The 72,089-nt window shown below is 33.4% G+C and overlaps 6 protein-coding genes across 10 annotated transcripts; 3 read left to right on the top strand and 3 right to left on the bottom strand.

Annotated features, from left to right (window-relative positions):
- Positions 1-16,981: 16,981 nt before the first annotated feature.
- LOC143912583 (kelch-like protein 25) lies at positions 16,982-34,066 on the bottom strand. Of its 3 annotated transcripts, none has more exons than XM_077431873.1 (12): positions 33,979-34,051; positions 22,802-22,886; positions 22,304-22,451; positions 22,094-22,230; positions 21,839-22,020; positions 21,568-21,765; positions 21,339-21,497; positions 21,097-21,264; positions 19,978-20,138; positions 19,665-19,893; positions 17,339-17,516; positions 16,982-17,265 (listed from the first exon to the last, which is right to left on the bottom strand). In XM_077431873.1, the coding sequence occupies exons 3-12, from the start codon at positions 22,417-22,419 to the stop codon at positions 17,096-17,098; spliced, it is 1,698 nt and encodes a 565-aa protein (XP_077287999.1). In that variant the 5' UTR covers positions 22,420-22,451; positions 22,802-22,886; positions 33,979-34,051; the 3' UTR covers positions 16,982-17,095. The 3 variants fall into 3 exon arrangements, with proteins under 3 accessions (XP_077287999.1, XP_077288000.1, XP_077287998.1); XM_077431874.1 differs by having other exon boundaries at positions 22,802-22,930; positions 33,979-34,036; XM_077431872.1 differs by lacking the exon at positions 22,802-22,886 and having other exon boundaries at positions 33,979-34,066.
- A 1,077-nt stretch (positions 34,067-35,143) lies between these two features.
- On the top strand, positions 35,144-41,940 carry LOC143912582 (kelch-like protein 25). 2 transcript variants are annotated; one of them, XM_077431870.1, is made up of 11 exons: positions 35,144-35,409; positions 37,526-37,678; positions 37,752-37,891; positions 37,959-38,143; positions 38,220-38,417; positions 39,400-39,555; positions 39,630-39,785; positions 39,854-40,014; positions 40,087-40,309; positions 41,391-41,571; positions 41,663-41,940. In XM_077431870.1, exons 2-11 carry the CDS (start codon positions 37,569-37,571, stop codon positions 41,800-41,802), a joined length of 1,650 nt encoding a protein of 549 aa, XP_077287996.1. In that variant the 5' UTR covers positions 35,144-35,409; positions 37,526-37,568; the 3' UTR covers positions 41,803-41,940. The 2 variants fall into 2 exon arrangements, with proteins under 2 accessions (XP_077287996.1, XP_077287997.1); XM_077431871.1 differs by having other exon boundaries at positions 35,271-35,409; positions 37,538-37,678.
- A 2,057-nt stretch (positions 41,941-43,997) lies between these two features.
- Positions 43,998-44,647, top strand: LOC143913643 (uncharacterized). Its single transcript, XM_077433543.1, has one exon. It carries the CDS (start codon positions 44,064-44,066, stop codon positions 44,484-44,486), a length of 423 nt encoding a protein of 140 aa, XP_077289669.1. The 5' UTR covers positions 43,998-44,063; the 3' UTR covers positions 44,487-44,647.
- Positions 44,648-45,270: 623 nt separating this feature from the next.
- On the bottom strand, positions 45,271-48,357 carry LOC143912685 (odorant receptor 67c-like). Its single transcript, XM_077431982.1, has 7 exons — positions 48,349-48,357; positions 48,094-48,292; positions 46,890-47,069; positions 45,788-45,993; positions 45,615-45,719; positions 45,400-45,555; positions 45,271-45,327 (listed from the first exon to the last, which is right to left on the bottom strand). Exons 1-7 carry the CDS (start codon positions 48,355-48,357, stop codon positions 45,271-45,273), a joined length of 912 nt encoding a protein of 303 aa, XP_077288108.1.
- Positions 47,502-49,909, bottom strand: LOC143912852 (uncharacterized). The gene is made up of 2 exons (XM_077432282.1): positions 49,818-49,909; positions 47,502-49,206 (listed from the first exon to the last, which is right to left on the bottom strand). The coding sequence occupies exons 1-2, from the start codon at positions 49,882-49,884 to the stop codon at positions 48,395-48,397; spliced, it is 879 nt and encodes a 292-aa protein (XP_077288408.1). The 5' UTR covers positions 49,885-49,909; the 3' UTR covers positions 47,502-48,394.
- A 5,268-nt stretch (positions 49,910-55,177) lies between these two features.
- LOC143912832 (salivary peroxidase/catechol oxidase-like) lies at positions 55,178-64,966 on the top strand. Of its 2 annotated transcripts, XM_077432254.1 has the most exons (14): positions 55,178-55,516; positions 58,884-58,990; positions 59,066-59,366; positions 60,059-60,287; positions 60,365-60,527; positions 60,606-60,802; positions 61,937-62,138; positions 62,217-62,414; positions 63,037-63,317; positions 63,396-63,569; positions 63,641-63,761; positions 63,836-64,019; positions 64,092-64,232; positions 64,377-64,966. In XM_077432254.1, the coding sequence occupies exons 1-13, from the start codon at positions 55,380-55,382 to the stop codon at positions 64,225-64,227; spliced, it is 2,430 nt and encodes an 809-aa protein (XP_077288380.1). In that variant the 5' UTR covers positions 55,178-55,379; the 3' UTR covers positions 64,228-64,232; positions 64,377-64,966. The 2 variants fall into 2 exon arrangements, with proteins under 2 accessions (XP_077288380.1, XP_077288379.1); XM_077432253.1 differs by lacking the exon at positions 64,377-64,966 and having other exon boundaries at positions 64,092-64,235.
- The last annotated feature ends 7,123 nt before the right edge of the window (positions 64,967-72,089 follow it).

Raw genomic sequence — 72,089 nt, 5'->3', positions numbered from 1 at the left:
TAGATAATTATTTCAATATGAAAAATGCAAAATTAAACACTAAAACGTGCAATTAGAAAATAAAAAGTTATTGAAAACGATATAAAATAGCACGTCAACCTAAAAAATACATATGTATAACATACAAAAATAACAGCCTCGTCAGATCGGCAATCATATCACAAACATTGCCGACTACAGCCTCATATACGTAGTCGTTTCAAAATAAGAACAAAAATATCGACTAGTCCCGCCGCCAAGTGTTCTTATTTTACAACTGATCGTTTTTTATAAATACCCATTGGGTAAACGATCAGTTCAATCTTATCCATTGGATAATTCATAATTATTGGAGTGTCTTAGACCCAATACCAGATGAAAACACATGGCAAATCGGACTCAAACAACACACATCGATATGATCAACAATCGATCAGATAGCAGATGAGTTCATTTCGTCATGTCTTTCGTCAACAGCCTGTATTTATTTGGTCAGTAAGTTATACTATCGGTCATTGACAGTTTGGCGATTGTCTGTATGTCAAAAAATACATTCATTTTTATATACAAATATACTAATGCTATTTGAAATATAAACCACTTAAACATGGCTAATGTATTAGTAACATTCATTTGTTTTATTTTTATTGAATTTATTTGAATTAATATTTAATTATAGCCAATCAGAAACGAATTACAAACACACAAAAAATGGTCTTTACTTTATATATAAGATCTAGTAAACTAATATCACAAAAGTTTCGTAAGCTACTTACCATTCATTGAAATAAACTGACCTTTAAAAATTACCAACTCTAGGAACGGGCCTTTTTTTCAGCTGACAGTCACACTTCCAATTGCAATGCATGTTATATCAAAATTAAAAAAAATATATATCATATAATATTATAATCCTAACCCTTTGGTGGCCGAGGTAAGGTCTCTGTCCATGATCTTCCGACAAATCTATATATAATCAATGTACTTCTTTTAAAGTATCCCTATCTGCATTAAATCTGAACTAAAGTTAGACGAAAACTTTGGTTTATTAAATAATATCAGAACGTATCTACATATAATAATTCGATCAAAATGAATGCATACGAACGTTTTTAAGCATACTTTCATAGGTATTTCATTCAATTAGTATTTGATTATTATTTACCTACCAAAATCAGTATCATATTTTATCCATTTGTATTTTATATAATTATAATTTATATTTATTTCAATGCATATATACCCTGTCTTTTAATTAGAAATTAGTCCTCTTTTAAATAAGCAAATATTCAAAATGTTAGTTAAATAATGAATTTGAAATATTTATAATTCCCAAAAGGTGTTTTCAACACCTTGACAGATGTTTACTACCCAATGATTGAATCTTTTCCTATTTATGAGATCATCGACGATATGCTTAGCAGTCTTGGACCAAACCATAAACAGTGATATATAGTAGATTGGCCGCCAAAGGGTTAAACTATGACTTCTATTGATTTAAATGGCAAATATTTTATATAATTACGAAACGAGCAGTATAAACATTAAATGCTCATACTTTCAGATAAAGACAAGCTTAAATACTGTCCATTATATACAAATAAATATGCACTGACCGTTTAAATATTGACCAAAAGTTGAATAACATACAAACCAAACAAATACTACGGCGTTAATTCTTTCGACAATGTCTAACTGCAGAGTACCGTATTTATGAGATTAATACCACAAATAATTCCTTTCGACAGTCGAACCAGATTCTTGGATCGGCTGGCGAAGTTAGCGTTCAACGGATATATTCCGGGAGCGTTCAAGGTGATCTCAAACTTGAATTTCTTATGCCGCACGTCTATCATACACATTGCGAGCAGCGGTTTCTCTCTATAATGCTCTCCTACTTCGACGACGTCAACTCGATACCCGTTGGGGAACTTCACCGAGATCGAGTGCTCGTACCGACCGGTAAAAGACCTAAAGAAGAGATTCAAACGCGGCTCCAACACAATGGAATCGATCGACAAAGACGGATCCTCACCTTGGTACAAAAACTCCTCGAAGATCACAATAGGCGGAGACGATACGACGATCTCAGAGGATCCTATCTTATTCATGCCACCTCTCAAAGAGCAATCAGAATTCAAATAGTCGTACGGAAACGGTTGGTGTTCAACAACGCACATGTATATATGTGATTTTTCATCTTCGGTGAACAAGGAAGTGTCGAATATATCGGCAAATTGAGACGGGGGTATCGAACGGAGACGAATCAAACTCAATATGTGTTTGTCGATGAGAAACTTCCGCAAATCAGAAGGACACTGCGATTTTGACCAACGCAAGACATATTGAAACAGTTGAGATTCCGGCAACAAGTAATGATCGATACGCATTATGTATGTGATAGACTTTAGGCTGAGATTTAAAAACTCTTCGCTGCCGAATACGGAGCGGGGGATGTCTTGAATGTAAGCGATCGAAATTTCAATCAAGTCGACGATGTCTAGCAGCGATGCAGTGTTGAAAACGCTGATGAAATCCTCCAAGTCGATTGTGCCCGACGATATCGCCTTTTTTATGTAAGTGACGCAGTGATCCAACAGAGGTGCCACATCGTAATAGTCGGCGGCCATGATGACTTCGAGGCAGAATTTGATCGAGCCGATGTACATTGTGCTAGTGTATGCGTAGTGGACGAAAGATTTGATCAGATCGGTGGGGAAGCCAGATATCCTTAAGACGTTGTCGCCTGTCCATCTGATGGAGCTTTCCCAGACGGGGCTCATGACGGCCAACACAGCCTTGTGGACTTTGTACGTCGTGACAGCATTCGTCGAGAAATCGGTGACTTCCAATGTCAGGTCTGAGTACAAACCGTGCTCCATCAAGCTCAACCATCGGTCGTATCTGGAGCATCCTAATAGTGTCATCGTTTTTGAGTTGTCGCCCTCCTTTTTGACTGTCTGAAATCAATTATTTTCAACTATAAGTACAATTTTTGAAAAATATTACAGGGGAGGACGGGTCTAGAAGTAACTAGGGTAAGTTAGGATAGTATATAGACCCAAATTAAGTTAAATTTTTATGGGAACAATTTAAACGTCCATTTTATAAAAGAAACTAACTGAACCCCGGCATGCGTTGCAATGCCATAATAACGCATGCAATTCCCGTTCCCGTTCTCATTATCGTTCCTGTGCCCATTTGTCGGAAAAACACAGGCAGTAACACATTTGAAATTATTGCGTTGCAATAACACTCATTCTCGTTTTTTTTTCATATTAATCTTCCCGGACATGCATACAACAAATTCTGAAAGTTCCATCGTAATCGGTTCAGTGGTTTAGGAGCCTATTCGAGACACACACAGATATTCATTTTTATATATATAGATGTGCATTTAAAAAAATGTTTGTACATTGCATAAAATTTGTGTGCATTTTTAAATGACAGATACAGATTACATTAGAGACTTTGCTTTGATCATTGAAATAAATATTTGTTACTTGCTTCTGCTTAGCATCGAGAGGTGCCGGGTTCGATTCCAAGAGCTGACCTCGATTGAATTTTTCTGAGTATATCTGTAGTGCTGCTGGTCAGACCTGGATATTTGTGACTGCAGATCGATCGTTTCCTATCAGAGTTTGCCAATTTTCTCTGATTTCATTGTTGAAAAGGTTCCCGGTAAAATTGGCTAAATATCCTTCCTACCTATGTATGTCACCACTATTTGAGATTGATTAATGTACAATAAAATGTATGTACAATTCATAAATGTCTCGTTAATTTGCGAGTTTTTCAGTGTCTCGTAATTCAACGACTTGTATAATAATAAAACAAAATGCTGCAATGTTTGTAATTCGCCAGGAAGGCGCATTGGGGTTACCTGTAAGGCCTTCCTGGTATATATGTAAGAAAAAAAATAAATAAATGTGTATTAAAATGACTGTATCGGCAATGTCGCGAATTCCAAAATACGAACCGACAACGACCAACGCTTCTCTCTACTGGATTCCTTCTATTTAACTCTTCGGCTTGCGACCTTCAACACCTAGGACCTTGGCTTCGACTCTACGACCTGGCATCATCATTCATATTCATACGTAATACGTAAAAAAAAGTAAACACTTTTGACAGTTGACAGTTGTCAATAGCTATTTTAATGCAAAAATCTATTTTTTCAAATGATCGTTTCATATTTTTTAATGGTCACTTTATAATGCCAAAATATTTTAATCGACGCACAATACGAGATTGTTTAATGCACCGAAAATAATGCAAAATTTTAATGCACAAACGTTATTTTTAAGATACAAAGTATTTTTCTCAATGTACAGTTAAATCGCACTTAATTTTTATTATATAATAACTATGTATTTATGAAGCAACAAAAAAATTCAGAATCAGAATCTCATGGAACCTTTTATACTTAGAGATTACTTGAAACTTCGGAAAGGAATCTAAAAGTGACTTAAATTTGACTCTTTTGGGTAATTGGGAGCTTACTACACATATAACCAGCAACGTGGATTAGTGATTAGCATATATGCTTTGGAACGGTCACGGGTTCGAGTCCCACTGGTTGCTGCTGGCCAGACCTTGGTTTGTGACCCAGGTCGATCGTTTCCTATTAGACTTTGCCGATTTATATGATTTTAATTGAAACGATTCCAACAAATTGGCAACCTTTACCCCCCATTTCTCGCAAATTTCGAGTATAAAAATAATTTATCCATAGATGTCTCTATGATGCGTTATAAAAATTATTATTGATGTTTGCAATTGGCCCGGAAAGCACCTGTTAGGCCTTCCTGGTATATGTATTATATATATGCAAAATAAAATAGAACATAATGTATACCTCAATTGTTAACATTGAACATAAAAAGTGTTAGCTTTTGCCCGTCTCTCCCCTACTAATAGTAATGCATTCCAAACTTTACCTTTAGAAAATCCATAGTGTATGATATAAAAGCACAAAATCAGTACTAGAAATGTGAGCAATATTTGCAGATGAGCATTGGAATAGAGTCGATCTGGTAGAAGTTGATCTGAAATGAAATATATACAATCTTAATGTCAAAATTCGTATTAACGCTCAAGCAGTACAACAGTATATGTAATATATATGCACATATATAGATTCGCTTCGCACGCTAAATTTAAACGCTCGCACATGTCTTACAAATAAATCACATACAATAGAGATTGCGTTTTAATGGTTTAAATGACAAAACTACAATCGTAAACAAATAAATTTAATAAAAATCATCATCCTATAAGCCGTCTTGCAGATGAGAATTCATGCGTTGAACGGTGACGATACATACCCGTTCACAAAGTGACACGTCGCTATTAAACATCACTGGAAAGCAAATAAAATAATTTAAAAGAGATAATACAATGGCAGCCATGCAGAGGAATGTAATATTATTACATTTCTCTGCAGCCATGACTGTAAATGTTTGTATTTGAGGTTAGGGATTGGAGATGTGTCAAAATGATTTTCGGAGCTCGTTGATTTGGGGATCGAGTGTTGTTTGAGTATTATGTCAAAAATGGGTTACCAAAGTGATGATGGAGACTGCCAGCAGCCTACGTGACGTTTGTAAAATCTAATAAGACTTAACCTCAAGCTGTCATTCGAACAAACACGTCGATTCGAGTTGGTGTTGCCAGCGTACAAAATTGAATTTCGATTTAAAATAGAGGAAATTAAATTAAAAAATGATTACAGTCGTTGGCTACATGGATAAAAATAATACACTAATGCCAAATTGGTGGTAGATTAATATTCTACATATACATTGTGTGAAAGTAGAAAACCCAGGATTTAAGAAATGGAGGGAAAACTAGGGAAAGAAGGGAAAATTTGAATATGATAATCATTTGTTTATACTTGATATAATTGATACAAATGAATTTTTATATATACATTAAGGGAAAAAAGGATTTAAGTTTAAAATATTAGACAGTGAATTGTTGTGTCACTTATAAAAAAAGAGGATTTGAAAATATAAAAATGATTAAACTAGTAAACTTTTTTTCGTTTATTTAAAATATCATATATACAAAAATTTTGTCGGAAAATATGTTTCCACAAACTAAATTATCTAATTTAAAAATATATGCTTCTTCATTTTATGTATAGTTCGGGGGTGGTGAAACTCAAGTAAATTACCCCAAATTGAGTAAAAATGAAAATCTTGGGAATGATGAAGGCTAAAATTCATTACATTATTTTTAATTTTACGGCTGTATTCTCGAAACGAATAAATTCAATAAACCATTTATTATTTGTTTATTGAATTAATTTTATCGGACAGTTTATTTTAACTCGTGACTCGCACAATAAAAGCATTATATTTTTTCCCCTTGAAAAAAATCATTCAATACATAGATTTTTTATAATTGCTAATGGTATCAGTATACATTTAAGTTTTGAAGCTGCTAATTATTATAATCCATATAGTTATTATTTTCTATTTCATCAGATTCCTTCGTACGAATTAGTCTATTTATTCAACCAAACCTAATGCAAGTAGCTTTTTTAAAATGTCCACACCATGGCTGGTCCCATCCAAACAGATTTGAAGAAAATTTATGAATTTATTCCTATTAAAAGAAAAATCTAGGTCGCACGCTTCTGGCAACTATGTGTTGTTTTGAAGCTCTTTGGACTGTGTTATTGACAGACAGTATTTTCGTGGTATTCAATCCATTCTTAACTGTGCTATCCATTCCATTGTTCTCTGTAGTATTCTTATCTGTAGCCTCCATTAACAAATTGTCTTGGAACGGTTTTTGAGAAATTTCATCCAAATATTGTATGACCTTTCGTCTGATATCGTACAGACTTGGAGTACTGAAGTCGACGAATGAAAGAATAAGTAACACGCTCACAATCTTCATGATGAATGGAAAATGACCAGTAATTGTTTATTGACAAACCTTTATATGATTACGACAAATAATAACATTGGCGTACGATTTCTGTAAAATAAATTTAATAAACTTCTCATATTATTTATTTGTGTTTAACTTCAAATTCTACTTTCTATGATTGTCATTTCTATTTAGAAATTTCAAAAACGTATTTTAAATCCAATCATTACATTTGATCGATAAACAGAGCCAAGGACAAGGACATACATACATACAAAACTATTTTAAAAATTTATATTTTTATTTATTTTCAACATCAACATTCTATCTCCGATAATTTGTCAGGTTGGTAGTGGCTTTTTTACAATATAAGTTCATTGTGTATTACTGCTTTATAAATAGCGTTTTTTTCTTCAATTTGTATGAATAATTGATTAAATTATTCATTTTAACTTAAAATTCATTCTAAATTATTGGAGTCGAGTTCAATTTAAGTTGATTTTTATATCTGAAAGGGTGGTAAGAATAATTTTATCAAAATTGTTGGGTCAGTTTTCAAGACGAAATTGACTAACATATATATATGTACATACAATAATTGTTTGTTTAATAGTATATAATATAAGAATATGATCACTAATTTACATATAGGATTACGGAATCAGTGACAGCAACTGATTGAGATACGTTTGCAAATGTTGTAACGCGTTTAGCACAGATGGAATAATACTTTGTATCTGTGCCCATAAATCCTTACTTGAAAGTAATGACAGGATCAAGGCTTCCGTTGATCTTTTCCTTTTACTTCCTTCAGCTTTTGCGCCATTCGGTGGTGAATTCATCCCTGTCAGGTTTTTAATCATGTTAAATACGATTTCAAACGCCTTCTTGGCAGTTTCAATAATTTCCAAAAATAGTTTTAAGACGATCTCTGCAATTATTTTGAAGAATGATAGTGGACCATCGATTTTATCAGCACTGAGTGTCTTTGTTGGGTTGTCCAATTGCCTAGGCATGAGATCGATCGCCGTACTTGGAATTTCAATCTCCACGACAACGTTGGAATTCTCATTCGGCATTTGATCTTCGTCTAAATTTCGTTCCTGTTTTTTTGGTAGAAATATATTTTTAATTTCCTTCAATCCTGGTTTTGTAAAGTCCAACATGCCCGCTATAGCACAGTCCACGAATAAAATGAGAAATAACACGCTTATTATCTTCATAGTGACAGTACGAACGCGACTATAGTCAAAATTACAAACCTATAGAAAATGGTTGGACGTCGATAATGTCTGCCATTTATAGAATTACAATACAAATACATAGGCGTACGATTTCTTGGAAATATTTATATATTAATAAATGAAGAATTTTTTTCATTTACGAAATATTCTTTTGGTAATTTATTGCACAGTTTAGGAACCGTATGATATACAATCGTTCAACCAGATTTTTTTTCTCAGAGAGTTGAATCTTATTATATATAAATAATAATATAGTAGGCATATTTATAAGATTGAAATATCATCCAATTCAATCTCTTGTCATGAAGAAGATTCATCTAAATGATATTGATTAATAACATGTCTAATTATAATCACCAAGACACAGGATATTAGCTCAGCAAGAAACACAAAAAGAGTGGGTTAAAACTATTTAGCGAAACACAAATATTAATTTACACACAAGGAGCACGTAACACTATAAAATACTTTTTACACCTTTGAATACGAAATTCTTCACAAGTGTTCCAGTATTTTTCAAAGTTCTGAACATTGTATTGTTTTGCGGTCCTATCTCCAAAATATTTTCGCAAATCCCTATCAAATAATTGACGACTTTGATTGCGATCATAAGGATCGTTCGAATGTTAATCCAAAACGAGCTTTTCGTTTCAGATCGGTTTTCTTTATGGTCGACAAAATTGTCCGATCTCGCTAATAATGGACTTTTGAGAGATTTCTCCAACTCCGGCTCGAATTCACTCTTGGGTATCACCAAATCATCTTTGTCGTCTGATGGCTTCAAGCGTTTCGATGAGATTTTCCGTAAAATTTTGGAATATGTTGTAGTCTGTATCAACTTTGTTTCCGTTCCATCTTCTTTGGTGTCGTTCTTCTTTTCGACCTCCAACAGTGATTTTTCATTTAAAAGTGGCGGATCTTTACTCTTTCCCAATCCTAGAAAATTTCTAAAGGTTTGGAAATCGAATATGCCCGCAGTCGCCAAGTCCACAATTGAAACTAGCAGTATTACATTGGTAGTCTTCATTTCGACATTGGAAGTATTGACGAGACTAATGTTGAAATTATAAAGCATGGATTAATTGAAAGAGTCAGCTCTTTATAGAATTACGCTGTATATGTAAAACTTCATTGGCGTGCGAGTTTTATCTATGAGGAGAAAGATTTTTTATTAAAAAACTAAGAAAAAAAGCTGAAATTTCCTTCAACTAACTGTAACCACCTCATTTGTGAGTGCAATCATTTGAATTCATAAAAATAAACCTTTTAATCTTGTATGTGATATCAATAACTTAACAAACCTAAAAGCTTTCAATTCTATTAATAACCGAATAATGATCTATTTATATACATAGGTTCATGTCTGTTTTCATCTGTTATTTTGTCAGCCGAAATGATATTTGATTGAATTTATGTGCTTTTTAGGGGTTAATTTATTATGTGACTATCAATTAAATATTATTTTACATAAATAATTTTATTTCGAATAAATTTCGACGAAATCAATGATGACAAAAAGCAAAATAAAGGTGGGAAAGCTTAATAGTGCTGATAGCACATATCATTGTTAAAAGTAGTATAAAAGGTAGTAAATAATACTCGGAAAATAGCATTTTTTTAAATTATCATTTAAGAAATCTTATACATATGTATATATGTACATATATTCTATTTTAAAATGATGATGTACTGAAATAATTTTGGTATAAATTTTGACATGACATTAAAATCATTATATTGTACTTTATTTTCTAAAGTAGGTGCATAGATATGATAAAACATTCACGATGATAATGTATTGATTTTCAATAATACTCACCATTATATTATCTTTAAAATATTATAAATGATTTCAAAAGTTTTGACTGATTTCATTATAAGGAAAAACAAATAAGTGATTTTATGACACAATAATAAAAAAAAAGATTGATATTTCATTATCCAACAGCAAACTATTTTTCTATAAAAGTTGATGGATTTTCGTTGCATGCCGGCAAATTATTAAAAAACATTAAAAAAAAGTATTTTTAACACGACACTGAATTTAATTTAATCTCCTTTATTGCAAATTGTTTTTCCTTACGATAGTATTTTACGATCTGAAATAAACATCACACATTAATAACAAGTGTACTGAATAATATAAATACGAATTTTAATAGGTTGGATTTATTATTAAAAAAAAATGTTATAAATACATAATAAATTATTATTATATACAAATATATATTAAAAAGGCAATGTGCGACTAAATAGCGATAGAGCCTTCATTTTTTTTTTTTTTGACATAAAAGCCGAATTTAAGCAGGACCCAAATCTTAGGGCTTCACAAAGCGTAATTCTGACGACATTAGATATTCCGTGATATTCTTAACACCTTCGTTCAGTGTCTCGTTCAAGGCTTGGATCTCAGCTCGAAACTGCTCTCGAACGTTCTGATCAGCTGGTGGACTAAATTTATTTGATGGCGCTGTTGCTTTAGAGTCGGCTGGTGGGTTGGTCCCAGATGGAGGTCTGAACAAATTCGTTAGAAATGAGTTCACCCTATCTGCTTGTTCTGATAGTATAGTTGAAACCGCTTGAAAGAAATTAGGGTTACTGCTACTGGTGGGTGTATCGGAATTAGTCGGTGGTCTCAATGCGTTTTGAATTCCAGAAGTCACATTCTGCACGCCATTTTGTATGGTTTGTATTATATTCGGATTGTCTGAATTGCTGGGATTGACAACTGATTGAATATTCGTGACCAAGTTCGACCAACCCTGCTGTAAAAAGGTGGTCGTATTTGAAAATTGTGTCTGCAAATTCTCGATGAAGCCTGGTTGTACAGAGGCCTCGTCGTTAGAAGGTGGGGTGCCTAAGACTCCTTGGGTTAAATTTTGAATATTCTGTTGAACCCCTTGCTGGAAGTCTTGAATTGCTTGAAATCCCACTTGGATGAGTGAAGGAGCTGCAGTTGTTCCATCGATTTCGTCAGATTGAGGATTGACCACGTTCTGAAAGGACTCGTTCAGGTTTTGTATGCTTTGCTGAACGCCTTGCTGGATGTTTTGGAATAGGTTGGTTCCGTTGGTGGATGGACTGATTATGGAAGCTATACCGCTCGTGACGTTCTGAAATCCATTTTGGAGACTTTCGATAAATCCAGGTGTCGTCGGTCGGTCTGGATTCGACTCCTGCTTGATCTGCTCTTCTTGCGAGATAACGGTAGGCGCCGCTTCGACCGGTTCAACCTCTTTCACTGCTATCGTTTTTAGATTGACCTCTTCTTCTTTCGGCTTAGAATCTAGAACGTCGTTGATGCGTTCTACTGCTTGTATGTCTGCGTCGTGGTTTTCCAAAACGGAAGCTGGTTTGGACTTGGCGAAAGTCACGGCGAAGCCCTCGCCCAGCTCGGATGTGAAAGTGCTCTGGTCGTCGTCCTTCGGGAGGCTGGCCGAGATCACCAAGTGGACCAGGGATAAGGTCAATGCAAATGTCCTCCACGACTTCATGATTGTTGTGTGCCGGTCTGAGAGAAAAAGGAAGCACTGGCGCGGAGACCGGTTCGAACCTGGTTTTATACGACTCTCTGAAATGCCCATATAACGGGGCATCCTCTCGTGATTTATGTACACACGGTCAACGATGCCGCACTTCTCAATATTTCCGCTCATTAATATTTAAAAATTGTAGTAGAAGTGTCTAGCATAGGTGCTTCAGAAGTATCTCTTGTAAAAGAGCCGCTTCGTCACGCAACCGCAACTGCTTGAAATCGGAGGTGTTTTGTAACAACTTAAAAATCATCTGGTGCCACTTTAGTATAGGGTCTACCTTTGGATCGCAGTCGACTATTTTTTTTTTCTATTTGTATCGTAGCAATGACCTGTTTATTATAATTTTTGTTTTTTATATGGCCAACTCTAACTTAACCTAACCTAACCTAACCTGACCCTTAAATAAATAGGTGTTGGCTGCTAAGATATATTTTTTTTAAAGTTTTATTTATTATTATAAAAAAAAACATATCTTAGCAGCAACACCTATTTATTTAAAGGTCAGGTTAGGTTAGGTTAGGTTAGGTTAGGTTAGGTTAGTAGCAATGACCTGTTTATTATAATTTTTTGTTTTTTATATGGCCAACTCTAACTTAACCTAACCTAACCTAACCTAACCCTTAAATAAATAGGTGTTGGCTGCTAAGATATATTTTTTTTAAGTTTTATTTATTATTATAAAAAAAAACATATCTTAGCAGCAACACCTATTTATTTAAGGGTCAGGTTAGGTTAGGTTAAGTTAGGGTTGGCTCTATTCATTTAAGATTAGAATTGAGACAGTGATACCACATATTAAAGTAAAAACGTGAAGGTAGATCGCGTACTAAAGTAGATATGTGAAGGTAGACCGCATACTAAAGTGGCACCAATCATCCATTCGTTTAAATATGTAGAAATTATTACCATCTACATACATATCTACTTCAAATTATAAACCAAGCCATGTCAAATTTGAAAAAGACTAGACGAAACTTATTATAAACGTGCACATCTTCTTCTCATGACTAGAGGTCGGAATCTGAAGGGGCCGGAAACGTGCCGCCTATTGTTCCATTGTTGTAAATCCTTTGTAAAAAAGGTTCGGCAAACCTTTAACAATGCATTTACAATCTTTGAACAATAAACAGCCCCTTCAGATTCCGGGCTCTACTCATGACTAATGCATCGATGTGTTGGGCTTAAAATGAGGCATCACTTCACATCAAAGTGATAATATCGTTGCAAATAAATATATTTTGAGATAATTTCTAAAAAACTTCAACTAATTTCATCAGATCAGAGATTACCAATTTATCCGATTTTCATTGAAGCTTTACCTAAAAATTGGCTTCCCTGTCCTATTTATTTCACAAAATTCGAGCTATTTAGCATCTCCATTATTCGCCGACTTATATAAATACTGCAAATTTGTCCATAGATGTCGATCGTTTTTACCTCGTATAATGCTTACAATGCCTTTGTTCAATATTTGACCATAGATGTCGTGTTTAATGTAAAATATATAATAATTATTTATGATATATATATATATATATATATATATATATATATATATATATATATATATATATATATATATATATTTATTAATCTGTATATGTATTATATTTGTCGTATTGGAGCGATCCATAAGACGATTGTGCATGATTGATTAAAAAAATATATAAAATTATATATAAAAATAATACCTTCCACACATTTGTTTCACTTCCTGTCTTTCCTTGCTATTCCGAACATATAAGATTGCATTGAACTTTATACAATGTCTAAGTTTCGCATTCATATCATACTTCACTAGGTTAATTGTTATTAGATTTTTTATATATACTATAGCCAGCAATATGGCTTAATGGTAGCGTGTATGTTTAGCACCAAGTGATCAGTGGGTTCGATCCGCCACACTGCTGGTTAGATTTGGGGGTATTTGTGACTCCAAATCGATCGTTTCTTATCAGAGTTTGCCAATCTTATCTGATCATTGTTCAACCGGTTCCTCAAAATTAGCAAAATAATCATCTTTCCAGTTGTCACAAATCTTCTGTATTTATTGTGTGTATAATTTGTAAAAATTATGTTCAAAACCTAAATCCATAGATGTCTCAATGGATTAATTCTGTAATTAATTAATTAATTAATTGTTATTGCGTGTTCTTCAGCTTCTGGAAATGCAGTGATTTATTTAATAATAAAATGCTGCATTGTTTGTAATTAATTGTGCAGGAAGGCGCATTGGGGTCTTCCTGTCGAGCCTTCCTGGTATATATGTACGTAAAAATAAATAAATATGTAAAGTTGCAGAATTGTTGCAACGAAGATATACGCATGAGTATTACTGCAGCTTGCATTGTATGTATGATACATATATACATATCTATGATATAACCAGAACCCATATATGTACATACATGCAAGTACCGTTTACCGTTGTAAATCTCTCCCTATATATTACATATTATATATATATACACTTCATCTCTGTTCATTCAACTCTGCGATTAATTTTTATATAATAATAATAAAACTTTAGAACCCCATGAAAATTTAAATATATTTAAACATATATTGTTTCGTTATAATAAATTTCTTCGACCTCAAAGATAGCTTTCAAACAAAAAAAAAAAAAAAAACAAGTCAGACTGTCAACGAACTAGCGGTTAAAATCGCCCCGCGTCAAAGTGGAACGATTTTCTTTATTATCATTTGAACAATCGATGTTTTTGTGTGAATATTTAAATGTTCCTAGTGTGTACTCGGTCTTATGTGTCATGTTGCATCACAAATTTGGGTCTGAAGTGCAATTAGACTGATTTCAAATGTCGATTGTGTGCGATTCGCGTCTGTCGAGAGAATCAATCCAAGAAACCGGTCTGTACGTGTGTAGGTCATACGAAATTTCTCGGTCAGGGATATTCAACAAGATCAATAGATACTAATTTAAATAAATAAACAATAAAAAAATAAACACATTGCAATAAATTTGGCTATATCCTATCCCCCGTTTTTATTATATTTGCTAAGACCCTGTCCCATGGCTCAAAAAGCTCATTGCAATAAAGCCAAGTACAAAGTGGGCCAAATATTAAAGTAGGGTTTGAGAAGTCAATAACTTTTTTAATAACACACCAATTTCAATGATATTACATACAATAAATATTGAATATGTGGAGATTTATTTCTGTATACATAAAATATGATATCTTTTGAATGATATATATTTGCCGCTTCGCAAAGTAAGGCTTTTTCGTTTGCACATTTTATAACATTGCTCATCGAGCTCTTTCTTAAGGTTCTGGCGATTGAATTTCTTCACAAATGTTCTATTTTAACTGCTCAATGAGAACATCCATATACTTGATTTTTTAGATATCCTCACAGAAACAATTCGGAAGCTGAAAATTTGAACAAACGTGGTGACGTGGTGAAAAAAAGTCGACAAAAACTATACTCTGAAATTTGGACCTTATGAATGTAGTTAAGATTTTATATTGCATTTTAAAGTGCCTGAAGTTTGAAAAACAAGTCAGAGACGATGGAAATATTTCCACGAACAAACTCATCTAAATTGTGAGTGAAAATAGTTTCCGAGTATCATATATGATATAAAGAGTAGAAATAATTCGCGGAAAGGAAAGTTCGAGTGTAAACGTATTTGAAACGTGTCTAATGACATGTAAATATGATTTTTTCCTTCTACGTATACATATACATACACACAATATAAATTATATTTAAACATTCGAAATTTCAGCAAGAGAAATGCATATAAAAACATTATGATGTAGATTTAAGTGTTTACAATATCAATGAACCTTCAAAATAGAGTTTGTCGTTTCGCTGATTTGCCGTGAAATTTGCAATAATTCACGCTGAAATATGAGCTACGTCATTGGCTCGTACGTCCTAAATAAATTCTAAACGTTTTAAACTAAAACTGAAAATTATTGTGTGAAATGTTGAATGAGTCATTTCGCGAATGAGTGCGCAAAAATAAGCAAAGTATGAGTATTTGTGTGAACACTTAATGTTGTTTTGGTTTTTTTTTTTTTGCGAAAGGCATGTGTTCAGACACGTGAATGAATAGTTGTTAATTTATAAATCAAATATGAGATAGAGGAAGCTTTTAATAATAGATCTATTTCATTTCAATAGTTTTTGCAATAGGTTAGCTCTAAATCTCGATTTCGATTGGTCGAACAGCTTTGTTTATGAACCTAGAGAAGAAATGCTCTTGCTGATCAATAATAATCGCATTTTTTTTCTGCCTGCTGAAAAAAAGCATGACATCATCATATGTATATACATATGTATATGATATCGGTATTCTGTGTGTCTGTCTGTGTATCCAACCCTAACTTAACCTAACCTTAACTGGCCCTTAAATAAATAGGTGTTGGCTGTTAAGATATCTTTTTTTAAGTTTTATTTTATTAATATTTTCACAAAAAAAAAACTATCTTAGCAGCCAACATCTATTTATTTAAGGTTAGGTTAGGTTAGGTGAAGTTAGGGTTGACTCTATCCATTTAAGATTAGAATTGAGACAGTGATACCGCACATTAAAGTAAAAACGTGAAGGTAGATCGCATAGTAAATTAGATACATATGTGAGGGTAGACCGCATACTAAAGTGGCACCAATCATCGATTCGTTTAAATATTCGTTCGAAATGTTTTTGCTGATCAATAAGAATTGCATATTTTTCTGCTTGATGAAAAACAGCTTGACATCGTCATATATATGTATCGGTATTCTGTGTGTCTCTCTGTGTATCTGAGATGACGCTCGCCGTACTATAATAGTCGTTTCGATTCGACATACATATTTACGTAACATCTAAAACAATGCCAATAAAACGAACGAATTTAATAACAAAAGAAAAAAAACTTCTGTATATATGTACTGTTTGCATTTACCGCCTTAAATAAATAAATAAATAAATATATTTGAAAAAAATTCGACGGCGTGCGGATCTCGATCACAGGACCGACACATTTCTTTTAATTATTGTTTATTTAATAACTTAATATGCCAACACCCATGCGATGATGTTTCATCGGGTACAACAGGTTACGCGACAATTAGTTCACTTCCAAAAGGTTCAACGACATAATGTACCCGACAATTGGTGCACTGACAAAATGTACACGCGACAAATGGTTCATGCGACAAAATATCCACGGAAATAACGTTCAAGCGAATAACGTACATTGTGTCGTTGAAACTTTTGGAATTGAATCAATTGTCGCGTCCCCGGTACAACACTATTAAATGTGGAGCTTTTTTCACAGTGGATTGAACGTTCGACTTGAATTTGTTAAGAAATGAAACTACATACATATATATGTAAATGTATTGACATTCTATTTATTCAAAATTTCATGACAAAATGAAATATAACATAATCCTAATTAAAGTATCAGTATTTTTTATTGTCATGACCTAAACCTAAATTCAATTTGACGGTACATCTTTTTTAGGATATACAATTGAATCATGTGGTATAAAGATTGCGACTGTTTGACGTCTACTTTTGTGTGTTCTTGGGAAAACATTCCAAACTTTATTCATCTCGTCGTATTGCCAAGCGTTGTTCATTGGATAACTAGTTTCATCTAGTCCACCTGAGGATTATTACACCAAACAATTAGAAATAGTTAAGAGCCAAGTCAAATTTAGTCCAACACAAAAACTCACCAATGAAAAGTAGATTGTTTCGATAAAAACAGAGGCTGAATCCATATGCTGGATTCGGCAGGTTGCAATAAGGCGTCCACAAATTCTTATCAGGATCATATGACTCAACACTGGCTAAAAATTTTTGCGTGTTATTTCTTCCCCCAGCGACATAAAGCTTCCCCTTGATAGTGATGCTCTAAAAACAGTTGGTTTCAATTTCATGATAGTCGCTAATAGCAATTAATAAATATCATGATAGTATTCCCAAATGCAGCGAACTACCTGCTCTCGAATGTGTAGATGGGTCGCGACTAGGAATTTGCATCTACACGCTCGGCGAACTAACCGAGTGTTAGAGCGAAAACACACAGAGTGGGACGTGGTACGTGTTTTTTTTACTTAATTTAGTTTTGTGATTATGGGAAAATTCGAACTCGGAATCAATCACTGATCACGTTTTCATGATCTAGAAAAAATGTGTGTGTGTGTCTGTGTATTTTGGGAATTTTTGAAAACTGTTAGTCCTATCGAACTAAAACTTAGTATCGGTTACTGAAATTGTTATCGACACGATGTAATTTTTTTTCAAATTTTTAAAATGACCGGAAATGGTACCTCCCCTTATAGGTGTCCTTTTTTTTAAGTTTTTGAATTAAATTATCTCCCAAACCACTAACTGAATCGGACTGAAAATTTTAATAGTCAATTATTAAATATCAATTATCTCCCAAACTACTAACCCCTATCCCACTCGGTGCCGGCCTTACACCCTATGGTGCCCTCGGCTAATTTTTTCTAAGCGCCCCTAGAAAATTGTGACAAATTATTTTGTGACATTGTAGACGGGAGATAAGTTTAAATTTCAAATAATCAATTTAAGTTTCGCCTTTGGCATTCTAATTTAAAATTTTTTAGGGTCTTTGGCGCCGTAATTTTAAATTTTAAAGCGCCTTCGGTGCCGTCGGGCGCCGCCCGAACCAGTCCCCCCCCTAAAACCGGCACTGATCCCTTTCACATTCATGGTACACAGTGCTTTCGGTGATATTTTATCCTGTATTTATCCTTGCTTGCATATGGATACGCATACACGTGCGACTTCCTAAATACATATATTCGAATATTTTGCACGTGCACAGCCGGAAGCCAAGGACACACGACGTCCCATACGACTCAGTGTGTTTTCGCCATTAAAAGGGTTGCAATACGTCGATAGGCGTTGTATATTGAGCATGTACAAAGTAAACAAGACCACTACCTGCTAAGCCTTTATAGGTAGCATTGAAAAAAAAATGAATTGAACGTGGGTCATGTAATCCGTGTCATTCATTTGTCAACGTTTATGAAGACTCGTTGACACCGGAATTTCTGAATTTATAACCATAGCAAAATTACTTGATGGAAATCCCTAGCTGCCGAGTATTTTAGATTGTGGCTTGGAATTTAGATTGTGAGCATTACATTTTAACAACAATGAAGAAGATGGAACTAGTTTTGGAAAAATACATACATCAAGAGGGCTGGATACCCGAAACCTAAATTTTGTTGCCGTTCCTTTCTTCGATATATACATATATTGAGTAAATGCGATAATATATATCAATATAAATATATATATATATATATATATATATATATATATATATATATATATATATATATATATATATATATATTAGGTGAATGCGACAGTTGCGCCTCGACCAGATAATACCTATTTTAAATCGACAAAATCGAGGTTTCGTTTTCTCCAGTTTTCTTCTCTGAAACTGGACCAATTTAAAAAAAACTTGCATCATCGGTATAAGAAAGATATTTTCTATGTTTGTGTTTTCGTATATTTTTAAAAATCAACCGTTAAATTAGTACGCTCGATTTTTTTTGTGGGTGTAAAAACGAGGTGATTTTATAGATGTTTGGTGGCTCCTAGCTCCTATAGAAAATAACTAATCAAAAAATTAAAAAGATAGAAACATGCCTATGCGCTGGATATCCATAGTATATTAAAAAATAATTTCTCTAGTGCCATAATTGAGGAAAGCAAAGTGTAATACGTTTGTATGGACAAGGCGCTGGTGTCCAACCCTCTTAATAGACTTCTTTTGTTCATTTTATATTGTTGCAAGATATATTAGAGAGTCTAAACCCACCTTAATAAAACTCGAAATCCTTGGTGATAGATATCTAGGGTAGTGATCTAGGGTCTATCTGGGTTTAGCTACAATTTTTATACCTGATTTCTATTGGATTTCTAAAGAATTCTAGTTGGAAATGTTGGCGAAATTTCTAGCGTGGCGGGCTTTCAACTGAAAAGACGTCAGCACTCAAAAGGTTAAAAGACACTTACTGAATGGTTTTCTCTGTTTTCGTTCATAGGAGTGCAATTGGTCCAAGAATTAGACTTTACTGAGTACTTTTGCACTGCATTGATTGTTTTAAATGTATTCTTTTTCTTTATCTTCTTTTCTTTTCCACCTGTCACGTAAATGTCTGTGCCGATGACAGCAGCACTATGCCAATACACAGCCTGTATTAATTGAGTAATCGAGACCCACTTCTTTGTCTCGCTGTTCCACCTATCCGAAATCAATTTAACAATAAGTTCAAATTCAATCGATCAAAGTACAGTACTGAAATGATATGTTCATATCTAGGATTGCCTTTCCACTGATGACAAATATTCCAAAGTTGATAAACCCCCGATGGCGTATACATCATGGGACGAACCATTAGGAAGTGTCACTGCTGAGAAATCCAGACGACCATGATTTAACGGCTCTAAAGACTTCATCTGACCATTTTCCAAATCAATATAGTTCACCTGAGAAGAATTAAATTCAATTCAAATCAATGTGATCATTGGAAATACTCCACAACTTCACTGAAACCTTATGGTGCGTACGTACATAACCAACGAACGGCTTCTGGGCCAACTTTTTAAACCGGTAGGATACAAAACATCGAAATAAAAAATTGAAATCAAAATATCAAAATTAAGCTAAAGAGCGAGATTGAGCTAAAATAAGATCATCGTTGATGTTTCGAATTACAACAATGTTTTGAATTACGACGATACGCATGTACGACCAGAGAGATATTATAATTTATCTGCTTACAAGCGAAAAATAATCTTGTTATTATTTCTTAAAAGTCGTGCTATGTATTCTTCTGTCGATGATTGAAATCAATGCGACAAAAAAACGATGTCAGTGATTTGTCATAGGGTTTTTTTTTCATTCGTCGAAATAAAATTAATAATTACACATTATCCGATAAATTTTACCTCTGAACTGATTTATTTATTTGATTTATTTCGACGAGAGAAACAATTGAAGAATAAACAAATCCGTTTGATGTACCGACAACACACCGAATTAGCGACGATCGTTGGATCACCCATACTAATACATGATATACTCTCAGTAACTGTGCTTTACGGGGAAGTAAAAATAATAATTCTTTGATTTTTTTTCGATCTTAGTGCGTGTCTTTGTAAGCCAAAACATCGTAAGTCGGGGATTACCTGTATGTGATTGTTGATGATCTAATTTTAGGTCAATCTCGAAAATTTATTTAAATTGTGCATGTTCTGTTTTAACTTTCAATGTTTTATTTTAATTTTAATATAATGATTATAATTTTATTTTGATATTTGAATTTAATTTTAATATAATAATAATAGTTTTAATTTTAATATTTAATTTCAATTTAGAAATTTTGTACGCTACTGGTTTAAAAAGTTGGCCCAGAGGCCGTTCGTTGGTTTGGTTCGTACGCACCATTACGGAAGCGACTGGTATATTATTTTCCTCTTTAACACCGCCCATAATCATTATCCAGTTTCCGACGAGAAGAGACGTAAAGTTGGTTCTATTGAAAGTATGTGTATTTTCATCCTTGAGCCAATTTTTCTGATTTCCATCGTAAATTTCGATGGTATTTGCATCCTGAAATACAACATGTAACGAAATCAGATGAAATCATACAATCAAATTACTGTAATATGAATGTATGTGTGTACTTTTTCATTATTTCCTCCGATAAGTACTATTTTGTCACTTTTCCTGGGTAGGCTCTGTTTTTTAATTGAACTTTGGCAAATTGAACGCATCCGATGTTTAAACATTTCAATACCCTTTGGAGACAACGAACAGACGCTCATGGCTTCCGTGACGAGAAACTGAAAGTATAATATTACACATGGATTTCAAGGAATATAAGATTTTAAATACCAACTTTGAAATATGTACCTTCATCGAGAGTAACGAAAACTGTACGGATCCCAACAGCTCGGCTAATTCACTTTTACGTTCTTTTACATCACGTTCCACCCACAATTTCACAGAGTCGAAGACTTGTTCTTCAGAATCTACATTTATGTCATTCGACTTCAGAACTTTAACCAGATAGGAAGCTGGAAGACCGAGGAAGTCTGGGTTCTTGTACAACTGAAACGGATATGAAAATGCAAGATATCAATAAATCGCTATGCTTTTTATTATATATGTAATTAACACCTACTGTTTTAAAATTTTCTATAGTTATATCCAAAGCTGTGTCTATCGACATTGGATTATCCGAAAATGTCAACACTTTCAAACAATTCGTTTCATCGATTGTATTGTATTGAGTGGCTATTTTATCTGTAATTTCTATTTCTTTGGCTAGTTCTAAAAATTTTTTGTGGTACTTTTCTTCTAAATCTGAAAGAATATTTAAAAAATTACACAAAGAAAATAAAAAAAAATACATCGTTTCGATAAAAACAACGTGTACCAATTTCTCCAAGACAGCAAAACTTTAACATTTCATCGATGACCGGGAATTCGAATTTAGAAAAAGTGGCACTCAAGTCTTTGTTTTCAATAAAGAATTCACTGCAAGCTGAGAGCACTATCATATGTGCAAAGAAGCTGCAATTTTGAAGTGAGATCATTAGAAGTTAAATATGAAGTTGAAATTATTGTTGAAATCAAATGAAAATACCTATGGTCCCCAACTTTGAAAGACACATCGTCATACTTTTTCTTTTTGATCATAGCCTCATAAAAATATTTGGATCGTTTTGCAGAAAAATCTGATCTCCACTTGATTTTTACCATCTTGTTTTTTAGTTTTTCTCGGAATCCTTCTTCTGAAAATGAAATTAATTGCAAATTGAATATACTGATAGTTAATAAAGGCTCGCATATTTCGGGTCAGGATTTTAATACGTTTGTGATCAGAATTATATAAGATTGGTTAGAATTTATATAATATATTGGTCAGAATGTATGTCTAATTTATTTTTTATTTTATTTTATTTTATTTTACGGTCAAGAAAAAATTGACCATTTTACATGTTGGAAATAGAGAAAGAAAAAGAAAAAAAAATTAAAATGAAATATAAAAGAAAAATACACATACATTCATATACTACAAAATAAATTACATTATATTAAAAAAATATTTAAATAAAATAGATTTCATGTTATATTTACTAACAATGAATAAATCGACCATGGACAATTCGTTTCCAACTCTGTGCAGTCTCAACATAGCTGAGTTCAATGAGTAATTAGTGGTAAACCTGGGCATATCAAAAAGATGGTTACATCCAGTGGCGGACTGGGACTGAAATTAGTACATGCCAGGAGTCAAAGGGGGCCCCCAGGGTTAAAAAAAATTTTTCCTCCCCCCCCCCCCATATATAAAAAAAAAATCTTTTTTTTTTATCACGCTAAAAATCTAGGGTAAAAAATAAATCAAATTTTCAAAAATGCACGAATCAAAAATAAAAATTGCAATTATATTTTGCAATTTTTATTTTTATTTTTATTAATTAGAATATACACATACTACACGTCTTACTGGCAATTAACAGAAATACAAAATGTATATAGGAAACTTTATTTACAAGATAGGACTGAACCGAGATTCAACAAGGACATACACATAAAATACATAATTATAAAAGAATAATAAAAAATCTAAAAGAAAAATTGGAAAATTAAGAGTATATTAGCAAACGTTTGAGTCCTTTCGACGCTTGTGCATATCTGTTAATAATTTCTTCTGCATCCAAATCATCTAACATTTGCTTCTCAATAGAAAGGAACATAAAATTTTCTAAATTTTCTTCAGACAACGTATTTCTCAGTCTGTTCTTAATTATTTTTAATTTTGAAAACGTCCTCTCACATTGCACTTGTGTAACTGAGAGTGTGGAGACGATTTTGTATAATTCATATAGGTTATCATACGCTTTGTCGTGTAGTCTGTTCGACGATAAAATTTTTAAAACGCACGATGGACATGTTCTGCAAGTTTTACAGCTGCTGCTGTCATCCTCACTCTCACTAATTTGAAGTAATAGCTTCAATATATCAAAATTTGAGGCAAATGAAACCAATTCTAATTTTACATTGCCTCTTTTGATTAGTGGAAAGAACTTCACAACACCATCCAATGCAATATCATCAAGGCCTTTTTCTGCAATAATTTTAAAATTAGCTGGGTCCAACCAAGATAAATCTTTATACAACTGCTTGTGATGTATAAATCGTGATTGTAGCGATTGGACAATGCGATCCATTATAAGGTTAAATACAGTTATTCGAAAATCAGCCAGAGGATCCGAAGAATTTCCTTCATCATTAGTTACTTCATCTGCCATTCTTTTCTTCTTCCTTTGTCTTTTAACAGGCAACGCTGTTTCTATAGAATCAATTTCCAATGTTTGATTTTCATCCATATTAATCATTGAAATCATATCATTACATATTGTTACGAATTCGAAAGCCTTACTGTGAACATTATGGAATGTTCTTTTCTGTTCCATCAACTTTGTTGTTGCTGTATCTACCAAACTCCATGCAGTAAACATATCTAAACAATTTGTTTGTAAATAACTAGACAAGGGGGCTGTGGTTTCAAATATGTACAAGTAAGTAAATGCTGTCAATATGGTTTCAAACTTTTGAAGACTCTGGAGTAAATAAGTGGCTTCGTGCTTCGTTTTTGCATCAAACTTGTCTGAATCCTGTATCATTGATAAGCATGTAAGTAGATTTACGAAAGTACTAGCAGTGGGATCATTAAAATGTCCAAATATTGTTGTTGCTGCATTAGATTTTCCCGACCACCTGGTTTCACCAATTAGTTTTAATCTTTTCATCTTTTCTTGCCCCAGTTGTTTTTCAACAACTCCTATCCACACAGACATTCTCTTATATGATCCATTTATAAAAGTTGCTAAATTTTGAAGCAAATTAAAAAAAGAAACTGCAGACACACAACATTTTGTGGTTTCAGTTACTACCAAATTTAAGACATGGGCATAACACCATATATGAACATGTTGATCTGCCATGTTAGCAAGTTTACTCTGCAAACCATTATACTCTCCATGGTAGCTTGCAGCACCATCGGTGCTATCAGATATACAATTTTTAGGGTCAATATTAAGATGTTGCAACTTTTCAGTCAATAAATTAAAAAGTCCCTGTCCTGTACCATCATTACACGGCACAATTGAAAGTAGGCGCTCATAGACAATGCTTTTATGCACATACCGAATAATGATGCTAAATTGATCGATGATTGTATTATCCTGTGTTGAATCAACCTGGATAGAATAATATTTTGCTTCAAAAACTTCATGACTAATTCTTTCTTGAATCATAGTTTTCATAATATGGATTAACCTATTAACAGTTGTTTTGCTCAAGTAGGTAATTAGTCCACCACGGCCTTTATTTCCCGCCTTTCCTTGGTGCTTAAGTCGTTTCATTCTTTGATATGACTTTTTTTGCACTGCAGAAACGTGAGCTGCTATAATGGTGTCATATTTTGCCATCAACTGCACTGAAGCCAAAAAATTACCATGATTCGAAGCTTCATCATCCAGAGTATAGGCCGATTCATTTCTGTGACTTCGAAAAGAAACTGCTTGCTTGCCTAACATCTTTATGATGTCTATAATCCTCATGACAATACTTCTTTGCTTTAGTACCTTTTCTTTCTTTTGAATTAATGATGACGCAAAAAAATTATCTAATGTTCCATTATTAACCACACTGATATATTGATGAACATTTCGCACATGGGTTGTTGTCGATTCGTGCACAGCCAAGTTCTGGCTAATACGTCTGTAGTCACTAAAGCCATGTACAAATGATGATGAATCCGATTTGGGACACTCAAACGCTAAGCAATATGAACAATATAAGCACTTATTTTCTATGTTATATGTTAGCCAATTTCTTGGGACTGAATCATTCATAGTGTTTCTCTCATATAATCGAGCATCAAATGGTAGATCACTTACAGGCTGAAATGGATGTTCAGCAAAAAATTGTTTCAGATTGTCTCGCGATGGATATTGAAATATTCCAGTAGTACATTTTTTTTCTTGTGTAGGTTCAATAACATCATGTGCCTCAGAATTTATGTCTGAAGTAATATCTAATTCCTTGTCACTAGTTGAAACTATAGGTATATGCGCGGATGTTGCAACTATAGGAAATATAGTCTGTACAGATACCGGAATAATGAAGCCTGAAGTACTGGGCCTGGGTTGATTAATATAGGATGCACTTATTCTTGTCTCTATATCCAAAGAATTTCTTTCTTGTTCTTGCAACTCACTTGTCAATACATCATCGCCATGAGTATTGTTTCTTGTTTCTTGATTATTTGTTGCGCAACTGGACATTGATGCGGGAAGTGGTTGTGGTACTATAAAATCTGTAATAGATCTGCAATACTTGGCTGACTTCTGTTTTTTTGTTTCTTGGCGTTCTTTGCGTTTTAGTGATCCAGATTTATACCTTCTCTTTTCCATGTTAATAGGGGTAATATATCTGAAAATCAAAACCGATTTATATTTTTGCAAAGCAGTTTCTTCTCTTTTTGTTTTTACATGGTTTATTATACGATTTTTTTAATTCTTCGTATTAATAAGGATTTTCATTCAATTATAATTATATTTTTAATCGATGCTAATTACAAATTCTTTATATGTAAAATAACACTGCTCTACACGAAAAATGGTTCAGAGACCAGATATGAATTTTCTTATAGATATATTTACAGTTAACCCGAATCTGGTAATAAAAAATGTTGGTTGGCCCGAGATTCGGAGATACATACATATGTATATGTGTTTTTTAAATCGCGCGATTTTTCTATATCTTGGTGTTGTTCGGTCGATGTCTCAAAATCTGTCAATTTACTGTTCAAAATGAATATTGGAATCTATAGTCGGGTATTTTATCTTTCATTTGTAGTACTTTTCAGCTTTCAAATCTCTCTAAATAGTCGTCCAGTTCAAATCAAAAGTCAAAAGTACGTATTTTCATTTGGGATTTTTTCCCATTGTTAATACTATTTTATATTGAGTATTTTCTATTGAAACATGTTTATTGAGATAGTGTTCTGGCCACACTATTTTTTTTTTCGTTTAAAAGGGTTAATCGGAAGTGTGCTGAATTTTAAATCATTTTGAACAGGAAATTGACAGATTTTGAGACATCGACCGAACAACACCAAGATATAGAAAAATCGCGTGATTTAAAAAACACATATATCTCCGAATCTCTAGCCAATCAACATTTTTTATTACCAGATTCGTGTTCATTGGGCATAGATCTATAAGAAAACTCATATCTCGTCTCTGAACCAAAAAAAAGTCGTCATTTGTCGAACATTGTAATCAACGGGACTATATAATATTATGTTTTTGTAGTTAATATATGTTCAATTCATCATCCAAGACTATTATAAAACGATTGAATCCACAATTAAATCGACTACCATGGCAGGTGTTGTCAATTGACTTTTAAATATTTAAATTATTATGGTATAGTAAGAAGATTATAAATGATGTTCAATCGAACACCTCGTATCTGAATCAAAGAACTACATAATTTTATATGCAAAAGTTACCAATATTTGAAACGAATTCAATGAATATAACGAGCCTATCCCTTTAATTGTTTGGTTTTCGGGATTAAGGATTTCATATGGTTACAATTATTTTTTTAACTGATGCTAATTGTAAATGCCTCTAAATGTAATTTTATATTCCCCATGGGTTTTACCAAACTTTAAAAAAAAAGGGAATATACCAAAATGTATTATGGATGATCCTACTATGATGCTATCAGTTTATTTTTAAATGGCCAACATTTGCATCGATTTACCTGCTTACACAATAAGGGTGTCTCGATACCTGGAAAACATCATGTAATACATTTTTTTACGCAGCGAACAATCAACAATTAACTATAATTATTATTTAATTGTCATGTCTATAGAAAAATTTATGTTATGAATAGATGATCTTGCAATTGACAATAATACCCATGTCAAAATAACAATTTTAGCAAGTTTCATATTTATGCACCGGAAGACAAAAATGATTAGTAAAAATACGTTTTAGCAAAAGTGGACTTTTCGCTACCTTTTCGAAATAAAGGAAAAACCACAATTTCGTTTTTTACGAGATATGATAGGTAAAGTACATTTAGTCTTACTTCAACTTTCGTTGGAGACATTCATCCATTATCTGATCAAATTTCATCCGATCTGTTTTTTTATTTATTAATTTTCGACTCCTAACTATTGAACCAACTGCTACGTATACATAATAACTACGACCTGGCCGTCCTTGGATTTATCACTTCACGACTTATCTACATACATACTGGACTTCCCACTACACATCTAAAGCCTGGCCCGCTTTTGGATTCATTCTTAGAGAGTGCAGTTTTTAAATAAATGTATATATGTATGTATGTATATAATTTTTCTTCTCATTTTATTATTTTGAGATTTTTTATAGTGCTTTGGTGAAATCTTAAAATTAAATCGTATTGGGTAGGATACCCAATATTAAGAGAAGCAGACTTACTTAATCGCTTTCTATTTTCAGTTTATTGAGTTTATAAATATTACAATAAATATTTCCTTTCTTTTCCCTAAAAATATTGCAAAAATGTATTACAAATGTGACGTGAGGAAATAGTTCATTAACTAAATAGAAACTTAAATCGAAAAAATGCGGCAAATAAATTTTCAATATAAAGAATTATCAAAAAAACTAAAATTAAAATTCGATCTCCGGCTCAATTTCACCGGATACGATTTGCCTTTGAAATCGAATTGAGATTATGTCCAAAAATCGATAAATAATTAAACTTTGCAGTTGAAATAGCATATCGTAGAGAAAACATAACAGTTAAATTTTTTTCAAATTAAGTTAAAGTATTGATCGATAAAATATTACTAAAAATTACTATCGTGAAGGCAATGTTTTTTTTTATTAAATTTGCTTTTCTCTAGTAAGTTGACCAAATAAATGTCAGTTAACAACACTTGCCACGATATTCGATTCCACTGCGGAGAATTTATTCAAGCATTACAATTTTTCATATTCACAAAAAAATTTGAGGCATAGCGTGGGTTGTGCAACACTTCCCCTTTGGGGTCGCTCGACGATACACGTAAAAACGTAAAGGAGGTATGTAAAAATAAAGCGTATTTAACCGCATCCACGCTTATCATTTGGAATCATTCACATCCTGAACCTACATATGTATATATATTGGAAAAACTTTGCGAACATAGATTTTATTGTATTCTATTTACATCTAGATACAATAATTCAAAATAAAACCGTCTTGGATGATGAATTGAACATACATATATTAACTACAAAAACATAATATTGTATAGTACCATTGATTATTTTACATATAAAAGCATTTATAATTAACATCAATTAAAAAAATAATTGTAACTGAACGAAAATCCTTATCAATACGAAGAATTAAAAAGTTCTTATAATAAACCCTGTACTAGATATTTTTTCTATTGATTGTAATATTTTTATGCTTTAAAATACTTAATTTTCTAGCGAATTTCTAAAGTCAAAAATACATATTTTTACACAACTTTTCCCCGTGCTGTTATGGGTTCATTTGGACAGTTTTTTTTATTTCAACACGTTTATAGGGATTGGTTTTTTTTTCTCAATATATTTTTTTTATCTAAACGTAATAATTCGAGCGGTACGTGAATTTCAATCGAATTAAAACAAACATCCGCTAAAACGTTGTCGCGTATGAGTGCGAGGGAGAAATTGAAATTCATTAACACGAAAAATGTTGTTTAAATTTTAAAATATCAACGCATTAAATAGATCAAAACTCATACTTGAGCGAATTTAAGAACACTTTTTCAGTGGCTGTCGACGACACAGCAAGTTAATGTGTTATATAATATAGGTATATCTAAAGTTTTAGTACTTTTTTTAAAGCTGTCTAAATTTCCAACATCAAACTCCTTTTTTTATTGTTATCGATAGTTTTTTTTACCCTTGAGAGATTTTATTGTATTCCGTAATTTGGTTTTCTATGCAAAACAAACAAAATTAAACAATGAAAAAATTAAAAAAATCACTTACCTTAAATCAATGTGAATTTTATAAAATAATATAAAATTCTGAATGTTTCCGCTCTCACAAACACTTTGTAATTATGCCTTGTCTGCTGTACTAGATGTTGAATAGTACTAGTTCGAAACACAACTAAAGTAAATTGTACGATATTAAGTTGCTTTAAATGTGTAAAAAAGAAAACATATGTTTTGGATTATGCCACTTCGAAGAAAATAAAAGGATAATATTGAAATTTTCGAAGTCGTATTTAGCCAATAAAATAAAAAGGTTTGCCGGAGAATCGTACAAAGTTACCGACAGATCTTTGGAATAGATTTTCAACGGTTTTAACTGGTTTCTTTCGAAAGATCGTGGGTAAAAGTCGCTTTAAAGAGTTTCGTTTTCAATTTAGGTGCAATAAAAATGGCAAAAGCAAAATAGATCTATAAATTACATTGTATATTTCGTTTTAACCCTTGTCCTAGGTAAATAGAATGCATCATAAAATAATGTGGCACAAAAGCGGCTTTTACTTTCGGTAGAAAACAATGCATAATATTTTCGATTAATATTAATCAAAACTCGGGCTTTTGAGGAGGGGGCAAGATTAGGAATAAATTTTATATTCGGAAACTATTTAAAATTGTGTATTTAAATCTTACTATATTGTCGAAGTATAATCAAATGTTATTTTTAAAGTATGAAGTAAATTTAAATCGCTGGTTGATGATGAGTATCAAAATTGTTTTATGAAATTTACTTTATTTTATTCACGGAAATTTGTATATTCCCATTTTTATTTCAGTAGGTATTTGTTACATATGTAGGTTAATAGGTATATACATAATCTTGAGGTTGGAAATGGGCTTGACAAAAGGGCCCACACAAATGTTGAAACTTACATTTCGAGCCTAATAAAAAAAGTTAACCGATCCTTGGGCTATTAAAGCAGGTATTAGTTGCTTTTGTATATCGTAAGAAGTTTCTTTTGTTGAAATACCCAAACTTTAGGTCCCGAAGTGCAATATCCTGTACATTTTTACACACGTAAAATGAAATAGTGAAAAAGCTATTTAACTTTACTGAGGGCCCCTATTTTCTAACAGATCGTGGGGCCCACGTGCCATCGGGCATGTTAGCTTGTATGGCCAGTCCGCCACTGGTTACATCTAATTGATCTACCCGGCACATGGAAGCACACTAAACTCACCAAGTCAGAGCATTTAATAGTGCCATTAAGAAGACCACACAGAACTGAAATATCGTTAATTCAGTTCTGTGTCTTAATGTCTTATAATTTCAGTCATATAATTTTAGCAAATTAAGTTTCCTATAAATAATAATGTAACTGACATAATGATTATGACTTTTAAAAAATTTAAATTTGATGAATCTAATGAACTTTATTTGCACTGACTCTATTATATTAATTTGTTTCATTAAATAAGGAGACCAAATGGTAGAATTGTACTCTAATTGGTTTCTAACCAGAGTGGTGCATAAAATTTTAAACGTATTTACATTTTTGAAGTGAGTACTATTTCTTATTAAGAAACCAAGTGTTTTGATGGCATTTTTTGTGATAAAATTTATATGAGAATTAAAAGTTAATTTGTCGTCAAAAATAACTCCTAGATCTTTAATTAGCGATGATGATGGTAATGATTCATTATTTATATGATAATTATAAATAATTTTGTTATTTGACCTACTGAACCTGACAACAGAACACTTCTTAATGTTTAAATATAATTTATTAAAAGAACACCAATCGTTTAATGAGTTTAAATTAGTTTGTAAAGTAGCACAATCGTTAGTGTCTTTTATACATTTAAATATTTTTAAATCGTCTGCAAATAAGAGCACTTTAACATCATTAAATATATTTATAATATCATTTATAAAAATATTGAATAGGACTGGTCCCATGTGAGATCCTTGGGGAACGCCACTAGTTGGATTAAAGGAGTAAGATTTAGAATGGCCGATTTTAACTAATAATGATCTATTGGACAAATAGCTCCGAAACCAGTTTAGTAATACACCGCTGATTCCGATACTGTTTAGTTTATATAATAAAATCTCAATATCAACTTTGTCAAATGCTTTACTGAAATCAGTGTAAATTGAGTCAACTTGCAATTTAACAGATAAGGCACTAGAAATAAAATTTTCATATAATAATAAATTGGATAAGGTAGATCTACCAGAAGTAAAACCATGTTGTTGTGGAATAATAATGTTATTAATGAAAGGAATAAATTCGTCTAATACTAAACTTTCAAAAAGTTTTGGAATAGTTGATAGTTGACAAAAGGGTCTATAGTTCATTACAGTATGTTTATCCCCATTTTTATGAAGAGGCATTAAATAGCCAGACTTCCAAGAATTGGGAAATATACCAGTGGAAATAGATTGATTAAAGAGATTAAAAAGAGGATAAGTTAATACATTGGCACAATTCTTGATAAAAATTGGGGGTATGTTGTCAGGACCCGCAGATTTAGATATATCTAAGGAATTTATTTTGTAAGGCAGATATATTTATAGATAGTAAAGGTGAAATCAGGACATTATTATTTACAATGCTATAATTAGAATTATTGTTGTTGTTTTTGACATAGATCGATTTGAAAAAATCAGCAAAAAGATTGACTGAATCATTAGTATTGTCAACAAATTTACCGTTAAGTTGAATGTTTTCTGGTATATATGTTTTATTGTTGTTTAATTCTTTAGTAAATGACCAAAAATATTTGGAATTTGAATCAATGAATGATTCTGTTTTTTTAATATAAAGTTTAAAACATTTGGATACATGTAGTTTACACAAAGCTCTTAGTTTTTTGAATTCAATATATATGTGTGTAGAGTTATAAATTTTGAATAAATTGTGCACACTTTTTTTTATGTATTAGGTTTTTTAATTCGGGACTAAACCATTTTGGAAAAAAATGCAACTTATTTTTATATTGAGGAACATGGTTGTATATACAAGAGATTAATAATTCATTCAGCATAATGACTTTTGATTCAAAGTTAATGTTATCGTTTAAGAACGACCAATTAGTGACATTTAATTGGTTCATGATTTCGTTATAATCGGCTCTGTGAAAATCAAAAATATTTTGCTGAATTAAAGGTAGATTAGTAGATTTATTTAAAGTAATAATAATATCTAGGGGTGGATGATGGCCATCCACTGGAGATAGAACATCATGAGATTTCATAACGTTAGTGTTTTTGAAATTGGAAAAAACTAAATCTAAGACACGATCATTCAAGTTGGAAATAGTATTAAATTGTTTAAGACCTAAATTTAAAGATAAATTTATAATTTCTTGATGAATTGGAGAATTTTCATTCATTTCAAGGTTTTGCCAGTCCAAATTTGGTAGATTAAAATCACCAGTTATTAAGAATTTTGAATCAGGATATTTTAATCTGATTGTTTCAATATTATTTATAAAATTATTATATACACTAATGTCAGAGGATGGAGGGATGTAAACACAACCGAATATGCACTTTACATTGAAAATTTTGGTTGATATAAATATTTGTTCGATGGAATTGTTTGTGTTGATGATGACATAATTACACTGTTCAACACGAGATATGACTTTTCCTATAAATCTATACCCAGTTAACACGAATCTGGTAATTACAAATGTTGATTTGCTCGAGATTCATGGATATATGTGTTGTTTAAATCGCTCGATTTTTCTATATCTTCGTATTGTTCGGTCTATGTCTCAAAATCTGTCAATTACCTGTTCAAAATGATTATTGGAATCTATATTTGGATATTTTATCTTTCATTTGTAGTACTTTTCAACTTTGAAATCTCTCTAAGTAGTCGTCCAGTTCAAATCAAAAGTCAAAAGTACGTATTGTCATTTGGGATTTTTTTCCACTGTTAATACTATTTTATATTGACTATTTTCTATTGAAACATGTTAATTGGGATAGTGTTCTGACCACACTATTTTTTGTTTTCGCTTAAAAGGGTTACTTGGAAGTGTGCTGAATTTTAAATCGGTAGCCGGGTAAAACCACTAGTCTAATGTATAATTTCGAAAGAGACTTTATATGTACATAAGCGCCGGATTCATATAATTTCGTATCGTAACGGTATACGTATACATATAATTCGTATACATATAATTCGTATACATATACATAATTTTAATAAACACAAAAATAATATAGTGAGATGTATATATGTGTAAATATGTACCTGCTCGATAGAATCACAGCGATGACTGTTGTCGCATATCAAGTTCCTTTCGTTTGGTGTTGTTTACCGCAACAGATAAGCGTATCTCAACCTTTTACCCATCAGCTACATATGTACGTGTGCAAAAAATGTATTGCATATTTTTACACATCGGCCCTCTCCTTAATTTAACCTAAACATGAGTAAATTTAGAAATCAAATATTACAATGATAAATCAAGTTTATTTTTTTCATAAAAGACAGTTTACATAAAGTACTCAGTACATGTACTTTATTTTTTTTTATTACAATCAATCAATGTACACTCGTCATTACAGATCGCTCCAATGCGATGAGTGTACAAGAACGGTCAGAATACAATAATACATATGTAGAATACAATCAGAATACATAGAATACAATAATTAATTAAGTACAGAAATAATAATCATAGAGACATTGTATGGTTCATTTTTTGTGCACAATTATTTTTACAATTATATACACATAATAAACACAAAATTATAGATTTCAGATTTCCGTGCATAATTTCTACAAATTATACACATAGATTTTTGTGACAATAGGAAATGATCTATTACCAATTTTCAGGAACCGTTTCAACAACGATCGATTTGGAGTCACGAAACCCCCAAATCTAACCAGCAGTTTATTGGCGAATCAAACTAGTGATCGTAGTGGTGCTAAATATATACGCTACCATTAAGCCAAACTGCTGGCTTTTATGTACAAATAGCCAATAATTCGTCGATACTGTATGTACAAATAGTCAATAATTCGTTGATACTGTATGTACAAATAGTCAATAATTCGTCGATACTGTATATACAAATAGCCACATCCTTAAATGTTAGTTGGCAGTTAATAGATTAATGTTTTTTTTTTTGCGTGGATTCTGTTATTTTCTACCGCAAATAAAAACATGTTTTCATTATAATAAAAGTCTGTTTACGTAATAATATTTCAATGTAACGTGTTATTTTTCTTCTTATCTACATATTGCGGGTTTGATAGAAGACGAAGGATCTTTTCACGATCGCTATCTTTTCATAAAATGCAACTATCGCTGGGATGTGGTTAATTCTACCGCGAATAAAAACATGTTTTCACAATAGTAAAAATATATTATATTTATGTTGTAATAATTGAATAAAAAACAAGTATTATAATTGCGTGGTTGATAGAAGACGAAGGATCTTTTCACGATCGCTATCTTTTCATAAAATGCAACTATCGCTGGGATGTGGTTAATTCTACCGCGAATAAAAACATGTTTTCACAATAGTAAAAATATATTTATGTTGTAATAATTGAATAAAAAACAAGTATTATAATTGCGTGGTTGATAGAAGACGAAGGATCTTTTCAAGACATAGTCATCGTTGTTTTGTTTTTAGAAGACTTTCCAGAATAACTGCTTCCGTCAACCAAGTAAGTCTTGCCGTTTCATTTTACATTTATCAAGTCTGAATACTTTCAACCCTCTCATTTTATTTTTATTCGTAGTATAATCCTTTTATAAACCAGTATAATCCTTGTGTGAATGTCTTTATAGTTTTGTTTTATTTAAATTTATTTGAATAATCATTTGTATTTTTCCACGAACCTAACGGACATACAAAGTCTCTTTCGAAATCATATATTTAATCTACATACATATATAGTGTACATACATATGTATATGCATATATACAGTGAACTAGAATTAGAACTTTTGTCTTGCGTGAGTTTCCCTACATTATCGCTCAAACTTGTATCGGAAATATTATCATCTGAAACTTTATTTATATAATATAAAAACTTTTCATCAGCAAACTAGTATATGGATAATATGGGATATATTTCACAATCTTCGATTACATATGTATATTTCCTCGTTTAAAGCACTTCCAACTTTGACATACATACCTACATATATAATACATATGACCTGTTATAAAGATAATCTTTATAAAAATCTAATAGAGTACATCTAAGCCAGCAGTCTTCTAAGTTATCTATTAGTAAATCATGGCAAAGTGTATATTCGATAAATATTATCAAAACGTTTTATTATTGAGATGGCTATGTATAACATGAATTAAATCAGAGAGTAGTTGAGTTGCGCTTTTATTTGGTTGAAATCCATATTATTTGTCCGTTGAAATTTTGGTATTTTCATAGAAGCTTCGATTATTTTATCAATAGTAGGTAGTATTGTAATTGGTCGATAGTTTTCATAGTTTTGTCCGTTTCCTTTTTTATGGATAGGTATATTGATCGACTCCTGTTTACAGTTATTTACCTATAGGATATTTCCGCGTAATTACCTATGTATAGGTACATATATACTAGGATAGATGAGTTTTGGCAGTCTTTTCTGCTATTTTTACAAGGTTTTTTTGGCTAATTGGTGTGATATCAATAGAGCGTATGTAAGCCATTCTCACCTGGTGCTTTATTGGAATTTTGATTTGATTTTTGAATGCTTTTTATTATTACTAAATTATGTTCACAATACATCTTATATATATTTTTTTATAGCTACTGATCTTCTGATCATTTTGTATTTTACAATTTTAAATTAATTTTGTTAGTAATCATAGTATTATATTATTATAATGTTAATATGTACATATGCAGGGAGAAAACCAGATTCTTCCCGATATGTGCACTCACATAAAATCATTTAGAATGGAAATGGTTTTATTTATTTATGAATCTCAAAAAATCAATTTTGTCGCTCATTTTGATTTTACATAAGTAAAACACAATAAAAAACTAGCAAACACAGTCGTCATTTCCCATTAAATTTTCAGTTCAAGCTTTGAGCGAGCTTAAAATCAATTTTAAATATAGATTTTCCGATTTTGATGATATAGCAAGCGATATGATTTTTTTTCAAAATCCATTCAACTGCGAATGCATTGTAATGTTGGAAATAATTATTTTGCATTGTAATGATGTTTTTAAAGACAAATATGAAAAATTTATATAAAAGTCTTCCAAAATTTGAAAATTTACATAGATTTGCTCAAGGTATATTTATATATTTGGAAGTACGTATATATGTACATACATATGCGAAAAATCTTTTTCTAGCTTGAAATATACCAAATCTGTGTATAAATCTACTTTAACCGACAATCATCTTAAATCGCATTAATATTTTTTTGCTATATTTAAATTGTGATTTTTTTCTGTTTACATGAAAATTATTAAAGCTTTGATTATATGTGTGAATTTTTTTGATTTTTATTCTTTCACTATTTGTGTATTGTGGAAACTTTATTTTAATTTAAAATTTTGTTGTAATTGATAAATATTAAAGTAGTTTGGGCACCCCTGGGGGTACAACATTAGTTTAGTACAACATTGTCTATAGATAACTTTATTCTGCCCGCAATTCTATTCAGTATTTGTCAATCGTGTTTATTATTATTTATTTAATTTTTCAGGAGACTATTTTTGGTCTTTTCTATTAATTTCTTTACAAAATTCTTAGCTTTGTTATTTTTATTCATCATATTAGTACTTACGTGGTTTAATATTATTTTTATTCATCCAGTTATAATTTTAGAAGAAGGTTATTTAGAAATCTAAGAAGGAAGATGATAAAAGTGAAGGCAGCCCCTGATTTTACAACAAAACTTCTCAAGTACTTGTACAATGAAAAGAAAAACAATAAGAAAATTGTGTCTTTCATTGTTGACAAACAAAGGTATCTAATTCCACCCCAAAAAATATTTCTAATGCAAAATGTAAGTTTTAACAACCGTTCTTCAAAATCTTAGTTTCTTCGCACACAAGATAGTGCTGGCTTCATGCAGCGAATACTTAAAGATAAACAAAGACAATTTGAGTAACGTTTTTTCTGGCTTCAAATACCCAGTCATCGATGCAATGTTAAATTATTGCTACCTCGGAGAAATAGGTGAGAGTCGCTTCCATTTATAAAAATAATTTTTATTGTCTAGGTTTAACACTTTCAATAACTTCAGATATCGATGAAGAGCACTATGAAAACTTTAAGAAGCTAGCCGAAAAAATACAAGTCCAAATTATTGATCCTGAATACGAAACAAAACTAATTGACAAAACAAATTGTTTAGAAGTTTTGCAATTGTCGCGTGATCAAGAGTTAGTAACGACAGCAATAAATGTGACTTGCGATAATTTCGATACTGTATGTATCGATTAATCGATTAATAATACATAATACAACAATTATTTTAACTATTAACATTTCATTTCCGTTTCAGTTACACAAAACCCATGGCTTTCTCAGTCTACCAGATTCCGCTCTGACTGAAATCATGAATTCTGAAAATATAAACACGAATTCTGAAGAAGAAGTTTTCAATTCCGTGAAATTTTGGGTAAATTTTGATAAAGACAACCGTAAAAAGCATTTGGAGAAGCTGCTTAGTTTAGTGAAGTGGCCGTTGCTCTCGATTGAGGTATTTGTGAACAATAAGTTTAAATTTCATCATCGGTATGAGAAAGATATTTTCTGTGCATCTATCGGCGTATTTTTTTTTAAATCGACCGTTAAATAAGCACGCTAGACTCTTTTCGTGGGTGTAAAAAAGAGGCGATTTTTTAGATGTTTGGCGGCTCCTAGCTCCTATAAAAAATAATTAATCAAAAAAAATAAAACGATAGATGCACCCCAATGGTGGATATCCATAGCATATTAAAAAATAATTTCTCTAGTGCCATAATTGAGGTAGGGAGAAGTATAGTACGTTTGTATGGACGAGGCGCTGCTGTCCAGCCCTCTTAATCCACAAGAATAGTCGAAATATGATTTTTCTAATTAATAAAATTTTATTAAATTCTCTTATAAAGACGATTTAATATATTATCCCTATTAATTTAATTCAGATTCGTGTAAATACGAGTAAATAATAGTAGCGAGTTTTTAGCTCGAAATATTACCGCTTTAAAATTCAGCACACTTCCAATTAACCCTTTTAAACAAAAAACAAAAAAATAGTGTGGCCAGAACACTATCCCAATAAACATGTTTCAATTGAAAATACTCGATATAAATTAGTATTAACAGTGGGAAAAAATCCCAAGTGAAAATACGTACTTTTGACTTTTGATTTGAACTGGACGACTACGTAGAGAGATTTGAAAGCTGAAAAGTACTACAAATGAAAGATAAAATATCCGAATATAGATTCCAATATTCATTTTGAACAGGGAATTGACAGATTTTGAGACATAGACCGAACAACACCAAGATATAGAAAAATCGCGCGATTTAAAAACCACATATATCTCCGAATCTCGAGCCAATCAACATTTTTTTATTACCAGATGCGTGTTAACTGGGCATAGATCTATGTATAAGAAAAGTCATATCTCGTCTCTGAACCAAAAAAAAGTCGTCATTTGTCGAACAGTGTAATATATTGTTATATGTATTTTCAGTTTATCGTCACTGAAGTCGTTGACTTCTGTACTTCATATCCAGAGTGCATTCCAATGATGAAATCAATTATTCCGGATTGCAAAAGTGAGATTAGTGTCAGGCAAAGGAAAAAAAGAGACTTAAGCAAAATAGCACTCATTGGAAGTGAATATGATGCAAGTTTTATACATCTTTCAAGCATTTTATTTTACGATACATTTGATTATTTCATCAGAAATTATATTTTTAGTTTGAAGCTGCCATCGATGTTTACGATGGAAAGAATGATACATGGTCTTTAAGTAAAAATTTCAAACTCGACAGAATCGGCTACGTTTCGGCTCTCGTCGACGATTGGATTATTATTATCGGTGGGAGCGATTCATCATTGAAGATAATCTCTACCGTAAAGTTTGGATGAAATTGTTAAATATTTCGTTCGATTTTTTTGATTTCAATCATTCTTTTTCTCAGGTGGACTACATCGATTTGAAAGACGGCAAAAAGAATCAAATGAAGCCGTTAAATCAGGCCCGATTCTTCTTCTCAGCAGTGACACATGTTCGTGGTTCATCCAGTAATGTATACGCCATCGGGGGCTTATCAGATAAGGAGTGTTTGTCATCAGTGGAAAGGTAATCTTCATATAAGAGAAACAATCATTGCAGTATTGTATTTGAACTTATCGTTTAATTGATTTCGAATAGGTGGAGCAGCAGGACAAAGAGCTGGGATACGGAAGTCGCACCATTATTAAAGGCCGTGTATTGGCATAGTGCTGCTATCATCGGCAAAAACATTTACGTGACAGGTGGAAATACAAAGACAGACGGAGGAAAGGAGTCCATAGATACAGTGCAAGTGTACTCGGTAGAGTCAAATTCTTGGTCCTATGGCGCTGTCATGAAGCAGAAAAGACGAAAGCATTCGGTGAATATTTACATATTACATATACATAGTACATATGTATTACATTATTTAATGGCTTATCATTGATATGTACCATAATCAGAGCTCGAAGTGGACGGGAGCGCGTGGGAACGCCGCTCCCTCTGATGAGAAAACTCAAATTTAGCGTAGTATCAAATAAATGACTAATGATTAATTTGAAATCCTGACTCATTTCACACAAAGATGTCAATCGACTGTGAATACACATCATGTTTGTATATACGTACTTACATATGAAAACTTTTGAAGATACTCTTCTTCGAACAGTGGCCAGTTAAGCTCATATTCTACACCAGGCTTTGTCAAACATTCAAAAAATATTTTCGCCTGCGATGCATGATTTTTTTTTAAATTGAACATATGTATTGAATAAGGATAATATTAAAATATTGCTAAGTATTTCAAAACATTATAATACTTAAAAATATTATAATAAGTATTTTTAATCAGAAATAAATTTCTGATTAAGAAATATATTTTCTTTATTATTTAGCCCACCTTTACACGAGAAGGATGAATTAGACCGGCAACGCGTTTGCGCAGGGTTCTAGGCCCTGTGTTGTATGGGTGGGTATGCACTGTTTCAGACGTCCCGGATGATCCACAACCAGTGGATTCATCCGGGACGTCTGAAACATTGTATACCCACCCATACAACACAGCGCCTTGTACCCGGTGCAGCCGCGTTGCTGGTCTAATCTATCCTTCCGTGTAAAGCTGGGCATTTTTCGGAGCCACCTTTACACGAGAAGGATTAATTACACCGGCAACGCGTTTGCGCCGGTACTAGGCCCTGTGTTGTATGGGTGGGTATGCACTGTTTCAGACGTCCCGGATTTTTTTTTCCTTTTACCTCGGGTGACAAAATAGTCTAAATCGTCTAGTGCCGGCTCTGATATGTATGCATATAATGTATAAGTACAATAAAAAAAAAACAAAATCATGTTTTGAAAGTAATCGAATACTCCCATTCGTGAAAATTTCCATTTCGCGCCTTGATCATAATATGTGGAATTTCTGGAAATAAAAATTAGCCATATTTCAATTTGAATGTTTTTAGAGCATAGCAATAAAAGGAAAACTTTTTGTGTGTGGTGGCTACTCTCAACAAACAACGTCTCCTTTGAATACTGTAGAAAGTTACGACCCCGATACGAATGAATGGACTGATTACTGCGAACTACCAAAACCCGCAGGTGGAATCAGTCTCTGCTTTTTCCGAAACCAACTACTTTGCATGGGTGAGGTTTTTTCAATAAATCTTTGATTTTGCATGTCGTCGACAGTTAGAGCTTTCGGTGCAAATTGCTAAATATTCTTTTTAATTTTCAGGAGGATATGATGGCAAAAATTTATTCAGCAATGTATGGCAATACGACGAAGTAAAAAAAGATTGGAAAGCTTCTAAAGATCTCAGTAAAGGAAGAAGTTTTGCAAATGCATTCGTCATTCAACATGATTCTAAAATTTGATTTTCCGTAGTAAATTCATCAGTTTTTGTACTAAACACATATTTATGAATTAAAATAATCACTAAACTTAATAAAATGTTGTAATCAATGCTGACTTTATTTAATTTATTTTAATAAATTGTTAATACACATGTTGGCATATTTTCTTTAAATTTATTATAAGTAAAGTAATAAAATATATACAAAATACAAATCAATTTACATTATATGTATGTATGTACATATCAGTGACGTGCCGTGGAAATCTCTCTGTTTTTATTACAGCTTTACTAGCGACAGTAGGATACAAGGTGACTATGTGAATGTGACGTCATACCGAGTCCCCTTGTATCCTGCTCGCGCATACTTATAACTTACTAGCTGTATTACCCGGCTTCGCTCAGTATTTATAATATAAACCGCTTAAACATGACTAAGCTAATAGTAAACATTTAATTTAAAAAAAAAATTTAAAAAAAAATAAAAAAAAAAAATAAAAAAAAAATAATTTTTTTTTTGCCTTCTAGGGCTTCGCCCTCGGCGCCCCCCTGAGCCTTTGCCTTCTAGGGCTTCGCCCCTCCGCGCCCCCATGATTAAATGCAGTTTAGGGCTTCGCCCCCATGATCAGTTGCCGTTTAGGGCTTCGCCTCATAAGGCTGCGCCCCCTTCGGGGCCCCATGCGCCCCCTTCGAGGCTAAGCTCCATAAGGCGGCGCCCCATAAGGCGGCGCCCCATAAGGCTGCGCCCCATAAGACTGCACCCCATAAGGCTACGCCCCATGAGGCTGCGCCCCATGAGGCTGCGCCCCCTTGCGCCCCCTTCGGGGCCATAAGGCTAAGCTGCATAAGGCGGCGCCCCATAAGGTGGCGCCTCATAAGGCGGCGCCCCATAAGGCGGCGCCCCATAAGGCTGCGCCCCTAAGGCTGCACCCCATAAGACAGCGCCCCATAAGGCTGCGCCCCATAAGACTGCGCCCCATAAGACTGCGCCCCATAAGGCTACGCCCCATGAGGCTGCGCCCCCTTCGGGGCCCCATGCGGCTAAGCTCCATAAGGCGGCGCCCCTAAGGCTGCGCCCCATAAGACAGCGCCCCATATGGCTGCGCCCCATCAGACTGCGCCCCATAAGGTTGCGCCCCATAAGGCTGCGGCCGATAAGGCTGTGCCCCATAAAGCTGCGCCCCCTTTTGGGCCCCATGGGGCTGCGCCCCATGAGGCTACGCCCCCCCGGGCCCCCTTCGGGGCCCCACGGGGCTGCGCCCCTTGTAGCGCCCCTGGCGGGGCCCCATGAAACTACTCGCCTTGCGCCCCCGCGGGGGTGAATCCATTGAATCGAAAAAAACAAATCGGCGCCCATGGATCGAAAAAAAAAAAATCGAATCACGTGTTCGATGACGTCACCGATCTACGGACGACGACGACCAAGGATACTTACATACATACAAAGTCTCTTTCCAAATTATAGATTAGATAAGTAAAGCTGTGGATAAAAACAAAGAGATTTTCACGGCATGCCACTGCCACATACATATGTACGTATTAACTACATACATGATAAACTTTGTACAATTTAAGGTCTGTTCATACCTATCCAGCACGAACCGTATCCTGCAGGTGTCATGCAAGTGCGGATAGTATTATTTGGTACATTCTATATGGACGCGCATAAATGCGTAAATGCGCATGCGCGAATGGAGTATGAATACGTCCATAGAATGTACCAAAGAATACTATCCGCACTTGCATGACACCTGCAGGATACGGGTCGTGCTGGATAGGTATGAACAGACCTTTATACGGTTCTCAAATTTTCCGTGGATCGAGAATCTTCTCCCCTCTTCCCCCTTCTTTGGATACGCAACTGGGTAGAATTTTATTATTGGGTATATTAGATTTTATTATTGATTCATCAAGTCAAATGTAAGAACAGAAAAAAGCAATGTATTTTATTTTGCCTCATCTCTAAAGCAGAAACGTTTAATTCAATATTGTAACGTGCCAATTTTTCTTTCAAAACGCGCAAACAATATAAGCCGGGAAGAATGTATAGATATTCAAAAATTAAAATTATATTAAGTCAAAGCGGTTAAAAAACAGAGCACTCGTTCGAAGATGCAGATAGTTGGCATTTTTTAGTAGTTTCTATAACTAATAAAATATTTTGTGAAGGCCGTGCTTTGAGGTGTTGAGTTCTGTTGTGAAGCAACGCGCGAATTCCGACTGTCAAGTCGGGACAACATAGTGGCGACTGGCGGGTGGATCTGATAGATTTGGAATATCAGAATGGACGACCAGTACGAGCAGGACGGAGACGACGGGCGCTTCCCGGACGGCGAGGAGTTGGTGCCGTACGTGACCGGAAGTGCGATCTGCACGAGGGCCGTGGAAGGCCGCCGCGTGCGCCTCTGGGCTCGCAAATCGCCGGCCGCCTCCTCCGGAGACAAGATCACGCTGGTGGCCTGCGACGAGGTCGAGATCTCCGTGCAGCTGAAGACTCGTCCACCAGCCACGGAACCCACGCAGTGGATGGAAGCCATCGGAGTCGTGCGCAACGGCCAGCTGCTGGCTGACGAGCTCATCGTCTTCCCCGTGGACGCCTGCTCGAACGTGGACGCGACCGGGCACAAGGTCCTCACCAAGCTTTTGAACACCGTCGAAGAACCGTGGAACCTCGGAGAAGATCAATTTACCAACGGCCATTCATAATCCTTAAACATAAACATTTCATTTCTATTTTTCCATACCTTTCCTCGAAATGGAGGAATTTAAGCGTCCATTTTGGATTTCTTTTGTTTTTTTTTTTTTTTTTTTGTAATTCAAACAATTTGTTTTATATTTTTTTTATAACTATGTAAATAAAATAACTTATATATTACTCATATTGTTTTATTTGTGAACACCTAGAATTACATACATTTTTCATTATTTCATATTAAATAAAATCTTTATCTTTGAGAGACATGAAGAATGTCACTCAAGACAACTTATATATGAACGTCTCAAATGATTTGATGCCTTAAAAAATAAAGCTATTTATTTATTGAAAAATCAAAAGACAATAGATGTAGAAATGCATAAAAATAAATGTAACAAAATAGCATCTGAGCCTAATTAGAGATTTTTACGAATTGCATAATATGATGATACATAAAGATAAACAGATGAAAAAGAAAGGAATAAAAACTTAGGAATTGAGGCAAATACAAAGTGTATGTGACTATAAAAAGACAAACATACATACATATATATAAAAATATACAATACAACGCTATCAATATTGTACAAAAAAGAGAATAATTATCATTAATATCATAGTCAAAGCTTACAGGTTCCATGAATTTCTAGAACAGTCTGTTTAGAATTTCTATAGCTATCCAAGCAAAAATCAATATGTATTTGAATTTCTCACGTAACTGTAAAATTTCTTTAGTTATGTATAATTTCAATAAAGATTGTTCATAGGGAGAGGGGAATGTGTATTATTTCAAAATTAATTTTCACGCACAGCTCTAAGTAACATAAAATAAGAAGTTGTAGCACTGCTGATCTAAAGACAAAAATAATAAAAATTAATACTTCGACTGCAGTGCAAATTGTCCAAATTCAGATTTCACCGTACCTTAGAAAAGCTCTCCATGGATATGTAAAAGAACTTTCCAGCCGTCAATCCGAGAGGTTTTTGGGCCCGTTGTATGATCAAAATCACCAGTTTGCGAAACTCCTTGCCGTACATGAACCAAGCGCATCCAAACGCAGCATCGGCAATGTCCGAAGACTGTTTTCAATTATATATACACACTGCATCAATACAACTAATAATGAATTATTATATACCTCAGTTATTATTTGCTGGCCGAATCTAGAAATCATGAACAGCTGAAGCCACGACCCGACGGCGAATCCGATGAAAGCTATTAGTTGATTTGTCTCAGATATGTTCTGTAATCAAGATTGTTCATACCGTTTACACGTACATATATAACACTTTTCAATTCAAAAATACTTACGTCGATAGCTTGAAAGAGAAATAGGCAAATTTTAGCAGCACTCAAATTGAAATCGACAAACAGTTGCCAACTAAACAATTTTTCAAAGTCACCGACGTATTTGATCACCACGTTGTGTTGTTTGATGCAAATTTTCAACTGCTCCAACGCATCATGTTCGCAGACATACTTCGAAGATTTCACGTGACATTTATTGCAACGCACCACTGTAAGAAATCGATTAAGAAATTCAAAAATCTTTCATCCGATTATCTGGGACACGATATTCGAGTTACCATTTTCGAAATTCCCTTGATTCTTAAAGCCGACACTTCGCATTCTATTGTTCAAGATTATGAAGTGCGTCCTTATGTGTATGGATAGGGATACGAATGAGCAATCGATTCCTGAAACTCCCACCGTAATCCACAGCAACTTGACGATGAGCATCGTATACCAAATGATCGGTAGTGGATTCTCAAAATCTGGACCATAGCTAATATTTAAATGGTTAGCTTAGATTGCAAAATGGAGAAAAATAAGACTAATCATAATAATACAGGCAGAAACGAACGAGAGTAAACCGTATACTTACTCAAATTGGAACGGTAGTGATGGACTAGTCAGAAGTATCCCAGTGATCTTTTCATATACCATGGCAAATATGGCTATCCAAACGCCATTGACCGTTATTAGACACAAGAATAAACAATAACACTTGACAATGGTTTGAGACTTTTTATTGGCCGACTTCATCAAAGTCCAATATTTACTTTGTTTAGTTTCTACGTCTGTAATGATACGGTCAAAATGTATTTTTACTAATTTGATAATTCATTTATTTTCAATCTCAGCATTCTGTGAGCAATAACAGATTATTAGGTTCATTCATATGCTACTGCTTTGTAAATTACTTTCTTGTTCCAAGTTATAAATATGTTTAAAACATGTGTTAAAGATAAAGTAATTTATTTTCATTCATTCTGTTTACGCTATACAATCACTTCAATCTCTTTATTTGGCTTGTATTAACAATAACTGATCATTTTTAATACTTCAATTTATCATACTGACTTCATCAGATACAATATAGTAAATGTAATAAACATAATAGTATACTTACAAGCTTCCTGAAGTTTGTCTATCAACTGTTTAAATTCAACTCTCTTCGTAGACAAGATCATATACTTCATAGTGAAAGTACCGATGCCCAAGATCGGACCCATAGTTCGAGTTTTGTCTATGAATCCACCGGATTTACTCCACACGTAGATAGTCTCCGGTACAATGACGGAAGCCGTCACTATTATCATCAATAGTAATTTTATTATACCGAATATATCTTTGTCTCTCTCCCACCATATTCCGATGATTTTCAAAAGAGCAATGTTGTTTGAGATTATTTCATCGGGTTTTTTGATTTTATTCCTCAGTATGCATTTCAGAAACTTAGCCAGACACGACATAACGGACCACTGACAATTTTTGAATGTCGGACAAAATTGGTACAACTAATTATGTATAATCTAGTTTCACCAAATATATACATAATTTAGATATTGTTATATTAGAACGGAGAAAATTCCATTATAACTTTGTTCGACAATTTTTATACAGCATGGAGATAATGTTTTTTTATTATATATTTTTAATTGAAAAAGAATAAAATCAATAATGAAAAAATTTCGAATGCAAGATATGTCAATGATTGTGATAAATAGAAAATTAAAAAAATGTATATAAACAAATACAAATTTATTTACAATATAAAAATCTTACACAATCGAAAGAATACAAATGTAAAATAAAAAAATAAAAAAATTGCATTTGCTATAAAAAGAAAATATATCACATACATTACTTATGATACAATTCATTTTCATCACAAGTGCTTTTATGTAAATTATTTCAAAACTATTGTAAGTATATAATTTCCTTTCGTTCGGGAAATTAATCCAACTTTTTTATAATTTTTAATCATACCTTCGATACTACATAATTGATCGATTACTATTTAACTTTATTCGGTAAGTAGTTTCTCTGTATTTATTTTATATTGTAATCAACTTTATCGATACACTATTGTAATACCAAGTTAGATGGCTTTTAGGATTCATACATAATTTAATGGCTAATTTTGGACCCCAATTTTTTGGGTAATTGACTAATATATAATTTAGTTTCGCCTAATATATACTTTAGATATTATTATAATGATACATTGCACTATTAGAACGCCGAACAAACACGTAATATGTTTCGTAGAATGAAAAGATTAAATATTAAGGTAAAAACATAGCTAAAATAGACGACATAGTGAAAAAGTTAAAATAGCAAATATTCTATACATACATTCATCGGAACAACTGATATCATATGTACGTATATATATTTAGATAATGTGTAAAGTAGAGAAGGTGGATATGAATCTTTAGTGCTATAGATAAAAATATCGACTTTCAGTGACTCATCAATGGAATACCACAAGTTACCATCTTGGGTCCAAAATTGCGATAATAACCGAGACTAAAAAAATTAATACTCAACAAACATTAAAAAAGTATCAATCACGTGAATATCACTATTCTCATTAATTTTAATTCATAATAAAAGAAGAAAAATTCCAATCTAATAAGGATACGGAGAGTCAAATTTGAACGCCTTCAAAGAACTGTTCGGTTCATATAAATGAAACCTAACTGTGGGCGATGGAATTCCGTATGAAAAAGACGTTGCTAAGACTTTAGCCATAGCTGAGCACTTTACGGTTGGGGGAACATCTTTGGATGTTGTTAGTAGATCGCGTCGGTCGTTTCGCTTCTTTGGCTTTGGGTCTAACGAGATCTGATGCGGATCACCTTTGATGTATTTGGTGTATGCGTACAGTGCCACCAGCTGTTGCAGAATCGGCTTGGTTTTCGGATAGGTCTTTTCGCACACGTACGACAAATCGCTCTTGTTCTTATAAAACTGCAGTCTGTTGTAGTTGGTGTTGGCGTCAGTAATCTTTGTAGCACTGACCATGGCTTCTTTTTGATTCGGTTGGAGTACTACCGGAGGGGGAGTTTCAATCATCGGTCTCCTCAGAGGTTTAAGTTGAGCGGCGAACGGATTACCGAATTCCAGTCTCGGTTTGGCTCTCTTCGATATGACGGTGTATGTGTTACCTACTATTTTCGCATTTGATGACATCTTCTCGCTCTTCATCACTGATAATTTGGAACCTCCATCGATTGCTAGGTCTTCTGGGTTTTTATTCACATCCAATTTGGGAATGATGTAAACTTCCCTTATTTTAGCATCAGATATGTTTAGAGATTTTCTAATAGGGGCTAATTTCGAATCAACTAGTTCTGTGAGCACCAACGACATCGAATTTGAACTTTTATTCTCTTTTTTAACTGGTCTCTTTTCATCCTTAGAGATCGACTCAACACCAGCTATAATAAATAAAATATTTTTCTCAATTAATCTGTCTTTAAAAATAAATTATAGCAAAATAATCATGAATGATTTTATTGAAAGACGTGTAAAAATAAATATTTTCATATGAAAAACGTATAGAAAGCAATGAATTCAATATCTTCCTATAGCGAATAGGAAGATCCATTTAATTTGCCACGAAAAGTTTAAGAACCGCTATATATAATAGGCAGTAACAACGGTAATTGGATTATTAGTCACATTGCGATCGCCCAAGACAATTTTTGCCATGAAAATCACGAATACGGAATATTTGGCATTCGAGTTATCGTTATCGTTAGTATGATGGACTTTTCGGCTGCCAGATGTTCCATTGTAGAGATTTTAGTGACTTTTGGACGAGCGCTTTGTGACCAATAATCATCGAAGCGTAACCAGATCATGAACTAATTTTTAATAATAGTGTAAAATTATACGGTATATAAATATACTATTGTCTTCTATTATTAAATTGTACAAAAGATATATATCACAAAGTTGCTATTATCAAATTATGGCTTGTGAGAGTTGGATCTATTTTGAATCACTATATCGAAACGAATAAAATAATAAATGATAGATATTTCACCATTAGCTAAAACGCCTCGACGAGGCATGGTTAGGAACGGATAAACGTCAACGTGACACATAAACATAGATTTGGTCCATATTACACACTCACTACAGGCATATTCATTTACTATAAAAGGGAAAAGTTCTAATTCAGAATTAAAAATAAATTCCTGTTTTAAGGTCTGTTCATACTTAACAGCACTGCACGGCTTCAGTACTGCACGACTCCGTTTCAAATATGTCATTTTATTACATTTCTATTCCTATCTACCTACACGTCGCGGTCACGTCACGCTTACAGCAATTTGGCCGAGTGCAAGGCAAAATCGGCTTACTTATACATTACAGGCCATGACGATACGGCGCAATATTGCTTACTTCATATTGTCGAGTACTTACAATATGAATGCATACACGTGCATTCGTAGCTACGCGTCAGAATACAAGTCAGCAAAAATGTTTCGGCGTTTATCGAACGAAAAATTATGTATAATCGCGTTTTTGTTAGAAGAAGAAGCTCAAGAAGGCAATAAAAAATGTTTTGATGTGCATCCCATGTTAAAAAATAGAAAGACCGAAGGAGAGTTTTGGACACTGTATAAGGAGCTTGTGGATGATGGACAAATTTTTTTTAAATATTACCGTAAAAAATTTATTTTTTTTTTAAATATTTGCGCCAAAACCATGTCGAAAGATTGAACAGCTGTCAACTGTCACTATCGATAATTGGTCCAAAACAGCAAAGCGGCAGACTCATGGCACGTAATTCGCGTGTATATTTCCACGATGGCCAAAAAACGGGTACGATACGTTGATGGATATTGCTGTAAGGTATGAACAGGAAATGTCGGGTACTGCTGTAAGCCTGCCGTGGCGTAAACGTGACGGTTGGTATGAATATACCCATACAAAATGTACCAAAGAATACTTTTCGTACGGCCGGATACCTGCTGAAGTCGGTACGTGCTGACTAGGTATGAACAGACCTTTATTTGTGTATTGACCAACGGGTCTACTCCTTTTGACCGACTTGAATTTTTTAAATTTTTACAAAAGTTCATGTATACAAAAATGGGGTCTGGTTCACTGCATCGAAAGTCGAAAGATCGAAAATCAAATATCGGAAAGCAAAGATCGAAAATCGAAAGATCAAAAAGAATGTATGCATGGTAAACTTGAAATTCTCTCTCTTTTTTTTATCGTACAGCCTTACTTAGAGCGAAATCACACACATATATATATATATATATATATATATATATATATATATATATATATATATATATATATATATATATATATATATATATATATATATATATATATATATATCTCAGTGGAATGCGGTGAAATTATCTCTCTTTTTGTCATACAGCCTTGTTTAATGTGGAAAAGCCTGTTCCTCTTGTTTCTGTTGTATCCTGCTCGCGCAAATTAAGTGAAGATGTACGACGGGGGGAGAGAGAGTTTACCGCACGCTATTGATATATATACTAACCGTTTTTCATATGTATGCATGGTAAACGAACATTTTCGATTTTTTAACTGTCGATGCGGTCCCGGCCACCAACAAAAATGGTATACATGTACATATACATATATATTTTTTTTTTGTATAGATGTTCCGTGATCGAGATTTTAGTGACTTGCGCGAGATCGCCTTTTGCGGAATAATCATAAAACCGTTTTTTGTCAACCGTTTTTTGTCCCTAATATCAAGCAGATCTAGAATTTATACATTCCAAGAGTGGGAAAATGCAAATCAGTCGAACTAGGCGCACTGTTGACGAATATATGTATATGGAAATAACCTAAATATCTGAAACTGTCCTCTTTTTGAAAAAAAAATACCACTCAAATGTTAAGGTCTCAACTTATTAAAATTAGTAGGAAACTAATCAACTACAAAATTCGTTGACATAAAGTGAGTATATCAGCTCACTTTATATTTACATATGTAAAATATATTATACAATACATGTACATATATCTATTAAGATGCTACACAAACTCCAATACACTCAAATACATATGGAACGCTGTATGCTCGGCATAACGACGAAAGACAGGAAGCAGAACACGTGGGTGAGAAGTATGACAAAGGTAGTGGACATAGTGGATAGAGTTAAAATATTGAAATGGCAATGGGCGGGCCACGTGGCTAGAAGAATGGACGAAAGGTGGACAAAAGAAGTGCTGGAATGGTACCCAAGATATTGCAAAAGGGTAAAAGGAAGACCGTAAGGAAGATGAGTAGATGAAATTAGGAAAGTGTGTGGGGTAAGATGGATGAGAGTTGGAGCAAACCAGAGACGAGTGGAAGCGTGTTGGAGAGGCCTTCATCCAGCAGTGGATGGTGAATGGCTGTAGATGACATATATGTATGTATGCGGCATCTGCATTAGTACTCCAAAGATATTCGAAAACTAGCCCATGAATAAATGGAAAATATAAAATTTAACATTATGAGTCGTGTTTTTTTTTTTTACAAAATTTTACTATTTTACCCGTAGCCGTGATTACTCGTATACAATCCAGTATGTTCTACATAAATAAATTTGCTTCAAAATTGAACAAAAAAGTTTGATAAAATTACAGACGACTGATAATTATATACATACATATTGTATGTATGTGTAGGACATAGGTATAGACTTGATGTGGTGCAAACGATCGACAAGCGCCAGACAGACTGAACCACAGATTAACGACACGTGTACCTTATGCGTGCGCACTGCTCGCACTTACACTAAACGAAATCTACCCGAAGTCCCGACATACACCTACCCTGTATACGTTCTGTGCTTCTGATACTTTAGTTCCAAATTTTGCCTTATCTGAACTCGCCAGAAAGATCCAACTCAATTTTAATAATTGCATCTGTGCATATCGAAAGGTTATTCGTCATCTGATGTGCAATCTATCTTCCGTGAAGTCGAGAATTGCGTTTAAAGCAGCCATCCAGTTAATCTGTGGTTCAGTCTGTCTGGCGCTTGTCGATCGTTTGCACCAAACCCGTATAGACTATTATATTCATTGACCAAAATTCTTCCCTTTTATCTAACCATTCGAATTTATTTTGTAAATTTTTATAAAATGAATCCATGTCCTGTTTAAATGCGTCACTATTACAATAAAATAAGTGTACCTACAAGGCAAAAAGTGCAGTAATTCTAGTAAAAGCAAGCAAATTACTGAAGCATCATGTCTAGCAGATTATCACGGCAGTGACATGAGCAAGCCACGAGCTTACCATGTGATTGTATCGTGATCATAACACTGCAACGGCCTACAAATGCAATTTTATTGCAACGTGCTCTTCACCTGCAGCACCTGTATAAGAGAGCAACTAAACGAAATTGAATTGCGCATAAAAAACATATCCTTTATTTATGCCTACAAGATAATAGATTCAATCATTTTAAATGCACATATAATCGATATAGAGCGCATTAATTTTTCCATAAAAATTTACTTTGTGATTATGCGTATTTATTTTCCATTGTCTTGAAATATGTTTATTAAGTGGGTAGGATGAATATTCGATGATATTGACTTCGAATAGTAAATTTAATAATGTTTGAAGTTGAAAACTGTATGTATATCTTATTATAATAACGATTCCGTTTAACTTAAAGTAAGTTAGTTAAGCTATAAGCTTTTATGGGAAGATATACTTACTTACTATTTTTTTCGAATATCCTCGGATAAGTCAACAATTTAAGAGTAAACAAATGCTAAAACGCTGTAAAACTTCCGCATTTTCTAAGCGCTTTTTTTTTGATTTTTAAATGCTTTTTATTATTACGAAATTATGTTCACAATACATCTAATATCTATTTTAATAACTATAGATCTACTGATCATTTTCTATTTTATAATGTAATTTAATTTGGTTAGTAATCTTGGTATTATATTATTCTAATGTATAGCATAATAGGAAAAAAATGCTCAAAAACCTATTTATAAGCGCTTTTCAATATGGAAGTACCAAATGGTAAATGGATTATTTCGCACATTGCGATCGCGCAAACGGCAAACGAAAATCGCGAATACGGAATATCTGGCACTCGAGTTCTCGTTAGTATGATAGTTCACGTGGGTAAGTCTCGATGAATGGAATTTTCGAATGCCGATTTCGATGTTTCGTGATCAAGATATTAATGACGTATGCGAGGCGTACGACTTTTGTGCGGAATTATCACCGAACCAAACTTACCCTTGTTTACATATAATTTGTCTGTTGATCAAGTCTATACTTTTTAGCCTATTTTGTTTTCTTTTCTTATATATCAGTGCTAAAGAGGCATTAAACAATATCTCATTTTTATTACTTATCCAGATGCGCGTTCACTCTTTGCGATGGATCGGAAATGCATCGTGTATGTCTACGCATCCTTTCAGGCCAAACTGCTTCAGTTTGGTTCTATATATGTGTGGTGGGGTTGAAAGATTGAATTCCTTTTTATGGATACAACCATTTTAGGTTGAATTGATTTGTCTCAGAACAACGGAAGTTGTATATAAATAAATTTTACAAGTGTCCTGGCTTTTTTGCTCTAGTATACATAGATTGTAAATAATGTAAAGCTGTAAGTTATGTTTGTTTTTATTTAAGATATTTTCCTGGGTGGTTTAAAAAATATGCCGTGTTATGTTAGTAAATAAATTTGAACTATGTATGTACATATGTACCCATTCAAACGTTCTCCAAAGCATGAGGAATGTCTTTGTAGATCAAAAGTAATATATTATAATTATTAAATTTTACCGATTAAAATCAATTCATGTTTGAAATCTGGATAAAAGCGAAAAATTGATGATCTGATAAGATTCCTTTGGAATTACATATTTTTATTAATATTTATAATTATAAATTTATAACACAATATACATACATGTATGCAGGGTTTATTTTTTTTGAAAAAAAAGGTGCCGGAACTCAATTCTTGTCAAGTTTTTTATTGGAAAAGATTATATTATATAGAATATTCGTAAAAAATGCTGAGACAAAAAGGTGCCGGAACGCCGTTCTACCGCGTTACATGGAAAAAAGCCCTACATATATGTATGTACATGTATTGAAATTACCACAATTTAATGCGAATGGAAACAAAGTCTAAACACTGACAAAATGTAATCTATATATTTCAAGGGCGCCCAATGACATTTCAAAAAAGAAACGTAAATAAAGTCGCCGACCAAACGTATACATTTTACGGTCGCGAATAATTCGCAATTTTAATTTAAAAATAATAAAAACAACGCGATAAGAGAACACCAATAAAGTACCGTGTGAGCAATTAAAAAAAATATTCAAACGATATTGATCTTTATGAGTAGTGAACATAAGGTCTAGTTTAGCCTGGCCAGTCGGATAGAGGTAGAAATGAAAAGGGCCGTTATCGGCGGCTCGGTAGTCATTCACTGTCAGCGAACTCATGGATCGAGGTGGGGCTCCACCTGACGAGAGACAGAGACAGAGACATAGAGATTCGTCGAGCGCGCGCCCCCGACCTCGACCCCAACCCCGAACTCGTCTGCATCACGACAAGCGGCGCGTGCTGCTTCTGCTACTATGTTGTTCAAACGAGTCCTCGCCGGAGGGGAACCCTTGAAGAAAGCGGTGCGAGGAGTGCCTCCGCCCTCGCACAAAGCCTGCGCCCCCGACGCGGCCCCCGCAGCCCCCCCCTGCGAGCATTGCGATCACCTAAGGTCAGCCCCCACCCTCCCCCATCTGATGCGTGTAAACAAACACAATCTTCCTTTTTGACAGTTCCAATGAAACGTAACTATTGATACGATGGCCATGTACTGATTTTTTTTTTATCTCATTTTAACAATTTCAATAAGAATTTATTAATCTCATTGGAAATTAAAAAAGAAATGCCTTCGTTATTATTTATTCAAAGGTTCTAGAGAAGTGATTCCTAAACTTTTGTAGCTGTGGATAACCATTTCAAAAAAAATCTTACCCCCCCTATACAGTTTACCTTAAATGTGATCACATACCTTTACAACAAATTGAAACACAATAATATAAGTCGCCTTTTATACATACATACAATATGTTGGAAACTAGCTGAACTGCCTGGCATTGCTCGGGTAGGTGAAAGTCAATATAACTTTGTATGAGGCGCCCTTTTATCCCCAGAATAAACAACAAATAACTCTTTTTTTTTAATGTTTTTATACTTCTGTGCCCCCTTTGTGGTAAATGTTAGGTTCAAATTATATAAGCAATAAAATGCAGTAGTCGCCACGGGGGTTTTTTTGGGCGTAGTTTAAATTTTCGACGCAAACCTTTTTTTTTTCAACTTATAAAGAACGTATACCAGTCAAGAAATTGATATTATTCTGACATCTTTCGAAAGGAAATAACTGCAATGAATACTTATGGTATATTAGTACCTGCTATGCTCATTCATTGAGACTATTTTTGTATGAAATTGCTGTTAACTAAATACTTTTTATTTCTCTAAGCAAGACATTATTTAGCTGCCTACATAGATGTTCATTTTATTGACAAATATTACTCTCAAAGGAGCTGAATAGTTAAAAACAGGAAATAATGTTTACTACAGATGGACTGACAAATGTCGTTAAATAAACCTCCCCGTCAAAGAGAAAAAGGAAACGATAGATCTTATCTAAAATATTTAAAACGAAAATATTTACATTGGTATTGATTTATTTTATTACAATACATAGTACTTGTTTATTTATTTTAATTTAAGTTCATATTGAAAACCCCTGCATATATAGAAAAAAAATAACACTGGAAAAATGAACTACGTTAAAAAAAACCCGCATGGCCACCTCTACAATAAAGCATTTCATTATCGTTTAAACTGAATACTACCGTTAATATTAACTGTCAATTTTTTTAGTATATTATATATGTATGTACATAATTTAAGTTTTTATTTTATAACTCAGTAAAATTCAATTTAAACCTCAATAAAATTCAATTTAAAGTTCTGTAAATGAACATTTGTAAGATAAGATAAATTTATCAACACATTTATCAAGACAATGATTTACCTACTTAATATTATTTAAACCTTTTACATTGTTTTTGTTTAATATTCGATACTTTATCTTCGATAATCTCATTTATTTATAATTTTATCCAATTCTTGTACCGCTTTATAGTTGTTGCAATTGTGAAATTTTTCGATTATTTTATTAGCATCATAAAAATACAAACTCATTTCATGATGTTTGTTTACTCGTAACATTTACAACTTACGTATCCTTATCACATATAATGTATTTTCAGATATTTCTTACTAGTGTTTATCAGTTTGAATTCAAAGAACTCTCAAACTTAATTAAAAATGTAATAATTACATCACATAATAATAATTTATAATATGTTGTTGTTTGTTAACATTAATTTCTTACGACGACGTCAAGTCTTTAAAAATTCTATAACATACATAATGCATTGCTTATTATCGTGTGTTAAATTGCAAATTGGCATGTTTATCACCATGTTTGTTCGCGGACAATTGTTGTTTTGCTGAATACTCATATTACAAACGACTAGCATACATACATACAATTACTAATAAAATCATGATAAACAACTACGATATACCATCATATGTATTATGTATATATACGCAGTTCTGTAATTCCGGAAATACTTACTGAAAGTTATACAGAAAACTATTGTTAAATATCTTCAAATATATACTTTCGATTGCTTTCAATGTTATTTTTGAATTGCCATCAATTATAAAAAAAGTTAAAACAAAGTAATGTGTTCTTGGGTCTTTGTAACATAGTAATTTGATCATTAATAATCCCCGAAATAACTTTGCTATAGTCATTTCTATACAGCACTAATAGCCATAGATCAATTTGTAATACAAAGCCAGGTATTCCATATTATATCGTTGGACAAATATTCACTAATTGTTTTTGTATAGGAGTCCTCTGATTCAGAGCTCCGAGCCCTTCCAAAACCCACTGAGGTTCTACGTTAGTGTGCTTTGAGATAGTATATCAAATTTGGTGGAATTTGTTATTGGAAACCCATTGTTACGGACATTGAATGACACCGCTACATACACATATGTATGTATGTACTCACCTCACATTCAAAACTGCTCAAAATCCTTGTATAATGATAATATTACATTGTAATATATCTTTCAAAAATATTGTAACTTTCATATACCTGACTGAAGCCAAAAAAATACACTTAGCACTTCATTGAATGTCAATTACCACCGTCATTTATAGCAGTTCAAAGTTTAATTCAATACTGCAGTCCTTAGACTGTTGCATAATTGATCACCGTTGGCATATGAGCTATGTCACTTATTGAATTGCATTGTGAATGAATGCAATCATGTTAAATTTGAGTCATCCTTCCAACAACAGCATAACAGTCTTTGTTCGTCTGTGAATATTTGCATTAAAATATGCAGTTGATGGTTTTCCCGTAAACAGATTTGTATACTTTGGAATGTGTCTACCGAAAACTTTAATTTGTATGTATTGTGCTACTCTCTCCGTATCGATCGATTATAAATTAGTAAACAACATCATCGGTGTATATTAAACGGGGTTATCTTGGAACGGCTCGTCACAAAGAGACCAGCCTCCGACGGGATTCCTACACTCTGTGTAGTTTTTTTTTTGTCCAATTCAAGTGAGTTACTCTTTTGATAATTTGTATAAAACTGAAGGGATAATAGATAAACTTTAAACTGAAGCAATGACATTTTTGAACTATTTTTTGATAACAGGTCCAAAAGTCAATACGAATTGGGGCGTATGCAAAAAAAAAATACATTTTGAATGAACTTGACATTTTTTTATATCTATTATTTATTTAAATTGAATGCAGTCTCAGAATCTCTTCCTTGATTCTATTTTATATTATAATAATAATTATTGTGATAAGCGGCTTGTTTGTATGCAAGTTTTGAATTGAAACGAGGCGTGAATCGAATATATTCAAATTTATCTATGTGTTGTCTTTGTACTTGTTTCAGTAGCGATTCGACTTTATCGTTGTGAAGTGCTCGATAGTTTGTTTATTTACTTTATTTTGGTATCGTTTTAGGATTGTCGAAGAAGTGATGAGGGTTGTAGTTCTCACTTTAGTCCTATGGGCCGGAATAACTTACGGAGGAGTCGTCATGCCGTACTCGATTAACTTCATAACGACTGGTAAGCTTTAAAGCAAATTAAAAATACTTTTAATCAACGAAATATTTGGACTGTATCCAACGTTTTGTATTATAGGTGCGATGTTTCCGCCGCCGACGTACGATTATCCGTTTCCGAGCTCCGCTATATTGAAGAAATTGCCTGCTATTAAAGATAAGCATTTTAATGAGTCGTTGAGATTTGCACAGATGTCCATTGACGCACTCAAACGTTTGGAGAAGAATTTGGAAGGATCGAGGATACACGCCGAGTTGGGTAGTCCCGAACACGGTCAGCTCATTGTTGGATATCCGTCGGATGATGCCAATACCCTGCAACGACTGTCGTGGACTGTTACCAAAGCTTCGGCGTATCTGTCTCATGCTCATTGTGAAAGGTTAGTATTTTGTGTTATCTTAGTAACGGGAAATATGTGGTTTATTAATACATATAACGGACTATCAGCCTTACCAGATGTTTTAAAAAGTGCAAAATTACATTATACAACAGAATATTGCTAAAATTTAATGATATTTATCACACAAGGAACTTTATTCACTGTTTTTTATTGACTCAATATATAAATATACTTGTTTATTTGTCCGTTATGCAAATTTACAGTTTTCATTTTAACTTTGTTAACTATAAAATATCAGAAAACGTGAGTGAATAAACTTAATGGTGTATTAAATATGCTGTTCTCTACTATTAATACTGATAATGAGTTCGGTTTGAATTTTTCTTGTAGAATTTCAATTTTATCATAATTAAAAATTTGAATTCAATTATTAGTATATATAAAGTAAATATCAAATTAATTTATCATACAAGAATTTATCACTTTCTTATATATAATGCAATTATCTGTGTCTAGTTTATCTTTTCGTAATATTAAAAAAAATATCGCTACTTGTCTGATATAACAGTGCCACTCTCTGAAAATGCTGTATCAAAAAACCTCTCAAATGTAAGTAGGTTTTTTGTTACAGCAGTTCGTCTAGTCAGTGTGATGCTGATATATTACATAAACAAGTACCAAATTATTATAAAACTGTAAAATTACTCTTAATTTTATATTGATTTTTTTAGATTTGGAATTCCGGACGAAGAGTGCGCCAGCTATATCGGCACATTCAGTCTTCAGAACACGGATATAGGAAAGAAGTGTACTTCATTTCAACAGCCGCTGTGTAGCATTTCGAAAAAGTATCGCACATACGACGGATCATGTAACAATCTCAAACGAGGAGCTTGGGGACAAGCTCTCACCGGTTTGAAGAGACTTTTTCATCCTAAATACGCTGATGGAATCGATGAAGTAAATAACAAAAATCCACAATCCATACAAACGTTCAATCTTGACCTATTTCAAGCAATTGTATTAAATTTTTGCAGCCGAGGGTGTCGATATCTAACAAAGCTCTACCGATGGCACGTCTTATCAGCTCGTCGATGGCTGCTGATATCAACATCCCCGACACTAAACACTCCCTGGCCCTGATGCAATGGACACAATTCCTCGAACACGATCTCGTCCACGTACCAGTGAGGAAAATGGGTGAGAACTATTTGCATTGCCATCATAATGTATTGATCCTCGTGTGGGCTGTTGTTTAGTGTATTTTTGTGCTTTCAGTTCATTCGTCGAATTCTATCGCTTGCTGTGATCGTTCAGGTCGAATGCTCGCCCCGAGATATCAGCATCCCAGTTGTTTACCTTTGAGCGTATCGCGCAAAGATCCGTTCTACGGGTCACACTGGGTCTCTTGTCTGACGTATACTAGATCTGTTACAACACTCAGAAGCGATTGCACTTTCGGTGCAGCCGAACAGGTAAACATGAAACCGGATTGTAATAAGATCACGATAATATGACTGACACATTTAATTTTTTTATTTTTATTTATATACATACATATATATTTATGTTGATATTGAAAATGGATTGATTGATGTAAATAAGCTAGCAGCATGGCTCAGTAGTTGGACTTTTGCCCAATGGGGTTCGATCCCGTGAGTTGACCTCGATTGAAACTAATTTATCTGTAATGCTGCTGGTCAGACTTGGATATTCGTGACTCCAAGTCGATCGTTTCCTATCAGAGTTTGCCGATTTTTCTGATTTCATTGTTGAAACGGTTCCTCTATTAAATTGGTATAAAAATCCATCCTACCCAATACTATTTGAGTATGATTTATGTACGAATATTCATAGATTTCTCGTTAATTTCGAGTTTTTTAGTGTCGTAATTCAACTTCTTATTTAATAAAAATTCTGCATTGTTTGTAATTGGCCAGGAAGGCTCATTGGGGTTTACCTGTTAGGCCTTCCTGGTATATATGTATGTAAAAAAAATGTACTAGTTGACAAACATACAAAGATACAAACACACTTTCTATTATATTTATAAAAATTATTTCCAAACTAGAAATATTTGGTTACTTTATCTTTGGATATTGGGTTACTCAAACTATGTTCCATGAAAAATTCATCAAAGCCTGAAATAGTTTCAATGTACTTAATTTATAAATGCCTAACCTATAAAATATCCCAGACGTTTTGTGAGAATTTTCGAATCATCAAAGTGTTCTGTGGAAGAAAATTTTTGAGAAATCCTTATCTAGTTATTAATAGTGTGTCTTTGGTTCTATGTACAATGTTTTCTGATAAAAAAAATAAAGGAAAGTACTGATTGATCTAAATTTGACCTTGTCAGGCTAATTTAGTGATAAATTAGAGGGATATCTGTAATGTTGTGTTCCAATTTGAAATAAAATAAACATTGCTAGTGATGCTCAAGATATGTCATAGAAAAACGATAGTTAGATATGTTATGGTTGAAAATAATTAAAACTATCTTTTTATTTGTGTATAATCACGATATCGCTACATGTATAGAAGAGCGCTCTGATATTTGTCAACATTCAAAATATGTAAATTTTATATTTTTTTATGTTATAATTCAGATGAATCAAGCTTCTCACTTCCTGGATGGCTCTCAAATCTACGGCAGCAGTATTAAGGCAGCTAAATCTCTTCGAGATAAGAGTGGTGGGCTGATGAAAGTGGAAGAATCATCTCAAGGTGTATTTTTACCATTGATCGACAGATCCGAACGGAGAGAAAAGTGCCAATTGGACAGCGACGACGATACATGTTTCAAATCAGGTATGTCACTTAATAATACACATCTATTACATGGAAGTAATGTTTTCATCGTTTTAATACGTTTTATAATGTCAAAAGGTGATGTTCGTGCCAATATCCATCCTCACTTGACCGCTATGCATACATTATGGATGAGGGAACACAACCGCATAGCGCGTGCTTTGGCCGATTTGAATCCAACCTGGGGAGACGAGATGCTGTACCAAGAGTCCAGAAGGATCGTCGTTGCTCAATTGCAGCACATAACTTATACACAATGGCTGCCTGAATTAGTCGGTGAGTTTGTTATGGTGATTGTTTAACCGTTTGCCCGCAGCCGTCTTCTATGGAAGCTTTGCGCGACAAGTATGTAGCGCGGCTGTCTTCCATAGAATTTCTGAACTTTGCACGGGATTTTGAGCCTTATATGCGCCTATTTCAACTGTTTTAAGGTTTAAAATTGGTTGAATATATTACTGAGAGTTGAATGCCATCTATTAAATTTGCTTAAAATGAATATATACCAGTCAAAATTAGTGGTTTTGTCGAACCATACTGAAACCTCGTTTATGTGACGTCACGTCTGTTGAACAATGGCGACGATACGTCTCAATTGTATGAATAATGATTATTTGACAATTAAGCCAAAACTACGAGATATATTATGTATTTTATTGTTTAAAATAATACTTTATGTGTTAATTAACATATCTGGTTACTTGAGTAAATATTAAAATCTGTATTTAAGGTCAAAAACTTGATTGCCAAATTCGCGAAAAAGGTGCCGCGTATATGGCTTGTTCGCTATATTTATTGCCGCGGGCAAAGGGTTAATTTGGCATTAGCCATTTGGTTATTGGATGATACTACTGTATATTTTAAGCTCATGATTTTCATTGAGGTATGTTTCGTTGTGCAGGTACTGCTTTTGACGAGAGAATCAAACCGTACGATGTCGGATACAGTCCTGATGTGGATCCTTCAGTTACAAATAGTCTGGCAACGGCCGGACTTCGGTTCTACAATTCCCTACTCGACGGTACTATTCATTTCGTCGAAGAAGATGGGACTGTCAATGGGACTGACGAATTGGCGGATCACTTCAACAGGCCGGCTATAGTGCTCAATAAATTCGATCAGCTCGTTCGGGGGATGGTCAGTCAACGCAGTCAGAGTATGGATCTCCATTTTGTCGATGATGTGAGTTGTAATTGAATGTGTGCATGTTTTTACAATAGCCAATATTGGAGAGTTGATCAATTGTATGTTTATTTTCAGATTATTCAACAATTGTACAGTTCTAAGGGGAAACGAATAGGCTTAGACATACTCAGTATGGATATTCAAAGAGGAAGAGATCATGGTATTCCAGCGTATTATCAATTTAGAGAAGAGTGTAAACTCAATCCCGTCAAAGACTTTGATGACTTTGCCGATGCTATTCCCGATAAGGTATAATAATATAATTATGTTTTAAATTTATTTGTTTAGACTGTTTTATTTATGAAACGATTTATTTTTAGACTATTGTACAGTTGAGAAGATTATACGTTCACGCTCATGATGTTGATTTGATAGTCGGAGCTTTAGCGGAACAACCGCGTAACGGAACATTCTTGGGTCCCACATTCTCTTGTTTACTTAGTTAGTATATTGTTTGATTTGGTGTATGTATGTTTTAACATGGGTATTAATTGCATCTCGTCGGTGTTTTATAGGAGAACAAATGCGTCGAACCCGATCCGGAGATCGTTATTTTTACACCAACATCGAACAACCGGAGCCATTCACTCAACAGCAATTGGAACAAATAAAAAAATCGAGTTTAGCTCGCATTATATGCGACAATGTTCCGGAAATTATGACTTTGCCGAGAAATGTATTCAAAATGGCAGATTTGAGGTTAGTTTTTTTAAGATTATGTGAACTCCATTTTGTTTGAGTGTGTATAACCCTACTTTTGTATTGTTTTAGCAATGAGTACGTGTCTTGTGAAGGTAATGCTATAAAGCGTATGAATTTAGCAGCATGGCAAGATCCTCGACACAAGCCTGATATCTTGACGAGAACGAAAAGAAACGTCGGCAAATGGATGAAGCACAATACTTAATTCTAGTCATATATGACGGGCTGAAAACCAGACTGGTACAAGTGACATTTTTAAAAAAATCTGGTTGAAGTGCTAAAATAATAGTATATATGAAATGCTATTATTTTAGCTCTTAAACCAGATTTTTTTAAATATGTCACTTGTACCAGTCTGGTTTTCAGCCCTTAAATATTATGGGTATTTATGCAGACAAACTGATGAAAGCTTCATCGTTTGATCGGCGTATATATATTTTTTGCCATAAAACAATAACAGTATTTATCCGAATCTTCAAATTGTCAATTATGAATCTGTAAATGTTTTTTGTTTTTTTGTTAAATTTTGATTCGTCGTGAAATTAATATACTATATAGTATGAATCAAAATTTAATTTATTCATTTCAAGTACATGAACTTGAATTTATGTTTTTTTTTTTGTTATATATAATTTAATAGTTATATACATATAATAGTGTCGGAGGGAGCGTCAAATTTGTATGTGTATTTGTTGAAGTTAATACGGTTGAAAGTTCATGTGAAATATAAGACTGAACAAATGTCGTGTGTTCATATTAGATTTACGCGTCATATTTAGATGTTAAGTTATGTTTAAATAATTACAAATTATTCAATACGTATGCAGGTTTTTATTTAGTGTGTGAACAATTTCTGTTGTGATTACAGGACGAATTTGTGATATTAGTCACTCTGTATGTAGGCTTAAGTTAACGTTTCAATATATGAAAGTAAATAAATCATGAATAAATAATACTCGAGTTTGATTTTATACTATGCAAATTGATTGTCATCATTAATTTTAAATATTATATTTTCTTTTATTTCATAGAACACAAAAACTCGCCTTTATAAATCGCTCCAAAGCGACGAGTGCACTTAGACAGATACATTACAATCAATCAATATACAGAAGCATTTTTATACAATCAGAATTCATACAAACATCCACAGTGACATCTATGGAGAAATTTTTGCAGCATTTTATAATCAAACTGGCGAACTTCAAGACGCTGAATAACTTGAGATTAGCTAGAGAGATAGGGAGGAGAAGTCAATTTTACAGGAACCGTTTCAATGAAAATCGGAAAAATTGGCAAACTCTGATAAGAAACGATCGACCTGGAGTCACAAACCAAGGTCTAGCCAGCAGCGGGACTCTAGTGGGATTCGAACCCGTGACCACTCTGCTCGAAAGCATACTAAGGTAACCACTTATCCACGCTGCTGATATTGTAGGGGTTCTACGACATGGTCGAGTTTGGGTCGCCATTCGATCATGTTAGTGGCTACCACTTTACGTCCTTTCCGATCATCATCATATATAAAATATCGCTATTCTGTCTTGTCTATCTGTCTGGGATAACGCTCGGCGTACTAATAGTCGTTTCGATTCGACATACATATGTACATCACAGCTAAACCACTGCCAACAAAACGTATCATACATATGCCAGCAGTATGGCTTAACGGTAGCGTATATGTTTAGCACCAAGTGATCAGTGGGTTCGATCCGCTATACTGCTGGTTAGATTTGGGGGTTTTGTGACTCCAAATCGATCGGTGCTTATCAGAGTTTGCCAATCTTATCTGATCATTGTAGAAACGGTTCCTTAAAATTGGCAAAAAATCATCTTTCCTGTTGTTACAAATCTTCTGTATTTATTGTGTGTATAATTTGTAAAAATTATGTACAAAATCTAAATCCATAGATGTCTCAATAGATTTATTCTGTAATTAATTAAATAATTGTTATTTCGTGTTCTTCAGCTTCTGGAAATACAGTGATCTATGTAATAATAAAAATGCTGCATTATTTGTAATTAATAGCCCAAGAAGGCGCATTGGGATCTTCCTGTCAAGCATTCCTGGTATAAATCTACATATGTATGTAAAATAAAAAAAATAATAACAAAAGAAAAAAGCTTCTATATATACTATTTGCTACCAAGGTTTCCCCTAGGCAAATAGATGGCGCTATCTCTCTGAGCGTTTACTGCCATCTATTGAAAATTTATTTAATTAATAATTTTTTCTATGGTGTTTTATATTGTTTATATATTGCTAGGTAGGTAGTGTTTACCATTTATTTTTTCATATTAAACAATTAAATATGAATATTAAATTGAATATATTTAAAAGGTATTTGAAAAAAATAATATAAAATAACTTAATATGCCAACACACATGCGATGATATTTCATCGGGTACATCACTAGTTATTTATAACAAACATAAAATTGTTCAATAGGTTTGTACGAGTGATGCTAGTATTATAAATATATTATATTAGTTGTTTTACCCGGCTTCGCTCAGTGTTTGTAATATAAACAGCGTAAACATGGCGAATCTAATAGTAAATATTCATTTGTTTTTTTATTAAATTTATTTGATTCGAAGAAAAATAGTTTTCACCCGATCGAATCGTCATCATAGAAACTTTACTTTTTTTCGACGTTTCCAACCAAAAATACTTACATACATATTTACAAAGTCTCTTTCGAAATTATATATTACTAGTGGTTTTACCTGGCTTCGCTCGGCATTTGTAATATAAATCGCTTAAACATGACTAATCTCATAGTAAACATTTTATTTATTTTTATTTTATTTTATTTTATTTTATATAAATTTATTTGAATATTCATTTGTTTTTTTTTTATTAAATTGACTGTCACGAACAAACAATCATATATAATAAGTCTCTTTCGAAAATATATATATACCAGAATCCGGCACCTTCCCCATGGAACCTTCGACCTTAGCGGCTGCGCCTTTGGAGCCTTCGCCCTCGGGGACTTCAAATCCTTTGAATCGAAAAAAAAATCGAATCGGCGCCTATGAATCGAAAAAAAATAAATCGATGATGTCACGGATTTTCGAACTAACAATACACACATACATACAAAGTCTCTTTGGAAATTATATATTAGAGATACATACATATATGTAGGTATTATTGCTGAGAAACGACCACGTTTGTTGATTAGTCAAATCTTCATATCAATATTCAACATATCTCAACTCAATTAATAAGCGACGTGTTATTTGAATTAAGACTACTTATTCTCGACATTGATTGTTTGCATTCCATTGGTGACCTTAGAGAAGGAAAACCGGCCGGCAATGTTCAAAGATGCACACAGTTTTCCGATTGAAAAAGCTTGTCGTATTATTGGAGTCGTCCTTCCGGCGTAAGTTACGCTTCCTGGGCACATTTCGCATCACGCAATATCTTGCGCAACACAAGCGGTCAAATTTTTTTCCTCGTTCAATTCCAGGACAACAGTGTCGAAATCGCGTTTCGTCACCTCGAAAGCCTTCTCGACCCTGACTGGTCGACCGTTTAGATTTATAATCGACATCGCTTTTGTTTAACAACGGTAATTAGTCGGATGTTAGATCTAGATTCTAGAATACGGATTCCCCCTTCCCCCAACTTGGCTGTGGAATGCTCTGCGTGCGAAAATTTTGAATTTGATGCGATGGGACTACATGGTGATTGTATGTACGAAGAAATTGAGCTTCGGAGAAGTGAGCTGGCTGAACTCCAAAGGTTCACTCTGGCGTCTGGAGCTGGGGCGTCGGTTTATATACATTGTGGATCGATGCGTGCCGTGTGCAGATGTCTTTGTCTTCAGGTCAAGTGTCGTATTTGCATTATGACATCACTGCTGGATTTCGCTCGTTTTACGAACGAGCGATGAACTATGAGCGATGAACGATGATCTTCTGGAATAGTCACAAGGGGACGTTGCCGTCGAGTAGCGATGATAATTCCAGGCGAGATTAGTTCTGCTGGGTCGTTGGTTTATATACATTTATCTTTGTCTTCAGGACACGTGTCGTAGTTGCATGATGACATCACTACTGGGTTTCGTTCGTTTTATTATTATTTTATTACATTTTATACCAGGAAGGCCTTACAGATAAACCCCAATGCGTCTTCCTGGCCAATTACAAACAATATAGCATTTTTATTATACACGTCGCTTAATTACGAAACACTGAAAACTCGAAAATTAACGAGACATCTATGAATTGTACATACATTTTATTGAACATTAATCTTACTCAAATAGTGGTGACATAGTAGGTAGGAAGGATTTTAGCCAATTTTTAATCGGGAACCGTTTCAACAATGAAATCAGAGAAAATTGGCAAACTCTGATAGGAAACGATCGACCAGGAGTCACAAATATCCAGGTTTGACCAACAGCACTACAGATATACTCAGAAAATTTCTTTTCAATCGAGGTCAGCTCATGGGATCGAACCCGGCGTCTCTCGGTGTTAGGCAGAAGCTTAACGAACGAGCTATGCTGCTGGCTAACGATCGAGCGATGAACTCTTTCTTCTGGAATAGTTAGATGAATTAGGATGGATGAGTATTAGAATTAGTCTAAATATTAGTACATTGTCTTTTGTTTATAAGTTAGATCATAAGTTATTACCTAAGTATTTTGATGATTATATAATAAGGAATAGAGATAAACATAGTTTTTATACTAGAAATAAGGACAAACTAGTTGTAAGTAGAGTAAGAAAGAATAAGACGGCTGGGGGTGTTTTTCACAGGGGTGTGCTCATGTATAATGCCCTCCCTGAGTGCATCAGGTCTGCTAAAAACATGGATGCATTCCTGCGAGGTGCGAAGAGACACCTCTGTGAGGGACAGTACATATAAGTTAATTATAAATTTTAGAGTTAAGTATAATAATTAAGATGTATCTTTAAATTAGCTTGATAGCTAAAATATATATAAATAAATAAATGTGACGTTGCCCACAAGTAGCGAGGATAATTCCAGGCGAGATTCGCTCTGCTGGGTCGTTTCCCTCTAGTAGCGAAGGTAATTCCTGGCAAGATTAGTTCTGGATGTTTTTACAGGAGTGATGATGATGCCATCGTAAGACTAGTATTGTTGTGAAATATATGAGATCACTAGTTTTGATTCGGAATAGCCCAAGTCATGCTATATTCCTACACTATGTTATTAGTTACGAATTAACAGGAGCACCATCGCAAGCTCAAAAGCTACTTGATAATACCAAAAATCTTGACACGGCCAACTACTGCATCGTTTCTCGTAGTCACATCCATATTCTCATCGTAAACATTTTTATGCGTCCATTGAAGAATGCACTATGCTTGTTAAACAGTAGGATTTCCTGAATACACAGAATAATAAAATAATGAAAAAAAAGAGAAGAAAGTCGTTAATTATTGAACGACGAGCGATTTTCCGCATTTGATTATTACCGGATTAAGAGTCGTTAACCGAATGCCGTAGATTACAAAGCCATTATACAATTTTGATAATTGAGTTTTGGACGTTAATTTATGGCGATAAGTGACCTTATAACGAAATAAATAAATCTATTTTTGATATTTAAAAACGGATAAAAAAAAAACACTTTGAAACTAAGCTACTAATCCATATTCAGGTATTTATCATTATTAACCATCAATACCATCCATTGCTGGATGAAAGCCTCTCGATTACATCTCCATTCATCCCTTATAATCCTCTACAGCAGCGGTTTCCAAACTTTATGCTACTACGCCTCCCTAAAAAAATTTTTTTTTCCGCGCCTCCCTACCTTTTATTTTTTAATATATATAATAATATAGACGCGTTTTAAATAATAAACCTTTATTAAAAAAAAATACTGAACACTACAATAGACAGAATAATAAAATGGTTTTGCTATAACATAAATATATACGAACACGTATATTTATTATTATATTAAATTACTAATTAAACTACATACATCTAACACATCAAAATTTAATGCGAATGATGTTGTTGTTTATTGGCACAAAGTTTATCAAATCTTGGGGACAATATGGAGAGTGCCACTCGTAACTCCTTTTCAACTATTGACCTGGCTCGATATTTGGTTTTCATTGCAGCTAGTGCCAAAAAGCCCGTTTCGCATAAATAAGACGTTACAAACGGTAGAAACACTTGCATTGCTTTGCAATACAAAGATTCATACTCTCCACTAAGATTCATCCAAAATTTTATTATGGTTTCATTTTGAAACTTTTGTTTTAGTGAGCTATCGCATGATAATTCTATAAATTTTTGAACCGTGGAAAATAACCTGTGGACCATAAACGCTATGTTTTGGGGGCAGTTCATGGCGCACGACATGTCATTGTTGAAAGAACCAGAACACGGTAAAGTTTCAGTCTTGTTTCATAAATATGTACGTACATTAAACATAAACGAAACACGCGAATTTCGAACCGGTGTTGAGTAAGACCCCAGTATTTTTTAATCAAAATACAGCTTTTCTCAATACAAATGGGTTCAATGTGTATTTTATTAATCATTTTATACATCAACATAAAAAAGTTTTAGTCCTATAGCATGTTTTTGACTATTTTTGTATTAAAAAATAATGACAAGCATCAACACACAAATGCACATAGGTAAGGCCAACAGGCGACTGCATGACTCGTTAGCCACGCGCCAAAAGCGACGAAAACAATATCTTACGAAAATATAGCTGTCTCTTTCTCTCGCATGAATTCATCGATCAACAAGAATATGCAAACGAATAGTCGAAAACATGACTTATCGCTATCGCCTTTAAATTATACTTTCGAACGTAGAAATGTATTTTTTTACGATGTACCCCTTTTCTAAATCATACAAAATCTATTAAAAGAAATTTGTTGTAGTTCATTTTAGAAATACAAGAAATATAGGGTGTATAGCTTTGAAGACCACATAATCATTAAAAAAAACGTAAAAATTGGGGCACTTGCCCCACCCCTCTTCGGCGAGGGAGGGTTAACTGAATTTGTATCTCGACATATCTATGCTATAATATGATGTATATTGAAATTGATTGTATGTCATATAAAGTTGTATATGTAGAACGATTGAAGATCGCCACAATCAAATGGCGGATTACACAAATTAACATTATTTATGGGATATTTTGCTGTAGGTATAATTCACGTATAATATGTTCGATGTGTACAAACATTCAACCGGTTCAATAAATAAAACGTTTCGTATGGTGATGATTGTTTTGAACCGTGACACGAATTTGGTATCGGCTATAAATCAGAAAAGCTGGTGAAAAATGGTCGAATTATGTAGAAGCAATTTGGCGATGCAAAGAGAGAGAGAGAGACATTCGAAAATAGTTTCGAAACTCTAAAATGACTTATGCGAATGCGTTTGACTTATATATTGGGTTGTGTTGCAAAATCTGCGGAGATCAGCGCGAAATGAATCGTCAAATCGGTTCGATTCGTAATCAAAGTTGCACAACGCCTCTGGTTACATTTTTTATATTAAAATTGATCGAAATCTACATGCGAGTCGATTTGTAATTTAAAATGGTCCCTCGTTTGTATAGTCTTCAATTAAATTTTTAATTGAATTGTCATCGGGAATCTTATGCAAAATTTCATTAAAGTTGTTAAAGATTGATAACAAGATTTATCCGAAATGTTGAAACCGTGCAAATGAAGAAAAAGTCGATTATATACATATGTAATTGTATAAATCGTAATTTTTAATGTGTTCTATGTATGCACATTATGTGAAAATACTTTATTTATTAATAATATTTATGGTTTTCTCAACGTGTGAACGAAACAATGGGTGAAAACGTGCGAAAAAAAGATCGCGAATGTGTAATTAATCTTGTACTTGCTTATAGCAGGTATAGTTCGTGTGTGCCAGGAAATGATGATTTTTAAGTATTTCCGCGAATGAAATCATCGTTAATTATGATCCATGTATTTTATGTGAATTGTCAATATTTAAGGAAAACAGAATTCATATATATCTACATATATTATTTGTCTGTAAATACATATTAAATATACACATGCAG

The sequence above is a fragment of the Arctopsyche grandis genome, chromosome 6 (assembly GCF_051622035.1).
Source record: "Arctopsyche grandis isolate Sample6627 chromosome 6, ASM5162203v2, whole genome shotgun sequence".
NCBI classification, from domain to species: Eukaryota; Metazoa; Arthropoda; class Insecta; order Trichoptera; family Hydropsychidae; genus Arctopsyche; species Arctopsyche grandis.
This window is presented reverse-complemented; position numbering and strand designations above follow the sequence as displayed.

Coding starts and splice junctions, on each gene's coding strand:
- LOC143912582 (XM_077431870.1), top strand. CDS start 37,569: ATGATAAAAGTGAAGGCAGCCCCTGATTTTACAACAAAACTTCTCAAG. Junction 38,144..38,219: donor CTTGCGATAATTTCGATACT/GTATGTATCGAT, acceptor TTTCCGTTTCAG/TTACACAAAACCCATGGCTT. Junction 40,310..41,390: donor AGAAAAGACGAAAGCATTCG/GTGAATATTTAC, acceptor GAATGTTTTTAG/AGCATAGCAATAAAAGGAAA.
- LOC143912685 (XM_077431982.1), bottom strand. Junction 45,994..46,889: donor AGACAAACTTCAGGAAGCTT/GTAAGTATACTA, acceptor GATTTCTTACAG/TGGTGCGTTGCAATAAATGT. Junction 45,556..45,614: donor GCCAGCAAATAATAACTGAG/GTATATAATAAT, acceptor AATTGAAAACAG/TCTTCGGACATTGCCGATGC.
- LOC143913643 (XM_077433543.1), top strand. CDS start 44,064: ATGGACGACCAGTACGAGCAGGACGGAGACGACGGGCGCTTCCCGGAC.
- LOC143912852 (XM_077432282.1), bottom strand. CDS start 49,884: ATGTTTATGTGTCACGTTGACGTTTATCCGTTCCTAACCATGCCTCGT. Junction 49,207..49,817: donor TCGAGGCGTTTTAGCTAATG/GTGAAATATCTA, acceptor TATTTATTATAG/CTGGTGTTGAGTCGATCTCT.
- LOC143912832 (XM_077432254.1), top strand. CDS start 55,380: ATGTTGTTCAAACGAGTCCTCGCCGGAGGGGAACCCTTGAAGAAAGCG. Junction 60,528..60,605: donor CGTACCAGTGAGGAAAATGG/GTGAGAACTATT, acceptor TTGTGCTTTCAG/TTCATTCGTCGAATTCTATC. Junction 62,139..62,216: donor CGATACATGTTTCAAATCAG/GTATGTCACTTA, acceptor TAATGTCAAAAG/GTGATGTTCGTGCCAATATC.
- LOC143912583 (XM_077431872.1), bottom strand. CDS start 22,419: ATGGTAAAAATCAAGTGGAGATCAGATTTTTCTGCAAAACGATCCAAA. Junction 21,265..21,338: donor TCGGAGGAAATAATGAAAAA/GTACACACATAC, acceptor GTTGTATTTCAG/GATGCAAATACCATCGAAAT. Junction 17,266..17,338: donor AAACAATCTACTTTTCATTG/GTGAGTTTTTGT, acceptor AATAATCCTCAG/GTGGACTAGATGAAACTAGT.